This window comes from Gigantopelta aegis, unplaced genomic scaffold (genome assembly GCF_016097555.1).
Source record: "Gigantopelta aegis isolate Gae_Host unplaced genomic scaffold, Gae_host_genome scaffold71, whole genome shotgun sequence".
In the NCBI taxonomy this organism is placed as follows: Eukaryota; Metazoa; Mollusca; class Gastropoda; order Neomphalida; family Peltospiridae; genus Gigantopelta; species Gigantopelta aegis.
Genome location: NW_024537378.1, coordinates 1,164 through 73,252, shown reverse-complemented (window position 1 = coordinate 73,252; position 72,089 = coordinate 1,164). Strand labels below are relative to the sequence as shown.

The 72,089-nt window shown below is 38.6% G+C and overlaps 3 protein-coding genes across 3 annotated transcripts; 1 reads left to right on the top strand and 2 right to left on the bottom strand.

Moving 5' to 3' along the window:
- The first annotated feature begins 7,282 nt into the window (after positions 1 to 7,282).
- LOC121367232 (uncharacterized protein K02A2.6-like) lies at positions 7,283 to 7,714 on the top strand. Its single transcript, XM_041491342.1, has one exon. It carries the CDS (start codon positions 7,283 to 7,285, stop codon positions 7,712 to 7,714), a length of 432 nt encoding a protein of 143 aa, XP_041347276.1.
- A 17,224-nt stretch (positions 7,715 to 24,938) lies between these two features.
- LOC121367234 (millepora cytotoxin-1-like) lies at positions 24,939 to 45,716 on the bottom strand. Its single transcript, XM_041491343.1, is given in 4 exon segments — positions 24,939 to 25,138; positions 25,770 to 25,797; positions 26,455 to 26,596; positions 45,661 to 45,716. Coding segments are annotated over 4 exon segments (426 nt in total).
- Positions 45,717 to 47,011: 1,295 nt separating this feature from the next.
- LOC121367235 lies at positions 47,012 to 54,556 on the bottom strand. The gene is made up of 4 exons (XM_041491344.1): positions 53,493 to 54,556; positions 53,160 to 53,203; positions 49,800 to 49,832; positions 47,012 to 49,589 (listed from the first exon to the last, which is right to left on the bottom strand). The coding sequence occupies exons 1-4, from the start codon at positions 53,837 to 53,839 to the stop codon at positions 47,068 to 47,070; spliced, it is 2,946 nt and encodes a 981-aa protein (XP_041347278.1). The 5' UTR covers positions 53,840 to 54,556; the 3' UTR covers positions 47,012 to 47,067.
- Between the last annotated feature and the right edge of the window lie 17,533 nt (positions 54,557 to 72,089).

The following is a 72,089-nucleotide window of genomic DNA, read 5'->3' as shown; positions in this document are numbered from 1 at the left end:
TGTTGAAAACATAGGAGTTTTGTTGGGAAATGATTTGACTAGTCAGTGTTGTCAGCCGAAATGTGACCAACTGTTAATTAAAGACAGCACGTTAACAATCGAAGAGTGTGAGGTTGATGAGATTAAATATCCTGCGTGTGTAATGACTAGGGATATGACCAGTAGGTTATCACGGGATCTAGAGGATATTTGTGATTTGTCTGATACGTGTGTGAGCCATGAAAGTGGAGTGGATGAGGTTGTCAGTAAAATGGTAGATAAGTCAACTGACAAAGTAAATGTGGTAGAACATGTATTGATCTCCCGCAGAGGGGAATTGAACCAGTTGTGTTGATAGAGGGGACTTACCTTGTATTAGACAAGAGTTAGTACTAGAGCAGGGGGCTGATCCAATTTTGTTGGCAGTTCGCACTACCTTGTTAACTGTGGACAGGAGCATTAATAAATAAGAGAGTTAGAAAGGGTTAATATAAATTAACCAGTTAGGAATGGTGTTGTAATTCCTTTATTAATTAACTTCTCCTAGAAGCGTTTCTCAATTATCACACGTGTGGGTGTGGTGTAACGGTGAAGTGATTCGCATATTGTGTAACTAGACACCTAGAGATTAACTAATTAAGTGATCAGTTCTGGGTTGTATTATTGTTGTTATTAATTTAATACTACGGCTGTACATTTGTCAGCGTAGATTAATACAGATTCCAAAGTGTATTGTGTTTTGTGTTGTGTTTTCTAGAGAACTAACGTGCTATATAATATATATACTTATATAAGATCGTATCTCTGATCATACCTAGAGACGAGCCATACTAGGTTTAACAGCCTGTTACAGAGAGATCTAATAGATATACAAGTAGGAGAGACATTTTGATAATCGTGTTTTACTCAGTTACGGGAATTATAGAATCCCCGTGACAGGAGTAGAAAATTGGGGCGCTCGTCCCGGATCTGAAACGGGACATGCATATTTAAAAAGGTATTGTTTGTAAATGGGGGCTTTATAAATTAATTTTACAAATTAATCAGAAGTAGCACGTTGTTCACTAGAAAATTAATTAATAATAAGTGCGTCATATCTAAATATGGATAAGAATTTGCTGGATAGGCCTACGCTCAGTGTAGTGGAGATTAAGCGAGCACGTAAGGCCGAGTTAGTTGAAATCGCGGGTGAGCGAGAAATTGATTTAACATCAGCTAAAACCTTAGGTGATATAAAGACAATTATTATCCAGGAAGTTTTTGGTGATAGGCCTGTTATGGAAGACAGTGAGATTGTTCCAGAGATAGAGATAAGTGACTTGAGTATGGAACAACAGTTAGCTTTTAAAAAGCTTGAGTACGAAAGAGAAGAACGTGCATTTGATAGAGAGAAAGAGAAGAGAGGGATAGAGAGAGGGAGAGAGAAAGAGAAGATAGAGAAAAAGAAGATAGGGATAGAGAGAGAGAAAGAGAAGAGAGAGATAGAGAAGATAGACATAGAGATAGAGAGAGGGATAGAGAATTCCAGTTAGAAAAATTAAAAGTGGAACATGAGTTAAAGTTGAATACTGAAGAAGTTAGACGTGAGGCAGGAAATGGTTTTAACATGTCGGAGGCTTATAGATCAGTGCCTGTATTTGACGATCAGGACGTAGACATGTTCTTTCAACTTTTTGAACGGGCCGCTAAGCAGCTAAATTGGCCGCAGTCTAAGTGGACATTGTTAGCCGTGTCTAAGTTTAAGGGGAAGGCTAGTATAGCTTATAATTCAATGAGTGATGAGCGAGCAAGTCAGTACGACTTAGTTAAGGCTGCAGTGTTGAGGGCTTATGAATTACGGCCTGAGGATTATCGTTTACGGTATAGCGAGTTGAGAAAAACGCAGAGTCAGTCTTATAGTGAGTTTGTGGCTAAGAAGGCAGGGATGTTTGATAAATGGGTTGTTTCTCATCAGGTAGAGTCATATACCGAGTTACGGGAGTTGTTGATCTTACAGGACATTAAAAATGGATTACCAGTTAGCTTGCGTATTCATTTAGAGGATCGTGATGTCAAAAAGATAGAGGAGGCAGGTATAGTGGCAGATGATTACGTGTTAATACACAAAGCTCAGGCAGTACCGGGTAGCTCTTTACAACAGGGTGATAAGAAGAAATTTCAGCCAGGTTTTTCCCGGGAAAGTAATTATCGGGGAGAGTCATCTAGTTGGTCAGCTAGTCAGGCAAGGATAGACCTGCATTATCAGCCAATGCACGAACTTTTCGTCAACAGTGCAGTTACTGTAAAAAGGATAACCATCTTATCGGGGACTGTTTTAAAAGGAAACGCGATAATGCGCAAGTGGTCGGTTTAGTGAGGTCAGCTCCGTTAGCGAGAGAGTTAATGGTTAGTCCCATGGCAGAGAAAGTAAACCCGTATGTGTCCACTGGTATGGTTTGTGATGTGAAACAAGAGTTGTGTCCTAAGGCAATATCAATCTATAGAGATACCGGGTGTAGTCAGAGTCTGATAACGCAAAAGTGTTTAGCTGGTATTGAAAATTCCGATATAGGACGAAGTTTGGCTTTAAGCTCAGTTACTGGAGAAAAAATGGTTGTCCGGTTACATAAGGTTTTCTTGTGTTCGAAGTTTGTGACGGGACCAGTCGTTATGGGTGTTGTGAAGGACTTGCCTGTTGAAAACATAGGAGTTTTGTTGGGAAATGATTTGACTAGTCAATGTTGTCAGCCGCAATGTGACCAATTGTTAATTGAAGACAGCACGTTACCAATAGAAGAGTGTGAGGTTGATGAGATTAAATATCCTGCGTGTGTAATGACTAGGGATATGACCAGTAGGTTAGCACAAGACGCAGAGGATATTTGTGATTTGTCTGATACGTGTGTGAGCCATGACATTGGAGTGGATGAGGTTATCAGTAAAATGGTAGATAAGTCAACTGAGGAATTAAATGTGGTGGAACCTGTTGATCTCCCGCAGAGGGTAAATGAACCAGTTGTGTTTGATAGAGGGGACTTAACTTGTAATAGACAAGAGTTAGTTCTAGAGCAGGGGGCTGATCCAAAATTGTTGGCAGTTCGCACTACATTGTTAACTGAGAGAGTATTGATGAATAAAAGAGTTAGGGATAGGAGGTTGCCGGCGACCGAACTAGCTAGGAAGCAACTGAGCCATGCTCAGAGCAAAATAAAATCAGTGTTTGATAGGAAGGCTAAGAGTCGGGAATTTAAATCAGGGGATAAGGTGATGATGTACCTTCCCATTAAACGGGGTTCATTACAGAACAGGTATTTCGGTCCCTATGTTGTGCACAAACGGGTTAATGAGACAGGGTATGTGATAAACACTCCTGATAGGGTTAGGAAAAGTAGGTATTGTCACATCAATTTGCTAAAAGGTTATTTTGACAGACTGCCGATAGTTCCAGAGAGACCGGTCCAAATTGAGAGACACTCAATTTCCTGTGATGACGTCAAGACTGCAGAGGTCAAGTTGGCCAACGGCCAGATTCTAGCAGACTTGAGCCCCAGCGAGCAAAGTTGACTACATTGATACAAGACAATGTTTCCATTTGTCGGGACCTTCCAAGGGTTACCAATAACTTAAGCCAAGATGTGCGCTTGGAACCCAACGCTACACCGCGTCGACAGCATGCCTATCGGAGAAAACCTGGAAAACGTGCGACGCTGAAAAGGAAGGAAACGAAGTTCCATTGGTCAGGTGAAGGCGAGAAGTCATTCAACCGTATCAAGCAGATGCGCTACTCGTCTCCCGTGATGGCAGCACCAGACTACCGAATGCCGTTCAAGCTAGCTGTGGGTGCCAGTGACGTGGGTGCTGGAGCTGTGCTGTTCCCAGAAGACGAAGACGGACTGGACCATCCTAATGAAAGCCTCCAACCAGAGAGTTTTGAGATGGAGTCTTCCTCTGCAAGAATACCCAATTACCATTGGACATATCAAGGGCACATCCAATGTAATCGCTGATGCCCTGTCCCGAAGTTGAACGTTATGATAATGTGTTGACATTCTTTATTTCTGTTTTGTTTATATATATTTTATTTGTATACCAGGGACTCAGAGACTCAGTGTGATTACTGGTAGTCACCTTGTTATTACATGTGTTATAAATGCCCGTATGCGTCGGTTAACGCACCTTTTTGTTTAAATGTAGTATATTTCCCTATTCCTAGAGTAGAGGAAATATCCTTTTTGAGGTGGGGGGGTGTCACGGAACATGCTCTTAATTTGTTTCGCCTGTGGCGATTTTAATTGTGTTAGAGGGCCGTGTGCAGTTTATTGCCCGTAGCCCAGGTGGGCAACTTGTTACGTAATACTTCGCACGATCGGACATTCCAATATGCACTTAGTCCCGCTATGGAGGCCATGTGGCGAGTAGTTACGTAATACCTCTGCGAGTGCGGTTTTACAACCGTGATTTTGGCGACGATGGCGTCAGTAAGTCTGACGATCAGAGAGAAATAATACCGACTCTAGTAGAGTCAGACTATGAGATGATACGTGAGTAGAGATATCGAGGAGAACGAATTAGGACGGCTCGAGGGGAACACGAACGTAGTCCGTTAGGACTTGGTAAATATCATTTCTGCTCTGTGTATAACCTTGATGTGATTGATGTGACTTTAAATATTTTAATACTGTATTATACCAATATTCTTTAGACAGTGTCTTCGGTCATCTGACGAAGTAAATCGTAGACTTTTTGTTCTAACATTATATGAGTATTTGGTAATATAAAGCTTAGCCAGTCATCCTAGAAGACCCTAGGTAAACTGTAGGTTATTGTCTTTATTGTGATAGGTACCAGTATTAATTTTGTGTTACAGATTACAGAAAGAGTAGTTAAGGGTTAATTAAAAATTAACCCGTTAGGAATAGAGCTGTAATTCCTTTATTAATTAAGTTCCCCAAGAAGCGTTCTAAATTATCACACGTTACTGAACGAGTAGTAGGGTTAACTAAAAATTAACCAGTTAGGAATGGTGTTGTAATTCCTTTATTAATTAACTTCTCCTGGAAGCGTTTCTCAATTATCACACGTGTGGGTGTGGTGTAACGGTGAAGTGATTCGCATATTGTGTAACTAGACACCTAGAGATTAACTAATTAAGTGATCAGTTCTGGGTTGTTATTATTGCTGTTATTAATGTACTACTACGGCTGTACATTTGTCAGCGTAGATTAATACAGATTCCAAAGTGTATTGTGTTTTTGTTGTGTTTTCTAGAGAACTAACGTGCTATAATAATATATACTTTATATAAGATCGTATCTCTGATCATACCTAGAGACGAGCCATACTAGGTTTAACAGCCTGTTACAGAGAGATCTAATAGATATACAGTTAGGAGAGATATTTTGATAATCGTGTTTTACTCAGTTACGGGAATTATAGAATCCCCGTGACACTTACATTTGTGACACCCAATAGTCAATGTGTATTTTTGTGCTGGGGCGTCGCTAAATATTCATTCGTTAAATTGGTCAATAATAATAATAATATGTGCCTACAAAACTATGTTTCATTGTATGTTCATCGCCGAATCCACCAACGATCCCAACTATCGCTAATCGTTGGTCCTTTCGTCTGCGAGCTGCTTTGTTAAATAAATATGGGTTGCCGTGATTTCCAAAAGGAACATGGATACAGGTTTTATCTGGAGCTGCTGTTGTTGTTGCAGATGTATTCTCTCTAGCACCCATTTACCTTTTTATACACTAACTGTTGTGTATTTGACTTGTTTAGAACAATGACGGTATTTAAGGAGACCGGAATAATATTGTTTACTTTTGGAGCATGCGCAGGGCAGTCAATAAAATGTGTTCAAGACGGCCATGTTGAAGTATTTTGGTATTGTAGTTTTGTTTACTATGTTAGTGGCAAAACATAACATATATGGCGACGAGGTAATGTAAGAACCTAGGAAAAAAACACCCCAAAAAGTGCAAGACATTTGGGTAAAACGGTTTTCGTTTCTATGAGAACATTATTTGAATTTGTGTCGTCCCTGTCGGTATTACGAATGTTTAAATGTCTTCGCTACCGATTGCGAGTCTGCATGCACGTTCAAAATTTTCCTACAACGAAATTCGTCCCCTGTAATAAACATGTCTGGAAAAATTGGTCGAATAGACATTTTTGACGATAGTCATGAATCGTGGGATTCATATGTCGAAAGATTGGAGCTGTATTTTATTTGTAATGACACTGACAACGAAAAACGAGTGCCAGCGTTACTCAGTCTGATAGGCGGAAACACCTACTCCCTGTTACGTGGTTTGACTGCCCCAGAGAAACCTGCGTCATTACGTTTTCATGCCATAGTGAAAATATTAAAAGAATATTTTAATCCAAAACCCATAATTATTGCAGAACGTTTTCGGTTTCACAAACGTGATCAGAGACAATCCGGGAATACATCGCGGAAATTAGAAAACTGTCACAATGCTGCGAATTTGAGGGATATCTCTATGATGCTTTGAGAGACCGATTAGTGTGTGGTATGAACCATGAACAAACCCAAAGAAAATTATTGTCTATTGCGGAGTTGACATACCAGCAAGCTGTCGATATATCCATTGCCATGGAGACTGCAGAGCGTGATGCTGGTGAGCTTCAATCAAAACATGGGCAGAACATTAATAGTTCTGCAGTGCATAAAGTGAAAGTAAGTGGGTTCAAGATGAAAGACCGAAGTCGCAATAGCCGTGGAAACAATAAATCATGTTTTCGTTGCCTTGGTACCAATCATGAGCCACAAGACTGTCGTTGGAAAAATGAAACTTGTCATGCCTGTAATAAAAAGGGACACATAAAGAAAGCCTGTAGATCGAAGAAAGTAAGACAGACTGTTCACAATGTCCAAACAGATGAGGAGGAATGCATTGCTAGTTTGGAGATAAACACAATGGGGAAAACAAATCAAGATGCCATTTGGATTTCGCCATTTGTTGAGGGTGTCAAGTTTGACATGGAGCTCGACACAGGATCTGCTGTTTCAGTGGTCGCAGAGAAAACTTTCCAAAAATATTTTCCAAATAAAGTGAAAGACTTGAAGCCCACAGATGTTAGTTTGAAAACTTACTCGGGTGAAAAACTGAAACCAGTTGGCGTTGTCAGTGTAAACGTTGAACACAATAAACAGTGTAAGCAGTTGAAGATGTATGTCGTTCCAAAGGGAGACATAAGTTTATTCGGGCGAGATTGGTTAAAGGAAATAAACTATGACTGACATTTAATTAATATGCTACACGTCTCGAAATCATCGAATGATGGAAATACGATGGCAAAAGTAGACCGACTTGTTGAGAAATACAAGTCTGTATTTCAGAGTGACAGGGGTACTCTAAAAGACATTAAAGCAACACTGAACTTGAAAGCGGACGTGCAACCCAAGTTCATGAAAGCAAGATCCGTTCCATATTCCATCAAGCCAAAGGTGGAGGCAGAAATTGAAAAGTTAGTAAGTGATGGAATACTTACTAAAGTCAATTACAGCGAATGGGCCACACCAGTTGTGCCTGTTATTAAACAGGATGGATCTGTAAGATTGTGTGGGGATTTCAAAGTCACAGTAAACCCAGTGCTAGAAGTTGATCAGTACCCTTTGCCACGCATTGAGGACATATTTGCATCACTAGCTGGTGGTCAGCGTTTTTCAAAGATAGATCTGCGTCAGGCTTATCTACAGATGGAAGTTGATGAAGTCACGTGACTTGTTAACAGTTAACACTGAAAAGGGGCTGTACCGTTTCAACCGTTTAGTATACGGGATTGCATCAGCACCAGCAATCTGGCAACGCGCTATGGATACAGTACTCCAAGGCTTATCAGGCGTAAAATGTATCATTGATGACATGATCATTACTGGTCGTTCAGATGAGGAACACCTGCAGAACCTGGAAAACATCTTACAGCGTCTAGAAAAATACAACTTGAGGATCAAGCTTGAAAAATGTGAATTTTTCAAAGACAGAATCTCATTCTGTGGTCATGAAATTGACATGGAAGGATTGCATAAGACACAAAGTAAAATTGAAGCAGTTGTAAAAGCTCTTAAACCAGAAAATGTGTCACAGCTGAGAACATTCTTAGGACTAGTGAATTACTACAACAGGTTTTTGAAGGATGTGTCAACAGTGCTTCACCCACTGTATGAACTTCTGCGACGAGATAAACCCTGGGTATGGAGTGATCAGTGTGAAGAGGCATTCTGTGCTGTTAAAGCCTTAATAACATCCCCAGAAGTGCTGACACATTACAATCCGAACTTACCTATCCGTCTTGCGTGTGATGCGTCACCAGTTGGATTGGGGGCAGTTTTATCTCACGTGATGGATGACGGAGTGGAGAGACCAATCGCCTATGCATCTCGTTCGTTAACCAAAGCAGAAAGAAATTACTCCCAGATTGACAAGGAGACTCTCGCACTCATCTGGGGAGTTAAGAGATTCCATACTTACCTGTTTGGTAGAGAATTCACCCTGCTGACAGATCATCAGCCACTAGTATCAATGCAGCTCGGTTGCAGAGGTATGCGTTATTTCTGGCTGGTCACATTTATCGGATTGAATACAAGAATACCAAAATGCATGGAAATTCAGATTGTCTTTCACGTCTACCAGTTGATAGTGGTGACAAAGAAACTGTCGACGAGAACATTGATCCTGTGGAGGTGCTACACATTGCACAGTTTGACACACTACCAGTAAGACATACTAATATTCATCGTGAAACGAGAAATGATCCAGTATTATCTAAAGTTCACGAAATGGTAATGACTGGATGGCCAGAGAAATCGCCAGATGTGGATTTTGATCCATTCTTCCACCGGAGAAATGAACTGACAGTACATCAAGGATGTTTGCTGTGGGGAATGAGAGTTATCATACCCCATTCATCTCGCATGAAGATATTGGAAGAACTTCATGAAGGACACATCGGAGTTGTCAAAATGAAGGCGTTGGCGCGTAGCCATGTTTGGTGGCCTGGTATTGATAAAGACATCGAAATTTTGGCAAAAAGTTCAAGATGGCAATGCGGTCCAGTAAACAAGATGGTGGATCTGTGCAGAAGAAATTGTCCAAATTTCTCGGCATACAGAAATGCATCACAAGCGACGACTGGTGAACCACCCGCAACACTATTCATGGGTCGGACTCTCATGTCTCGACTAGAATTGATTCGTCCAGATTTACGACAACATGTGAGAAACAAGCAACTGTCGATGCAGGAGAATAGGGCTGCACATCATCGAATATTTGAAACTGGTCAAAGTGTGATCATGAGAGATTATCGTGGACAAAACAAGTAGGTTCCAGGGATAATCCGTACACGGACTGGTCCAGTTTCATACCGTGTAGAAGTGGCACCAGGAATACAGTGGAGGCGGCATGTAGACCAAATTCGTGATTCTCGTATCTCGCAAAAACCAGCAGTCTGGATACCATCATGAACTACGTCAGTGATGACTTCACCGGAGATTACTACAGACAAGCCAGACTCAATGAGTGTACCTACACGTAACAGTGGTTCGGATAAAAGTTGAGGGACCCTGCACCTGCTCCAGAAAAGTGTTCTACACAAGGTGAAACCCGTCGTTATCCAAGACGAGATGTCCACCCACCACGTAGATTTCAAGATTATGTGTGTTTACAGCAATCATGCTGTGTTGGGGCACAATAATCCCCACATGATTGCTGGAGCCACATTGGTTCCAAGATAGTTTGTGTTAGTTAATGAATGTTTAATTGGTATTGCACAAGATAGTGCAGTTGTATTAGTTTTAACATGTAGAGAATGTTAAAAGTGTTTATTTTACGTAATTCAGTTTAACATGTGAACATAGTTTAAAAAAAAAGAGAAAACAAAAAGTTAGAAAATCAGGACACAAACTGTTCCAGTAAATAACATTGAAACTGCAGGACCAAATGGTTTACAACAACTAAATGTGGAGGGATGTTGTGTATTTGACTTGTTTAGAACAATGACGGTATTTAAGGAGACCGGAATAATGTTTACTTTTGGAGCATGCGCAGGGCAGTCAATAAAATGTGTTCAAGGCGGCCATGTTGAAGTATTTTGGTATTGTAGTTTTGTTTACTATGTTAGTGGCAAAACATAACACTAACTATACCAATATTACCTGTAAACGTGTACCGCCGATTTGACCAACGATCACGGTTTACATGTCGTTTACGAACTTTGTTACATAAATGTGTATTGGCGTGATTTCCAAAAGGAACATACGTACAGGTTTTATGTGGAGCTGTTGTTGTCGCAGATGTATTCTCTCTAGCACCCAATTACCTTTTCATACACTAACTATACCAATATTACCTGTAAACGTGTACCGCCGATTTGACCAACGATCACGGTTTACATGTCGTTTACGAACTTTGTTACATAAATGTGTATTGGCGTGATTTCCAAAAGGAACATACGTACAGGTTTTATGTGGTGCTGTTGTTGTTGCAGATGTATTCTCTCTAGCACCCAATTACCTTTTCATACACTAACTATACCAATATTACCTGTAAACGTGTACCGCCGATTTGACCAACGATCACGGTTTACATGTCGTTTACGAACTTTGTTACATAAATGTGTATTGGCGTGATTTCCAAAAGGAACATACGTACAGGTTTTATGTGGAGCTGTTGTTGTTGCAGATGTATTCTCTCTAGCACCCAATTACCTTTTCATACACTAACTATACCAATATTACCTGTAAACGTGTACCGCCGATTTGACCAACGATCACAACGATCGTGGGTTACATGTCGTTTACTAACTTTGTTAAATAAATGTGTGTTGGCGTGATTTCCAAAAGGAACATGCGTACAGGTTTTATCTGGAGCTGTTATTGTTGCCAGCTGTATTCTCTCTAATACCCATTTACCTTTTCATACACTAACTGTACCAATATTACCTGCAAACGTGTAACGCCGATTTGACCAATGATCGTCGTTTACGAACTTTATTAAATAAATGCGTGTTGGCGTGATTTCCAAAAGGAACATGAGTACAGGTTTTATCTGGAGCTGTTGTTGTTGCAGATGTATTCTCTCTAACACCCATTTACCTTTTCCTCCACTAATTGTACCAATATTACCTGTATACGTTTACCGCCGATTTGACCAACGATCGCGGGTTACATGTCGTTTACGAGCTTTGTTAAAGGGACATTCCTGAGTTTGCTGCATTGTAAGTTGTTTCTGACTAATAAAATATTTCTACGATTAAACTTACATATTAAATATATTTTCTTGTTTAGAATATCAGTGTCTGTATATTCAATGTGTTTCTGGTCGTCTTAATATTTGGAAGAAGCCCCAATTGGATTTTGTCTTCAAATAATTTCGTACGTACGAAAAAATATATTTTAGGAAATAAAATGAAAATTAACCTAGTACAAATATTAGAACGATCAGAAACACATTTAATATACAGCCACTAATATTCTAAACAAGAAAATATATTTAATATGTAAGTTTAATCGTAGAAATATTTTATTAGTCGATAATATCTTAAAACATTGTAGCAAACTCGGTAATGTCCCTTTAAATAAATGTGTGCTGGAGTGATTTCCAAAAAGAACTTCAGTACAGGGGCAGTTTGTATTACAGCTATATGTATATTTTCTTTTTCTAGGACTGTCGTTGTAGATATCTCTCTCTACTGTTTTGGGGAAAATATTCCGGTTTTTTATTTTTTTTATTACTATTTTTTTTTTTTTTTGTCAAATATATGCTAATTTTATCCATTCAATTCGATTTGGGAAAACACCCCATCTTGAAATATGCCCTTTTTTTCACCAGTAGCCATATAGGCCTATGCACACTAGTGTGTGTTTATACCGCCAACTTTACAAACGATCGCTGGTCTGCGATATGTTTAGTTACATAAATGTGTTTACTTGATTTGCAAAACGAACTTAGGTCAGAGGTTTTATCTGCAGCCGTTTATTTTGCATGTGTATTCTCCACTAGTTGTACCAATATCATTATTTATTACCCCAGCGGTCACTCATAACAGGGAAAATATTTTCCATATTTTCTCAGTGAGAAATATTCTGCATTGGTTTAACGAACAATACTATTGGACAATTTGACGCTTACAAACCAATGACTTTGTCGGTACTAAATATGACCATTACGATTTGACAAACCCAAAATGACGTCATGTAGTTTAAAGAGTTTGCGTTTACGCGTCTCTGTTTTTGGTGTTAAATTAATAACAAAATGTCATTTTAATGCAATTCATTATAGAGTTTGAGGCAGAATAAAGAGAACTTGTGTGTTTTTTTAATTATCTATGAACGTGATTAAATTACGTTATAGTAATTCTCAGAACAGTGCGTATTTAGTGGTTTACATCATTTCTATACAGGTTGGCTTTCGTGCATGTGCGTGGCAAATAAAGGTTTTCAGAAAAAAAACCCCAGCTGAGGTAATACATAGAATAATAAACTCGGTTCCAGTTATTATCAGATTTATGTCCCTCGTGAAATAATTTTCATTTGTCACTCGCTAAAGCTCGTGACAACTGAAAATTATTTCACTCGGGACATAAATTTGATAATAACTGGCAACTCGTTTATTATCCTCTATACACGTATGTTTTCCGCCGATTTGACCAACGATCACGAGTCGTTTCGTCTTCGAGCTGCTTTGTTAATATGTAAATGTGTGTTGGCGTGATTTCCAAAAGGAACTTTGATATAGGTGATTGAATATTTGTTTAACGACACCCCAGCACAAAAATACATATCGGCTATTGGGTGTCATAAATGGTAAGTATATGAACATATTTATATAGACTCATGTAAAACCACAGTGTAAGGAGCTGTGGGGGGAAAGTATAATACAATATATAAAATCAAGTTAAGTATATCTTAAAATTTTGTATAGAAGTCAAAGTGTTTTAAAAACTTTACAATTAACATTGGATGGAATTTAAACGATTCCAAAACATTTCTGTTGCCAAATATATCATTTCTTGTCGGCTTGAGATGATCACACTCCACCAAAATGTGCCGCAAAGTCAGTGTACACTGACAGTGTTCACACTGAGGAGGAGGGTCCTTCTTTAAAATAAATGAATGCGTCAAATATGTATGGCCGATGCGGGCACGGCATAAGACCACCTCATCCCTCCTGCATCGCCTGTAGGATGACTGCCACTCTCCCAGGACTGCCTTGACAGAATGAAGCTTATTCGCAACCGCACCGTCCCAATCATCTTGCCAAGTCGAAAAGATATATTGGTTAATATGAAATTTAAAATCACTGTAGGGGACACCAACATGGACACGGGGCAAGTTCAAAGCAGACTTGGCAGCAATATCTGCCTTTTCGTTGCCCCTAATGCCAACATGGCTAGGTACCCAACACAGTATAACATCTTTATTGGCAATTGATAAAAAGACACACTTTCGTATCACCATCCCAACTAAGGGGTGCTCCAATTTCATGTACTGTAGAGCTTGAAGACACGAAAGTGAGTCTGTAAAAATAATATACTTGGATGCATATGAATCCTTAATCTGTTCCAGGGCTTTAATGATTGCCCAAATTTCAGCAGTAAAGATTGATGCTGAATCGGGCAATCTCATGGAAATTATTGTGTCTGATGGAAACACTGTAGCACAAGCCACAGAATTCCCATCCCGTGATCCGTCTGTGTAAACAGGAATGTAATCACAGTACCGCTCTTGGATTGCCATGAAATGTTGTTTATAAATAACTGCATCTGTGCGATCTTTTTTTAGATGCACAAGATCGAATACAATTTTTGGTGGTTTGATACACCAAGATGGCAAAATAAAATATGAAGGCGTTTCCAAAATGTCTGTTAAATCAATGTTGGAAACTGATAAAAACTGCTTAATGCGAAGACCAAATGTTCGAATCGCATTCGCATCAAATAACTTCATATATTTATTATCAAACACCGCATTGTGTGCAGGATGTTTTGGCATTGATTTAATCTTTGTAGCATACTGCAGATAAAGCTTTGCACGTCTAGCACCCAAACTAGGTTCGTGTGCATCGACGTACAAGCTCTCCACAGGAGATGTTTTGAAAGCACCAAGACAAAGCCTAAGTCCCTGGTTGTGTATAGGATCTAGCATTTGCAAGTAAGACTTACGTGCTGACCCATACACAATGCACCCATAATCAAGTTTAGACCGAACTAAAGATCTATAAAGTCGGAGCATAACCTTTCGATCTGCTCCCCATTCAGTCTTGCCAATAACCTTTAAGATATTGAGGGCCTTTAAGCCCTTCTTTTTCACATACTGTAAATGAGGAACAAAAGATAGCCTCCTGTCAAAAATAACCCCCAGAAATTTGGTCTCCTCCACAACTGGAACCGGAGTTTTGTCCAGAAACAGCTGTGGATCTAAATGGTGACCTCTTTTCTGGCAGTTATGCATACAGACTGTTTTTGACTTTGAGATTCGAAATCCATTGTCAGTTGCCCATTGTTGAAGTTTATTCAAACAAAGCTGCAACTGACGTTCAATGATACTCATACTGGACGACCTGTAGCAAATCTGAAAATCGTCGACATATAACGAGCTATCAACGCCAGGTTTTAAACACTGGGTGATGCTGTTAATTTTCACGGAAAATAAAGTTACTGACTGGATGCTACCTTGAGGCACACCCATCTCTTGGGAGTGAGAATCGGATAACGTAGATCCCACTCGTACCTTGAAAGACCTATTCTGTAAGAAATTTGAGATAAAGCCAGGCATACGGCCTCTTAGGCCCATGCCATGGAGGTCTTTCAAAATCCCATACTTCCACGTGGTATCATAAGCTTTCTCGAGGTAAAAAAAGACCGATACCAAATGCTGGTTATGGATAAAAGCATCCCTACAAAACGTTTCAAATCTAACAAGATGATCGACCGTGCTACGTCTAGGCCTGAACCCACATTGCATGTTAGTAAGCAATTTGTGGGACTCGAGATACCAGACAAGTCTACGGTTGATCATTCTTTCCATGGTTTTACAAATGCAACTTGTCAAAGCAATAGGGCGATAACTGGTAGGATTTGTTGGATCCTTGCCAGGCTTAGGGATAGGAATGACAATGGCTTTTCTCCAATCAGAAGGAAAGTCACCCGAAATCCAGATTTTGTCAAAGATATTTAATAGAACCATTAAGGATGATTCAGGTAAGTGTTTTAAGAGTTGATAATGTATTTCATCTGGTCCTACCGAAGTATCATGGGCTCTACGTAGAGCGTCCTGCAACTCCTCCAAAGAGAAGTGCCTGTTGTATACTTCAGCATTTTCAGATGAAAAGTTAATAGGTTGCTTTTCAGCTTTATTTCTGACAGACGTAAAAGCATCTGTACTGAAAGAAGAAGAAGAGTTATGAGAGAAATTGTCTGCCAATGCATTGGCAATGTCACGATGAGACGTAACATCCGTGTCATTGACAGACAAATGGCGAACTGTATTATTGGATTCTTTTCCCTTGATTTTACGTATCCTATTCCAGACAGATTTCACAGATGTTTGAGAAGTCAACTTGGAGACATAATTTCTCCAAGATGATTTCTTACTCTGTCTGATAGTTTTACGAGCCTTTGCCCGAGCAATGCGATAACTATTCAGGTTATCCCCGGTAGGTTCCCGTTTGAACCTCTCGAGGGTCCTGTTTCTCTCTTTGATTGCATCTTTGCATGTCTCATTGAACCATGGTTTATTGAAACGCTTCGGTACTGCCAAAGTCTTAGGAATAGTTTCCTCTGCAATAGCTTTCAAGATGGAGGTGAACAAAGACATGGGATCATCGGCACCAGTCATGGCAGTTTGTTGCAGTCGAGTGCTGCATAGATGCCGAAATTGATCCCAGTTTGCCCCTGTCAACCTCCATCTCTGAACTCTTTCAAGTGATGGAGGTCCATCATTCTCCAAAATAACTGGAAAGTGGTCACTACCACAAGGGTCTGGACAAACTTTCCATGAAAAATCAACACAAAGTGATGGACTACAAAGGGTTAAATCAATGGATGTGAAAGAACCACTTGCAGGATGAAAGTATGTATGACTTTTATCATTAAGTAATATTAAGTCATTTTTGAGAATTAAGTCTTCTAATTGTTTACCTCTAGTGTTTATGTCATCGCATCCCCACAAAGTGTGGTGTGTGCATTAAAATCTCCCATGATAATAAAGGGAGTAGGGAGTTGATCAAGAAGACCTTGAAAGTCCCTAGTGTTAAAATTGTAATTGTTTCGAGGGGGTAAATAAACTGAACAGAGAGTAATAGTTTTATGAGCCGTGACCTTTACGGCCACAGCTTGTAAAGTCGACTTTAATATGACTTCACTCTGGGGAATGTTTTCATTTACAATAATGGAAACGCCCCCAGACGCTCTGTTTTCACTCTGTTGACATTTATGGTAGAGATTAAATCCTCTGATGTTAATACTGTCAGTATCCTTCAGGAAAGTTTCCTGAAGACACACTGTAAGAGGATTATACTTTTGAATTAGAAGACATAATTCATCAAAATTGGGCCTAAGCCCACGGCAGTTCCACTGGATAACTTTATTTTCCATCGGGAGGAAGTATGGGTTTTATCTTTGGCTTTGCTGGTGGTCTTTGTGATCGGCAATGATCTGGAGATGAAATCTCCATATCATCATCACCGATATCAGCCAAAGTATAGGTCATTCCCATTTTTATCCAACGTTACATTACTATGAATGGAATAAATGTTAATATCCTAAAAGGTACCGACATAATAGTCCTCATTCTCCCACTTTTCCAGTTACTCTGTTCAGAAATCCGGAAATGTGACATTTTAACACCTGAGGGAGGCAGGTTCAGACCGTGAAATACATTTATTTTCATCTTCACAGGCCATTGAACCGACATCATACCCCCCCCTCCACCCCTTTCAAATACACTCCGCGGTCATTGTTATAGGCTATATCTCTCCCCCACCCCACCCCCAAAAAAAATCAAAATAAAATATCTCCACTTCAATTTTATTATTTATAAATATGCCGCCCGCCCCCCGCCCCCATGATAGTATATACCCATGCCCTTAGTAGCTGGAACGACGAGACATAATCCCACTGGCGAGGATCGACAACGATTCTAGACTTAAATGAATGCGTCCGAGCAAGGCACAAGACAACTTCATCCTTCCTGCACCGGCAGTAAGAAGACTGCCACTATTCCAAGATTGGATCGACAAAATGAAGCTTGTTCGTGACCGCACAGTCCTTTCAATATCAAAGCAACAGATAAAAAAAAAAAAACACCCTTATTCCAAATCCAGTTAACAAACTTGTCTTTATGTCATAGTCTGCATCTGCACATGCATACAGGTGTTCATGTGCATTGCATCGCAACCAGGTGTACGTACGTACATGTGTTCTTACCATCTCTCCATACAGACTACCAAAGCAAGTACAAAGCTACACGGCAAAAAGCCATAAAACCATATTGCGTAATGTGTATTCAGCTCAAAGAGCGTGCATGTTCATGTAAAATACGTAATTCGACAGTATTGTTCTGGTGGCTAACGCTTTGTGCCTGTGTTAATGGTTACATAGTAGGAGGGGAAGGGGAAATGCGATGGACTGAAATATGCAATACATTTAGTCTAATTCAGCCAAACAGGTGTAGATTAAAAGTTGGGCACAAATTGTTCACCAAAAATAAAAATGCAGACAGTGGTCTAAAAAAAAAATCGTCAATAAGAACCAAAATTGTTCTGAATGTGCAATTTAAATATGACTTGACCTGACTGAAAGTTTAAACGAAGTGCTTTCATAATCAGGTTAGGTCAGGTCATAGGGTTTAACGTGCACATTCAGAGCAAGCTGTTTTAGCGCATGCCTGTCATGGGCACAGGTGCCGGCCTCAGCTGGCTCCTCCGTCCAGGACAGGAAAGGGTTGGGGTTGGTGGGAGAGGGGACGGTCTGCACTGGCAGGTGTAAGAGAGTAGCACGTCCAATCGGTAGCAGGTGGAGGTGGTTTTGGTGCTATGGCGTTTGGGATATCCCGTAGGATTAAGCAAAATTGAATGTAGGAAATTTGACGCATTTTTAAACGGTCCGCCTAAATGGAAATGGGGAGCTATATATATTTTTGAACTTAGTATGCCGAGAGTAGCTCGTTACTGGGACCTAGCTGGTGTTGAGATGTCTCCCTAAGTTGCCCATAGCGGCCCTTAAAAGGGCCTGATCTGTTCAGAAAAGGAAATATTTACTTGGTTACACACGTGTACAAATCAGGGCTTTGGGTGACAGTTGTCACAGAGCAGTATTCGGGTTACAGTTTTGAAGCTAGGTGTGTTTTCCTGAGATAAAATAATTATGCAACACATTTTTTTTTTGGGGGGGGGGGGTGTTAAGATTAAAGTGTATAATAAAGTTTCCTACTTATCTTGAATGCAGAATTTTTTAACAGTAACAAACAAATATTGTTACGATTTGAACGAATAGAAATCAAACAAACATATTGCATGGAAAATTCACAGTCACGCCAAATAAATTTTCATTTAATGAAAGAGTTATCTTTCCTTTAAATGTTGGTCACGTTTAAAACGCGGATGTGTAGGATACATGTGGTAAAACGCGAATTTTAATAGCGTGACAAAAATAGAGGTATTTGAGAGTAGCCTACAACGCAGCGAAAGCAGTGTGCCTACGGAGATTATCAAAATGTAAAGAGAAAAACACTACGTTTCGGCTATTGTCATTATTCATTGTTCTACCCATTTACAATTGCATGAAGAAAATACCCAGATAGCCAACTTTCGAAGAACACAATTTGCTATCGATTTTTTTTATAAAACAAGGATATGTTTCAAATGATTATTACAATTAAATGCATAAATGCCCTGTAACCCCACCTCCTCTCTTTTCGCATTTGACTTTGGGGTCAATCCAAGTATTATTAATAATTCGAGTCCTCAAGGCGGATGATGGACAGAGCAAGACATATCGCTGGAAATTGAAGACAGGCACATGACTATTTTGTGCAGGGTATTTTAATACGAGGGCTGAATCTTTTACCAGTTGTTAAATGTTAGTAGACTACGTAGTCGGAAACTAATGAAGACAAGAAACATTAGTCTGAATTCCTAATAGGGGGCGGGGCGGCCGTCGGTTAAAATTATTTAGGACATGGTATGGATTACTGGGGCAGTGGGAACGTATCGTAGGCTTAGTGTGGTCTGGACCCGAGGGAGTGTACTTAGCGGACGCCAATAAGAATAGCCTAATATTGCATTGAAAACTAAATAATTATGTGGAACTAGTGTTGAGGTATAGCCCGAAAATGCGAGTGCCGAAGGCGCGAAGCCCATGACTGGCCCTCCCTCATTTTGTTATCATACATTGACCCCTTTTAACACTCTCCTGGCAAAGTTTTGACAGCTTTCGATGGAGTTATTAAACCACGGTTTTGGTTTCTTCAGTAACATTTATTATTTTGAACTGAACGACGAAACCTGGATACGGTTATCATAATTATGTTGCACAAAATATATATGCTGTACATAGATCAGAAGAGATATGCAGTGACCAATACAGTTAAAGATTTTATTATAAAAGTAATGATTTTGTTGTTGGTGTCTACGCGAACATATAAAATTGCTTGATAGCATTAAAAATACATTTAAAGTGACGTGAGAGGGTCATACCATCACTCCCTGTTCCACCCGACCCTGTGTCGTGTTGTTCTTTTTGTTGTTTTGTTTCTTCTTTTGTTTTTTCTTTTTGTGTGTAAGGAATACAGATTAAGTGGACTCTCACATAATACTAGTTCATTTTAATGGTCTATTAAATATATATATATAAATATAGTGCATTTTTCTCGCCAGTGAATATTGAAAAGTTGTTACTAGCTCTATCGATCTCGAGAATTGTATCTAAAATACAATTTCAAAAATATTGTCTCAAGCATGAGATATACTCGTATGACTGGATGCGATGCGTCTGCGGTTTTGCGTTTTGACGTATATATACTAGATTATTCCATTGCGGCTGGCTGCATAGTTTTGCAGACGCACACGTCTAGTCTACACGCTCTCATTGAAAATGATTGCAAACGGCACGCGCTGTATACAATTTATACGATGTTTTTTAAGCGGTCATAGCAAGGGAGCGACCAATCCGATGTCTTAAGTCGATAATCATACCATCCTATCGCCGTGTAATATAAATAGTTCTTAGTCCGAAAGAGACTTAGAAAGTGGTTCTTTCTACGTCCGAATATGTTGTTAAATACCCTATATATAGCTGGTATTCAAAACTTGTGGCACCATGTTTCAACCGAAATTGAGACAAAAAGGCACAACCAAAAATGTATAACCTACCGTACTCGCTAAATCCGATTGAAGTACTTTCATATTAACACAAAATAATTCTTCCAACACAAAATTAACCTCCATTTTAAATTTGCTAAATAGAGGGACGCAACTCTTCCTGCACATTGAACTATTGACCAATGTGCGCCTGGCAAAAAATTCTCGGTGAGAATTATGTACGAGAATGAGGTGACCATTTCATGTTTAACGGATGCCAGTTTGACCAAAAGTGTTATCGCCATCGGGTGTGTAAGAAATGTATAGAACCGTTATTGGACGATAGTAATAAATATTTAACCCAAATTACTTAACCACGTGTAACATTTCTCAGACGATGAAAGGTTTGACGCATACTTCAAACTTCCAACGCCGGTCTCTAAAATAAAAACGGCGGGGAAAATATTTCAAAAACTTGTGCTACAAAATATCAAATTAATGACCCAATTAATTAATGACCATTAATAGTTTATGGCATTTACATGTGAAATAAACCCAAACTGGCTTCCATAAGCAGCCATGCCTAAAATGTGTGATGGGCAAAAAGTAGGTCAGCGGTAGAATATTTCAAAACACAATAAATATATACTCAAAGTAGGGCTACTAAGAATTTACAATTGCCAAAATTGTAAAGTATATTAACCGTGGGGAATGGTTATACGATAGTGAATTGGGCAAACATTACAACCGTTAGTTCAGTATTAGAGTAGGTTTTATGACCACCAAAGATCTTTAAGGACGATTGGGGTCAGAAGTGAAATTTTGAAAGTTGACGGGGTTTTTTTATCAGTAAATCGCCAATTTCAAACAAAATGACTAAAAACAAAACTGATCGACAGAATGAAAAAGTTAGACAGAAATATGACAGTGACTAATAGACCTTCCTGGAAATTATCGAAATCGTGAATGACACCACGCACGTGTACGGGGCAACTGCGTGATGCACGTGCAAACTATGGAATGTGTTTCTGTGTGTTGATAAACAGACCTGAACGTTCTTTACTAGGATGTCTGGTCAAAACGTATGTTCGGTCTAATAGTTGATATTAACATTAATATTTTAGGTTCCCCTACTTTTCATGAAGAGTATATTAGACTAGTATCTCTTAGTTGACCTATAGTTAATTTTTTTTTGTATATATATATACGCGTTTTAAAAGCGTTTTGTTTAACACCACAACAACACATTGATACATTAATCGGCTATTGGACGTCACATTTGTTAATTTTTGACGTATAGTAAGAGGAAAATCCGCTACATTTTTCTATTAGGAGCAACGGATCCTTTATATGCACCATCCCACACACAGGATAGCACATACCACGGCGTTTTAATATACCAGTTGTGGTGCACTGGCTAGAACGAGAAATGGCCCAATGGCCCCACCGACTACAACTGATCCCAAACCGACCGCACATCAACCGAGCGTTTTATCACTGCTACACCAAAATGAGAGATGCATATCTGCTTAGCTACAGGAAAGACTATTTTTACACTGCCGTTACACATTTTAATGAGTTGTTGCTTCCCACAATTACACCATACGTGAAGGAATGAAGGAAATGTTAACGACGGACTCAACACATTTTATTTACGATTATATGGCGTCGGACATATGGTTAATGACCACACCGATATATAGAAAACCCGCTGTCGCCAGTTCGTGGGCTATTTTCGATTGGCAGCAAGGGATCTTTTATATGCACCATCCCATAGACGGGATGGCACATACCACGGCCTTTTAATATACCAGTTGTGGTGCACTGGCTGGAGCGAGAAATATCGCAATGGGCCCCACCGACGGGGATCGATCCCAGACAAACCGCGCATCAAGCGAACGCTTTACCACTGGACTATGTCTCGCCTCCATACGAGAACGAGGCTGAATTATCAAAGTTGGAGGTTGCGAAGTATGTATTATATTTGCTTAAATCATGCCACAAAGGCCTTTCTCTTCTGGCCAGGTAGTATAGATCAACTACTGTTAAAGAGACATTTCTGAGTTTGCTGCATTGTAAGACGTTTCCGAGTAATAAAATATTTCTACGATTAAACTTACATATTAAATATATTTTCTTGTTTAGAATATCAGTGTCTGTATATTCAATATGTTTCTGGCCATCTCAATATTTGTAAGAATCTCAAACTGGATTTTGTCTTTAAATAATTTCGTACGTATGAAAAAATAATATCTTGGGAAATAAAATGAAATTTAACCTAGTACAAATATTAGAACGATCAGAAACACGTTTAATATACAGCCACTAATATTTTATGCAGAAAAATATATTTGATATGTAATTACAATCGTTAAAAAGTCTCGGTTAGTCGATAACATCTTAAAAATTGCAGCAAACTCAGGAATGTCCCTGTGACGGAACATGCTCTTAATTTTGTTTTCGCCTGTGGCGATATTAATTGTTTTAGAGGGCCGTGTGCAGTTCCAATATGCACTTAAGCCTTTTATGATAAATAGCTAGGGTTTTAGAGATATCGGGGAGAAACAAAGGAAGGCTCCAGGGGATCGCTGTCCGTCCGGACTGGTAAATATTTTATTTCTGCTCTGTGTATAACCTTGATGTGATTGATGTGACTTTAAATATTTTAATACTGTATTATACCAATATTATTTAGACGGTGCTGCCGGTAATCTGACGCAGTAAACTGTAGGCTCACTGTTCTAATATATATAAGGCTTAACCAGTCATCCTAGAGGACCTAGGTAAACTGTAGGTTATTGTCTTTATTGTGATAGGTACCAGTATTAATTCTGTGTTACAAGGTTACTGAATGAGTAGTTAAGGGTTAATTAAAAATTAACCAGTTAGGAATAGAGTTGTAATTCCTTTATTAATTAAGTTCCCCTGGCAGCGTTTCTCAATTATCACACGTTACTGAATGAGTAGTAAGGGTTAATTAAAAATTAACCAGTTAGGAATAGAGTTGTAATTCCTTTATTAATTAAGTTCCCCTGGAAGCGTTTCTCAATTATCACACGGTGGGTGTTGTGTCACGGTGAAGTGATTAGCATATTGTGTAAACTAGACACCTAGAGATTAACTAATTAAGTGATCAGTTCTGGGTTGTTATTATTTGTTGTTGTTAATTAACTACTGCGGCAGTACATTTGTCAGCGTAGGTTAATACAAATTCCAAACTGTATTGTGTTTTTGTTGTGTTTTCTAGTGAACTAAACGTGCTATAATAATATATACTTTATATAAGATCTTATCTCTGATCATACCTAGACGAGCCACGCGGGTTGAACTGCCCGTTACAGAGAGATCTAATAGATATACAGTTGGGAGAGATATTTGGATAATCGTGTTTCGTTCAGTTACGGGTATTATAGGATCCCCGTGACAGTCCCTTTAATAGTGGTAAAAAGAGTAGAAAGGAGAGTGCTTTAACTTGAACGTTCCAAGCCAGCCGTTGGTAGCGCACGCCCGTCTTGGGCAGAGTTTTGGTTTGGCGTTGGTCAGTTATTTCGTCCAAGGCAGACACTCGGGTGTCGGAAAACTCCATACTCCATGGCAACACCATAGAAACTGCATACATGTGACGTCATTTAAGATTCGAGTCCATTTTTATAAGCAAGGGCCCAGCTCTAGGCGTGTTCGGGAAGGTGAAACTATTGTACTTCTGGCGGTTACTATGGTAACTGTAAGCGCCCTTCAGAACCGAGTTGCTAGGAACAAAATAGTTGAACTTGTCGTCAAAAGCGTTATGGTAATTGAGAGAAAATCGACAGTTCGTCAAAATGTTCTCTGAATTTTTTTTATATTATTGATTTCTAATAGCTACATACCAAAACGTATTAATTTAAACATAACTATATACTCAACGAAAGTTTAGCTAATGTTAAAAGAAATGGCATAACATTTATAAATTATCCTATTTTTTATTAATTAGTATTAACATCTGAAATGTTTACCATTTACAAACAAACACCAACCTTTGCCTTAACAGGACCTGCTTTTGTTTTAGTTTATTCAACCATGGCAAATTTAGACCGTCATAGAGATATTTGCTAAACTTTCGTTGTTGAGTATATTTAAAGTTACGCTGGACCGTTTTTTAGTTTTAATTTAATAAGGGGCAGGCCAATTTTTGCCCAAATTAAATGAAAATGCCCGAATCTGGATAAGAACATTTATATTAGCATTACTACCGAGCATTTACATAGGATTATATAGGGTTGCATACGAATCGCTACGCATATTTACATAAATTACAACTAATATTGTGCAAAATACGTGATAAAAACGTTTCAAGCCATCTCATTTTGACCGAATATCGCTCGTCTTTGCAAGAATTCTAAGGATTTTCTCCAGCACCAGGGGGCCAGTAATTGCCCATCTTATTTTGTAATATTGTGTATAGACGTTTTGGGACATGGGTGCATAGCGGAGAGAGACGACTGGAGTGAATCAGTTACTGAACCATCCGATGTTCGGATAGGTACTATAGCCAGACGCGGTCTTACAGCAAAAAACGAAACACCGAGCTAAATGTATTCAATTTTGGAGTGAAAATAAATGCTTATATAATGTTTGCAATGCTATATGTTAGTGCCAACGAGAATCCGTTCATTTGAAGTTGGTCAATTTAACATTGATTTCGGTAGATGACATCTGTGTAGTGAGACCTAACCCACCTGGGATTGAGCAGAAACGGAACTTGAAACGTCTATCCTCCGCCGTGTCGCTATGGTAACTGCCGATTCCGGTGATGACTCCATTGTTTGCGCATTGGAACAGTAGCGGCTAGTCGAAACCGTTAACATAATCTGGAGGGAAAAACAAAAACAAACGTTTTGGGGTTTGGGTTCTCTCTTCATCACTAGACCACGTTGATATATTAACCATGCGTTATTGAATGTCATATATATATATATATATATATATATATATATATATATTAGTCTTTTTAGAGTAAAAAGGAAAACCACCTACATTTTTCTATTAGAAGAAAGTTTCCCACAGACTGTAATGAATTAATGTTTAACGACGCCCCAGCACAAATATACACATCGGCCAGTGGGTGTCAAATGGTAAGTATATGAACATTACATAATACAATTATGTAAAACTACAGTGTAAGGAACTGTGGGAGAAAAATATAAAATACATAAATCAAGATTAAGTATATTTTTGAAAGTTTCTGGGAGGAATTTATCCGGTTCCAAAACATGCCAAATGTGACCCTTCTCGTCGGCTTGAGATCACTCCACCAAAATGTGACGCACCGTCTGTACACCGACAATATTCACACCGAGGAGGAAGGTCCTTGTATGCGTCAAATATGTATGGCCGATGCGGGCACGGCAGAAGAGTACTTCATCCTTCCTGCATCGCCTGTAGGAGGACTGTCACTCCCCAGGACTGGCTTGACAGAATGAAGCTTGTTCGCGACCGTACCGTCCCAATCACATTGCCAGTTGAACAGCTATTGCACAATATTTAAAATTACTAAAGGGGACAACATCACCGACATGGGGCAAATTCAAAGCGAACTTGGCAGCAAAATCCCCTTTTTCATTGCCTTGTCAACATGGCTGGGTACCCAACAAATGTAACATCTTCATTAGCAATTAAAACGTTCGTATCACCATCCCAATCCAGGGATGTTCCACCTTCATGTATTGTAAAAACGTTTTATTTCCAACGATTCATTTATTAATATCATATTGTGTATGTAGATAGGAAGCGTTTGCTTGATGTGCGGTCGGCCTAGGACTGATCCCCGTCTGTGGGGCAATTGGGCCATTTCTCGTTCCAGGCAGTGCACAACAACTGGTGTATCAAAGGCCGTAGTATTTACTATCCTGTTTGTGGGATGGTACATATAAAACATCCCTTGCTACTAATGTGGCGGGTTTCCTCTCGTTATGTCAAAATGACAAAATGTTTGACATCAATTAGCCGATGATGTCAATAGCCGATGATGTCAAAATCGATGTGCTATAATGGTATCATTACACAAAAGGCATAACTTTATGTAGATGGAGTGGTAGGTATGTGTGAGTGTGTTATAACAGTAAAATAACTAACTGACCATACTCCTGACGCCGTAGCTCCAGTGGGGACGCAGTCAAATTTCCACAGTATCCTCGTAATAGTTGCTATGGTAACTGTTTATGCGTCTCACACTTTGACCAGATGGACACATGAAAGTAAATGGTCGATCCCACCAGTTTAGCCAGCAGTGGGCGCTGCCAACGAGACACAAAAACCGCAACACATAGCTACAAATAATAAAAACATCTAAATAGAGACAATTAAAATATAAAAAAGTCACATACTACTGACAAATATCCTGAACCGTCATATAGACAAGTGACTCAAATATCATCAACTGTCCGATCAATAGCTGGAAAACAACTGTCGTATAGACGAGGTGCTGGAAAATGTATCAATTGCCAAAAAACAATATATTTTTGGAAAAGTGGAAAAAATTAAATGTAACTTCCACAGATAACAAAACATGCAACATATATTACGCTTACCTTCATTTTACGGCTGTAGTTTGACGTATGTCAGTTTGAGGTCAGGTCAAGCCATAGGGCTTTACATGTACATTCAGAACAAGCAGTTGTAGCGCACGCCTGTCCTGGGCACAAAAGCCGGCCTCAGCCGACTCGCCAGGACAGGAAAGGTGGGGGTGGGGAGGAGGAGGGACCGCCTGTACCTGCAGCCCGATCGTGGTCGGCAACAGGCGGAGGGGGTGGGGTAATGGTGCTATGGAATTTTTATGGAGCAAGTTTAATGCCAAAGAGAAAAAGGTGCGCAATTTTGATTGAGGAAATTTGGGCACAATTTTGAACGGTTGGTCGAAAGAGAGTTTTGATATTAGCGAGTCGAGAGTAGCTGGTTAATTAGACCTCTATGATGCTGGGGTGTCTCCCTTCTGGTCGTGGCATGACAACCCAGGGGAGACTCGTGCAATTGTGTAAACACCGGTAGGCAAGTCGCTGTTGTTCCGGGGCTTTTCCATATGCTGTTGGAGTTTACGGCGTCCTCTTCCGTGTCACCAAGCACCAAGTAGACCACCAGCAGCAAGTATTTGGGAGTGGGTTAGGGTAGGCTGGTATTCTTTTGTCCAGCTTCCCCTGGGTGCAGTGCAATTGTGTACTCTGAGCCGGTATTCTTTTGTCCGGCTCCTTATTAGAGTATGTGCTGGGCCATTAAATGGGGGCGGGTGCATTGTTATCATTAGTCAATGCACCCTATGCACTGTTGCGGTTGTGCATGCTGTCTGTTTGTAAACCCTAGTTTGATGTTGAGGTTGTTCCTATTGTCCTAAGTCCCTATTCTAATGTAATCAACGACTATCCAAGACCAACCCTCCCCCCTTGTCTTTGGATTATAATGAAATACAATGACAAGGGGGTAGTTATACTAGCCTAGCTATCTACTTTGAAGGGTGTTTCCCTTATAGTGTAAGTATTGGTTAAAATGCCTAGCGCTTAGCATAATTACTTTGCTTGCCAAAAACAATGCGTCTGTTAAGTAGGGAGTCACTGTCGGTAAAAAGAATAGTATGTCAGCAACTGTATACATGTACGTAGGTTGAATTTCGTTTCCCACTCCCCCCAAAATTCTTAACTAAGTTTGCAGTTTTATTGGTAATATGAAGTTAAATAATGTCTAATAGTTAAGCTTACTTGGTATCTATCTGGTTGACTGGTTTCTTATCTGCCTTTGAGATTGATCTGTTATGGATGAAGGTGGTATTAAAGGAAACATGTTTAACTTTATCAACGTTACTTTGTAGTTTTATTTAGTAGACCTTGTCAAAGACCTTTTCTATGTCTATAAAGATTGCTAAAACTATGTGATTTTCGGAATGCATCATTAATACTATTTTGTAATCTAACAATTTGATCTATAGTCGAGTGTTTAGCTCTAAATCCGCTTTGTACATTAGTTTCTAGTAGATAGTTAAGTCTTTTATTTATAATAGTTTCTAAAGTTTTGCACATGTGGAACGTGAGTGTTATCCGTCTGTAACTCACCGGGAGGGCTTGGTCTTTTCCCGCTTTAGAGAGACTAAAGCATTTTGCGTGTTTCCACGAAGTGGGCATTTGACCCTCCCTCCAAATTCGGTTAAAGAGCGATAACACTACCCCTAGGGCTACGTCCGGCATGTGCTTAAGTAGTGTATAGCTAATTTTATCAGGCCCAGTGGCAGTACTCTTTTTTGCTTTAAGAGCGATTTTTGATTCTAATAAGGTTATTGGTTTATTGAATTCTAGGTTATCAGTAGTTTGGTGGTTTGCTGTTTTAGTATCGTTAGTTGGTAGAGAGTTGTCTTTAAGTTTTTCAAAGAATTGTTTAGGAAAATGTTCATTGCTGCTATTTTTCTGAAGTTTTCACTGAGAAGGTCGGCCTTTTGTTTATTAGTAGTTGCTGTTTTATGTGTTTGAAGGACTGCAGTTAGCCCGTTGTCCTTGAATAGCTTTGACATTTTACACATTTCTCTAATTGATGTTCTATTATTAATTTCTCCACAGAATTTATGCCAGCTGGCTTGTTTAGCATTAATGATAAGTTTGCTTACTTCGTTTTTAGCTATTTTTTTAGCTATTTTGTATTTAGTGTGAGTCTTGTTTTTTTTTTGTTTTTTTATAAAGTTTACGCATCCTGTTCCTAAAGCCGCATTTGGTTTTAATTTCGTCCATCCACCAGTTAACTGGTCTATTTTTATTGAAAGGTTTAGTTTTAGGAATATTCTTTTCAGCTATTTCTATTATTTTATTAGTAAGTTTAGTAGTGGCGTCGTCAATGTTTAGGCTATCTTCTAACTTGATATTGCTACAATCGCTTGTAAAGCCAACCCAGTTAGCTTTGCTAAATTTAACTTTAGGTATAAATTTATCTTCTGTATACGTAGTATTACATTTATAGCTGGTTAATATGGGTAGGTGGTCGCTATTGAGAGCTTCTAACACCTCCCATTGGGCGTTTGTTGCTAGAGGCAACAGTTGGGTCGATGGCGGATGTGCCCAGATAATCATGGATAAAAGTAGTACTACCATCGTTGAGACTATACTGACACACAATGAAAACGCAAAAACAACTTTTCATTGCAAATAACGACAAACTATTAATGAATTGATGTAATATGACATTAATGACTGGTATTCATGAGATACATTCACATGGAAACATGGCCAGTTATCAGTAATCGAGTTGCATTCGTAATCGAAAAGTTCAACCCCCCCCCCCCCCCCCCCCCCCCCCCCCCGTATCAAGGTCAGTATCTGGTGTGTCCACCATTGGCCCGTGAGCATGCGTGAAGACGACGGGGAAAGAATTGGCACAAACATCTCAGATAAGCCACAGGAATATTCCTCCACTCCTACAATGCCTGTGCAAGCTCAGCGACGTTACGCGGTGGTGGCTGTCGGTGACGTACACGACGTCCTAACTCATCCCACATGTGTTCAATTGGGTTCAAATCCGGTGAAACGGCGGGACAGTTCATAACTGATACCGGCTTGTTGCAGGAATGCCTGGGTAATTCTTGCAGTATGTGGACGGGCATTGTCTTGTTGAAACAGAAGGGGACCTCCTGGTCTTCGGTGACGGCGCAAAAGTGGCTGGAGAACTGGTCTTATAATAACGTCAACATAATGCTGGGCTGTAAGGGCATCGTGGACAATGATGAGATCACTCCTGAAATCACAGTTGATTCCCCCCACCCCCCTCCCCCATACCATCAGACAATCGCCGCCAAACCGATCACGTTCCCTCACACATCGGTCAGCGTACCGTTCATGGAGTCTCCTGTACACATGTGCTCTTCCATCGGCAAAGGAGACAGAGAAACGGGACTCATCTGAGAAAACAATGCTCCGGTAAAAGGCTGGTGGATGATTACCATTCTGGAGAGCAAACTGTAGTTTCGCAGCACGATGTCTCGGTGTCATGTTATCGTTGTACGGGCGTCTGCATCTGAGTCCAGCCGTTCTGAGTCGACGGATGGCCGTCATCGGATGGATATGCCTTCCATGACGTCCTATCGTGTTGCTTGCTATCATCGTCGCAGTTCTGAACCGGTCACGGAGGTGGTGTCGTCGAATCTGCCGATCTTGGTGTGGGGTCGTAACGGGACGTTGACCAGGTCGAGGTCGATCACGGACACTCCCGATCTGTTGAAGACGTTCAACAAGTCGTCCAATAGTTGATGAATGGACTCTGAAGGTCCTAGCAACTTGGCTTTGAGAAGTCCCCCCCCCCCGTACTCCGGGGTGTTTATCACATACCCTGTCTCATTAACTCGTTTGTGCACAACATAGGGCCCGAAATACCTGTTATGTAATGAACCCCGTTTAATGGAAAGGTACAGCAGCACCTTATCCCCTGGTTTAAATTGCCGACTCCTAGCCTTCCTATCAAACACTGATTTTATTTTGCTCTGAGCATAGCTCAGATGCTTCCTAGCCAGTTCGGTCGCCTGCCACAACCTATCTCTAACTCTCCCTACATAAATCAGCAGGTTTTCGGCATTATCCTTGTCTAACAAACTATCTTTTACCAATTTGAGAGGGCCTCGGGCTGAATGCCCATATACCAACTCAAATGGGGTGAATCCTAAGGATTCTTGCTTAGCATCCCGTGCTGCGAACAACACGAAAGGAATTGACTGGTCCCAGTCAGTACCATTGTCGAAACAATGGCAGCGGAGCATACTTTTCACACTCTGGTGGAAACGTTCTATTGCGCCCTGGCTCTCAGGGTGGAATGCAGCAGAACGAATCTGGCGTATATCTAACAGACAGTACTTGCTGGATTAACTTGCTCATAAACTTTGTACCCCGGTCGCTTTGAATTTCACCTGGTAAACCCGTATACGTGAAGTACTTAAGCAGCGCACTAGCTACAACAGACGCAGTAACCTTCCTTAAGGGAATCGCCTCTGGAAAACGCGTAGTTAAGCACATAATTGTTAACAAGAATTGGTTGCCTGAACGCGTTTTCGGTCATGGTCCCACGACATCTATCAACACTTTTGAAAAGGCTTCACCAACTATGGAAACCTTCTGCAGGGGATAGGGAGGAATTACATGATTTGGTTTGCCCACAACCTGACACACATGACATGACATACAATGCTTACTGACATCTGCAAACATTCCCTTCCAATAAAACTCTGAGGCAAGTGTACTATGAGTTTTATTCCGCCCTAAGTGGCCAGCAAACACGTCCTCATGTGCTAACAATAACAATGACGGACGGTACTTAGAGGGCACCACAATTCTACATCTTGTCACACATTCCTCACTATCAGGCACAACCTTTTCCACACTCTTATTCATTAATACTCCCTTGTCCATATAATACCCTGACATCTGATCCTCCATCTCACCCTCAGTTAACAATGTAGTGCGAGCTGCCAACAAATTTGGATCAGCCCCCTGCTCTAGGATTAACTCTTGTCTATTACAAGGTAAGTCCCCTCTATCAAACACAACTGGTTCAATTCCCCTCTGCGGGAGATCAACAGGTTCCACCACATTTAATTCCTCAGTTGACTTATCTACCATTTTACTGATAACCTCATCCACTCCAATTTCATGGCTCACACACGTATCAGACAAATCACAAATATCCTCTGGGTCTCGTGTTACCCTTCTGGCCATAGCCCTAGTCATTACACACGCAGGATATCTAGTCTCATCAACCTCACATTATTCTATGGGTAAAGGGCTGTCTTCAATTAACAATTGGTCACATTGCGGCTGACAACATTGACTAGTCAAATCATTACCCAACAAAACTCCTATGTTTTCAAAAGGCAAGTCCTTAACAACACCCATAATGACTGGTCCCGTCACAAACTTCGAACACAAGAAAACGTTATGTAACCGGACAACCATATTTTCTCCAGTAACCGAGGTTAAGGCCAAACTACGTCCTGTATCTGAATTCTCAATACCAGCTAAACACTCTGACGTTATCAGCGTCTGACTACACCCGGTATCTCGATAGATTGATATTGCCTTAGGACTCAATTCTTGTTTCACATCACAACCATACCAGTGGACACATACGGGTTTTACTTTCTCTGCCATGGGACTAACCATTAACTCTCTCGCTAACGGAGCTGACCTCACTAAACCGACCACTTGCGCATTATCGCGTTTTCCTTTTAAAACAGTCCCCGACAAGATGGTTATCCTTTTTACAGTAACTGCAATGTGGACGAAAAGTTCGTGCATTGGCTGATAATGCAGGTTTATCCTTACTTTGCCCACCAGGTACATTCCTTGCCTGACTAGCTGACCAACTAGAAGACTCTCCCCGATAGTTACTTTCCCGGGAAAAACCTGGCTGAAATTTCTTCTTATCACCCTGTTGTAAAGAGCTACCCTGTACTGCCTGAGCTTTGTGTATTAGCACGTAATCATCTGCCACTATGCCTGCCTCCTCTATCTTTTTGACATCACGATCCTCTAAATGAATACGTAAGCTAACGAGTAATCCATTTTTAATGTCCTGTAAGATCAACAACTCCCGTAACTCGGTATATGACTCTACCTGATGAGACACCACCCATTTATCAAACATCCCTGTCTTCTTAGCCACAAACTCACTATAAGACTGACCCTGCGTTTTTCTCAACTCGCTATACCGTAAACGATAATCCTCAGGTCGTAATTCATACGCCCTCAACACTGCCGCCGTAACTAGGTCGTACTGACTTGCTCGCTCATCACTCATTGAATTATAAGCTACACTAGCCTTCCCCTTAAACTTAGACACGGCTAACAATGTCCACTTAGACTGCAGCCAATTTAGCTGCTTAGCGGCCCGTTCAAAAAGTTGGAAGAACATATCTACCTCCTGGTCATCAACTACAGGCACTGATGTATAAGCCTCCGACATGTTAAACCCATTTCCTGCTTCCCGTCTAACTACTTCAGTATTCAACTTTAACTCATGTTCCACTTTTAATTTTGCTAACTGGAATTCTCTATCTCTATCTTCTCTATCCCTCTCTTCTCTTTCTCTCTCTCTCTCGCTCTCTCTATCTTCTCTATCTTCTTTCTCTCTATCCCTCTCTTCTCTTTGTCTCTCTATCCCTCTCTTCTCTTTCTCTATCTTCTCTATATCTATCTTCTTTCTCTTTATCCCTCTCTTCTCTCTCTTCTCTTTCTCTCTCTCTATCTAATGCATGTTCTTCTCTTTCGTACTCAAGCTTTTTAAAAGCTAATTGTTGTTCCACACTTAACTCATTTATCTCTATCTCTGGAACAATCTCACTGTCTTCCATAACAGGCCTATCACCAAAAACTTCCTGGATAATAATTGTCTTTATATCACCTAAGGTTTTAGCTGATGTTAAATCAATTTCTCGCTCACCCGTGATTTCAACTAATTCGGCCGTACGTGCTCGCTTAATCTCCACTACACTGAGCGTAGGCCTATCCAGCAAATTCTTATCCATGTTTAGATATGACGCACTTATTATTAATTAATTTTCTAGTGAACAACGTTGCTACTTCTAGTTAATTTGTAAAAATAATTTATAAAGCCCCCCATTTACAAACAATACTTTTTTAAATATGCATGTCCCGTTTTTTTCAGATCCGGGACGAGCGCCCCAATTTTCACTCCTGTCACGGGGATCCTATAATACCCGTAACTGAATAAAACACGATTATCAAAATATCTCTCCTAACTGTATATCTATTAGATCTCTCTGTATCGGGCAGTGTATACCCGCGTGGCTCGTCTCTAGGTATGAACAGAGATAAGATCTTATATAAAGTATATATAATATAGCACGTTTAGTTCACTAGAAAACACAACAAAAAGACAATACACTTTGGAATCTGTATTAATCTACGCTGACAAATGTACTGCCGCAGTAGTTCATTAACAACAACAAATAGTAACAACCCAGAACTGATCACTTAATTAGTTAATCTCTAGGTGTCTAGTTTACACAATATGCTAATCACTTCACCGTGACACAACACCCACCGTGTGATAATTGAGAAACGCTTCCAGGAGAACTTAATTAATAAAGGAATTACAACTCTATTCCTAACTGGTTAATTTTTAATTAACCCTTAACTACTCATTCAGTAACGTGTGATAATTGAGAAACGCTGCCAGGGGAACTTAATTAATAAAGGAATTACAACTCTATTCCTAACTGGTTAATTTTTAATTAACCCTTAACTACTCATTCAGTAACCTTGTAACACAGAATTAATACTGGTACCTATCACAATAAAGACAATAACCTACAGTTTACCTAGGTCTTCTAGGATGACTGGTTAAGCTTTATATATATTAGAACAGTGAGCCTACAGTCTACTGCGTCAGATTACCGGCAGCACCATCTAAATAATATTGGTATAATACAGTATTAAAATATTTAAAGTCACATCAATCACATCAAGGTTATACAACAGAGCAGAAATAATATTTACCAATCCGACGGACAACGTTCCCCCTGGAAGCCTTCCTATGTTTCTCCCTGATATCTCTAAAACCCTAGCTATTTATCATAAAGCCGAATATCGCCTGGGGGTACATCGCGGCACCGAATACCTACAAGTGATATTTCCACAGCGACCAAGACAACATTTTCCTTAGATGGCCAGACTTGCTGACGCCTAGTCCGCCGGCAATACCCCGATCGTACCGAACTAGCGGAGGTATTACGTAACTACTGGCCCCATGGCCTCCGCAACTGGGCTGGGTGTGTATTAGGCACAGCTCGACCACGGTCGCGCGGAGGTATTACGTAACAAAGTGCCCACCTGGGCTTAAGTGCATATTGGAACTGCACACGGCCTTCTAAAACAATTAATATAGCCACAGGCGAAAACAAAATTAAGAGCATGTTCCGTCACATCTACTCACGCTCTTGTACCAGCTTAAAACACACTTCCAAAAATTATTGTCAGAGTGACTAACCCATCAGATTACACTGCTTTTATTCATCAAAACTACTCACATCCCAAGCTCACAATGCATGCACCACACCACACTTCACGACCGTCTTCCACATTCACCACCTGTAATCATTACCCAAGCTAATATTGTTCATTACTCAAGACAAGACAAGACAAGACTTTATTTACACTCGGGCCGTTACACAACGGCATAGGAGGAATATATACATACTCATTTTGTTATATGCACGTGACAAGATGGTTGACAGTAAATACATTAATTACAATACATACACAGACACATATATACAAACATATACAATCACGCACATCAATATATTATGTAATAATACAGATATTTAATACAAATATACGGGTATCCAAGTACTTATAAACGAATAGATTGTTAAACTTATATATTGTGCAGTGGATAATGATAGTATTTTGTTAATTATGTTTGGTTTTGATGGTGTTTGTAGTCAAGGGCGTTTGAATTCATTAGTTATTATATTTATGAAATATGATAATTTCTTTAGGGTACTAATTCGTTTATTCTCCATTAGTTCTCTAAATTTATAAGTACTTGGTCGCGTATAATAATATGGGTGTAGCAACTGGGACTCTTGAATTATGGAAAAAATGGCAAATAAAAAGATAATGGAACTCGTCGCCAATGTCTATTACATTACATAATGTGCAAATTCTATCTTCTATGAGTATATTATTCCAACGTCCAATTTCAACGGGTAGGTAATGGTTAGACTTTTCTAAATTTTATGAGTGCTGTCCACAGTTTTTCTGGTAGTTTTATTGATATAGCTTTCGAAAAATAGTTGTTCTTTGTATAATCGGTAAGTGTTGCCTCTCGATGACAGTGATATGTTATTTTTCCATGTTTGTAAATACTGATCGCATTGTCTTTGTTTAATTTGTTGTGAGAGACAATTTACTGATATGAAAGATTGTCTTATCCAGATATCACCCATTCCTAAGTTATTCAGTGTGTTTTTAACAGTATTAATCCAGTTATAATTAGTTCCGTTAGTAAGGTGGTCATTTAACATAATTTTGTATAAAAGAGTAGACAATTTTGATTGTTTTCCTGATATCAGTCGCGCCCAGTAACATACCATTCTTCTATATATAATTAACTCGACAGGCGTTCTCCCTAACTCTCCATAAAGCATAAATATTGGTGCTGCGTTCTTAACGGGTATGATGTGTCTTAGAAAGTTTATTTGTACAGAATTAAATAAATCAACTTTTTCATATCCCCATATTTCACATCCATATAATAAAACTGGCAGAACCATTGAGTCAAAAATTTTAAGTTTACATTCGGTTGATAGATAGTTGTCCTTTGATTTTGATAATACAAAGTACATGGCCTTGGTAGCATGTTGTTTAAGTCTATTCTCTGTAACTCGAAAGTTGTTTTATTTTGTAAAAGTAATTCCTAAGTAATTTGTATTCTTTCACATGTTCTAATGTATTATTTCCAATCTTAAAATTTTATTTATAATCTCTAGTGTTACCGTTAAAAATCAATATTTTCGTTTTGTTGCCGTTTATTTTAAGTTTCCATTTATTGCAATATTGATAAACATATTTAAGGTGTGTTGCAGGTCTGCTGCAGAGGTTGATAATAGGGCAGTATCGTCTGCATATAACAAGCAAAGCATGTGTAAAGCAATATCTATTAGGTGATCTTGGTTGTCTGTTGTAGGGTGTCACGGGGATTCTATAATTCCCTTAACTGAATAAAACACGATTATCAAAATATCTCTCCTAACTGTATATCTATTAGATCTCTCTGTAACAGGCTGTTAAACCTAGTATGGCTCTTCTCTAGGTATGATCAGAGATACGATCTTATATAAAGTATATATTTTATAGCACGTTAGTTCTCTAGAAAACACAACAAAAACACAATACACTTTGGAATCTGTATTAATCTACGCTGACAAAGGTACAGCCGTAGTAGTAAATTAATAACAGCAATAATAACAACCCAGAACTGATCACTTAATTAGTTAATCTCTAGGTGTCTAGTTACACAATATGCGAATCACTTCACACACCGTTACACCACACCCACACGTGTGATAATTGAGAAACGCTTACAGGAGAAGTTAATTAATAAAGGAATTACAACACCATTCCTAACTGGTTAATTTTTAATTAACCCTTACTACTCGTTCAGTAACGTGTGATAATTTAGGAACGCTTCTTGGGGAACTTAATTATAAAGGAATTACAGCTCTATTCCTAACGGGTTAATCTTTAATTAACCCTAACTACTCTTTCAGTAATCTTGTAACACAGAATTAATACTTATCACAATAAAGACAATAACCTACAGTTTACCCCAGGTCGGCTGGAATGACTGGCTAAGCTTTATATTACCAAATACTCATATAATGTTAGAACAATAAGTCTACGATTTACTTCGTCAGATGACCGAAGACACTGTCTAAAGAATATTGGTATAATACAGTATTAAAATATTTAAGTCACATCAATCACATCAAGGTTATACACAGAGCAGAAATGATATTTACCAAAGTCCAAACGGACTAACGTTCCTCCGGAGCCTTCCTAATCGTTCTCCTAGATATCTCTAAATCCTAGCTATTTATTCCAAAATCAGAATTGGCCTGGGGGAACAAGGCGGCACCTCACGTATCATCTCATAGTCTGACTCTACTAGAGTCGGTATTATTTCTCTCTGATCGTCAGACTACTGACGCCATTGTCGAGCAATCTCCTGGCCATAAACAGCACTACCGGAGATATTACGTAACTACTCGCCACATGGCCTCCACACCTCGCTAAGTGCATATTGGAACGCCAGATCGAGGATGGTCGCGCAGAAGTCTTACGTAACAAGTTGTCCACCTGGGCTACGGGCAATAAACTGCACACGGCCCTCTAACACAATTAAAATCGCCACAGGCGAAACAAATTTAAGAGCATGTACCGTGACATAGGGGAAACCCCTTCACATCCATGGCTAGATAAATAATCTTCTAAATCATTCAAATACAGGGAGAATAGAATAGGGGATAAATTTTCACCTTGACGGATACCGTTGTTACATGGGAATAAAGTAGATTGCTGATTATTTACGACAATCATTGATTTAAGACCTTGATACATTTGATGGATAATTCTAAAAAATTTACCGGTTATGTTATGCTGTAGTAGTTTATGCCAAAGCTGTATTCTAGGTACCGTATCGAATGCTTTCTCAAAATCCACAAAAGCGCAATATAATTTCTTTTTCCTTTTTTTTCAAGATATCTATATATCTAAAAATATGGTCTGTCGTTGAATAGCCTTTACGGAACGCGGTTTGGGCCTCACTAATGGTATTATTTTCCTCAATAAATAAACGTAAACGGTTTTATTAAGTAAATTTTGTGAACAGTTTAGAGCAGCAGCAAAGTAATGTGATTGGTCGGTAATTTTCGGGATGTAGGCCGACTTCCTTTGTTTTTGAAAATTGGTATAATAATACCGCTATGCCATTCATCTGGTAAGACTCCATTATCAAAAATAGTATTAAAAAGTTTAACATAAACTGGCATGAGCGACGAAGCGGTTGACTTAATGTATTCGTTAACTACTCTATCAACACCTGCTGCTTTATGATATTTTAGTTGTTTTATGGCTTTCATTATTTCATCTGCACTGAATTTTTCGTTAATAATACTGTCATTGTTTACTTCGTATAGTACTTTATCCATGTTAAAATTAAATAAGTTATTATTATTGGGTTCACCCTTATTTAAGTCGCTGAAATAGTTGAAAAATGTATCAATAGGAGGAACGTTAACGTTGTTATCTTGTTTCTTAAGTATTTTATAAAAGGCTTTGGGATCATCTAACCGTAACCGTCTCAATTTAATTTCTGTTTTAAATTTATGTTGTGCAAAAGCTTTAAATATACTCTTTTTATAAGACTTACTGGCCTCAGATTACAGTTATCTTCCCATTTGGTTGTCGAAAATCCGGAAATTTGACCGCGCAAGTAGTCTGCTGTTTGACTGTGATTATTTCATGGCAGACAGCTATGAAGTGGCAACTGTTTGACTGAAGTGACAGGGGATAGCATGTAGTTTGTAAACATGTGTAACTTGTTGACATTGAAGACTTGTTTGTGGTAATTCCGGCCCACGCAAATGTAGTGCTTTTTGTGTAAAATGGGTGTACTGCGGCTTGGTTTAGAGGGTGTGTCTGTTTAAACCAATATGCTGGGAGAAAGAGCTGGACAACAGGGTTGTCCTTTTCAAGGTATGTGTCCCCCATGCAGGCAAAGATACATACAAAACTTCACGGGCCTGCTGATATTAATAAAAATGTTATAGCCACTAAGGCTATATAGAAACATATAGCGAAATTAATTGTGGTCTGAGGCCTGATATAGTTCACACATTACATCGGTTAAATGCTTGATTCTGATGAAAGTATTATAACCAGAGAGGTGAAATTACACAGACTGATTGTGAATACCACAAGGAATATGAAAACTCATTTATATATTTTCTCAATGTTTTATTAAATTAAAAAACATTTTTTTTTTATTTATTAAAAATTAAAATTAAAATTTTCAACTTTTAAATTTCAATATCCTCCAAAATAGCATAAAATGACCTCTGAATGTTACTACAGGTTGTTGCAATATCTTTTTAACAGTTTTGAGCTAAGAAATTTGGTAAAAAAGAGCAAAAGTTGGATTTTGTTAGTCCAATATTGAGATTTTTAAATTTTTTTTTACATATTGAATTTTAATGAGGTTTCTCATTATTTTGCAATTGGACAGAAGATCTAAATATAATGAATATATCACTACTAAATGTGTATTAAACACTTAAATAAATAGTATACAGTTTTTAACAAGATTAAGCACTCTAATAATACATTTCACCTACATTTATTGTAAATTACACACTTCAGTCATTTTTCAAAAATGGTCTTTTATTCTTAGAAAATCTAATAGGCTAATATTCTATGCTGTCTGAATGTATTTATTGTGTTCAGTAATCAGATGCTGGTATACTTGTCAAGTTTATTGCAGAAAATGTGCCAAAAAGGTTAACATTTGGCTTGTAATACATATGGCAGAAAAATCCATAATGCATATTCAGTGGTCATTACTACAAACATTCTTCCAATCAAGAAATACTACACTGAGGTATCCAAGACACTGTCACATGACTACACTTGTTAACAGTTATCACTGGAAACTGAAAAATATGGTGCAAGTACCTCTTGGTTTGGATTAATATCAGCATTTTTGTGACAAAATCTTCATTTTCAAAGTTGTCGTCAACAAAAAACATATTATGTGTATACCTAAGTAATATCTGTAGGGCATATTCATATTAATATGCATATATATGGACTGTTTTTGCCTTTTACAAAGTGGCTACATGTCTAAGACAGTAAATGAAGTAGATTAAGTAAATACAGCAGGTCAAAATTGAATCTGAGGCCTATCATGTCTAAATTTTCCCTGAAATTAGTGTGTGTAAAAATTTGTTGCAAATGGCCCCAATTTTGTGACTTTCACCATCCCTCCTGACACATTTCTAATAATGTACCATGAATTCAGGTCACCATATCTTTAATAAGCCCTCCACTTATCATATCTAAAATGCAAAATTTTACAGTTTTAGATTTTAATTTTTTCAAACATTTAATTTTAAGTTTAATATTTAATTAAAAAAAAATGAAGTAAAATCTAATGATTGATTTTTTTTTTTTTCCTTTAAATATTTCAAAATCTTTTCCAAGACAACACTGTGCAGATAGAACATATGTAGAAGAAAAAATAGCTGCTCATTGTATGAAGAAATTCCAAAATTTGATAAAGTTATTACATTTTGAAGTTGGTGTCCCTCAAGTTTCCATTGCTAAAATTGGCCATGGCAAGGCACTGTGGTAGGTGTTTTAACACAGTCTCTAATATACTCTCAGTTTAAAGGTGACACCCCGATACTTACTGAGCATTGCTTTAATATGTATATCATTGGAATGCTTAAGGTGGGCCAGTTTCAGGGGGGGAAAAATGGACTGATAGGCCTCAGATTACAGTTATCTTCCCATTTGGTTGTCGAAAATCCGGAACTTTTTTACCGCGCAAGTAGTCTGCTGTTTGACTGTGATTATTTTCATGGCAGACAGCTATGAAGTGGCAACTGTTTTGACTGAAGTGACAGGGGATAGCATGTAGTTTTTGTAAACAGGTGTAACTTGTTGACATTGAAGACTTGTTTTGTGGTAATTCCGGCCCACGCCAAAGTAGTGCTTTTTTGTGTAAAATGGGTGTACTGCGGCTTGGTTTAGAGGGGGTGTCTGTTTAAACCAATATGCTGGGAGAAAGAGCTGGACAACAGGGGTTGTCCTTTTCAGGGTATGTGTCCCCCATGCAGGCAAAGGTACATACAAAACTTCACGGGCCTGCTGATATTAATAAAAATGTTATAGCCACTAAGGCTATATAGAAACATATAGCGAAATTAATTGTAGTCTGAGGCCTATTGGCGTTAATTAATCTCATTTTATTATCTGTAGTTTTATTTCTAGCGTATATTGTTTTGGCCTCGAGATACTTCGTACGTAAATGTTTGTCTTATCCCGAACCAGGGTCGCTTGTTGTGCGCTGACCTTTTGTTACGGCTGTTACTGTATACACGCACGTGACCGAATGTCGAGGCTGCCGTGTCTAAAAATAGATCTTTTAACATGTCGGTGGCCTTTGCGACACGTGCTTTTGTATTAGTAGACTCGTCGTCAAGAATTAGAGAAATGCTTTCGATTATGTTGTCGTCGATATTATTTATAAAGTCTTCACGTTTACTAGGAACCCATTTGCGTGCTGTTTCCCTTCGTACACCGTTACTATGATTTACAGGATTGTTTGTGTCAGTATTACATTTACACGAATATGTAAGTATTAGAGCACAATGGATATCAGAAAGAAGTGGGTCAAAATCACAGATTTGAAAGTCAGTTACATTTTTAAAAACATGGTTAGTACCTATAGCATAATCAATCAGGCTGCAGTCTTTACTTGTGACTTTACCAATAAATTTATCAATCCCACATCTACCATTGAGAATATATATCTTATGTAACTTGCATAGATCTAAAAGTTTCACTCCCTGCTAGTTAACCCTTCCTATGTCCTGACTTGCCCTATCTCTGGGAATACTGAGATTGTCAAGATTTGTTATATCATTCATAAAATTATTCATATCAACATCATCAGAGTAAACATCATCAACTGTAGTGTAATCCGGAGAGAACATTTAGTTCTGGCATTAAAGTCACCTAGCAGGAGCAGCGGTTTTCCTGATTCTACATTTTGAAATATTTCATTTTCGATAATATTAAAAGTGTCATCTTTATAATATGGTGAGCCAGTAGGTGGAATATATACAATGCCAACCATTAAACAATTATCTTCATTCTTGTTTTGAGTGCCTGTGATACTAAGCCAAGAGATATATTGGGACTGATTTGTTTCACTGACTTTAACAATATCAGCTAATTCATGTTTAACACTAATGACAATGCCACCTGAGGGTCTTATACCTTTTCTGTTGTTGAAATAAGTTGTGTAGCCCGGGATAAGATCTGGCTTACAGTCTGTTTCATCAGTTTTGCTTTCTTGAAAACACAGTATGTCATATTTTGATATTAATAATGAGAAATCAGGTATAATAGTTTACTTTTTAAACCACAGACATTCAAACTAAGTATTCGCAACTTGGTATAGTCATTGTTTATATCAGTGTATGTTATTTCATTATTAACTGAAGAATTAGCTTCTATCATGTTGCTTTGATTGTTAACATATGGCTGGTTAGATAAAAATATGTTTGGGTTGTCATGATGCCTGTTTGGTGAAATATGGTCAGATAAAATACTGTTCAGGTTAACATGGGACTGTTTAGTTAACTTGTTTTCAGATGTGTGTTTGTTATGGTTGTCGATGTTGTTGGTTACTGTATTATTCAGGGTGGTCATCTGGGCTTGATGAGGGGTCATAGTTTGTGCAACATCATGAAAACTATGGTATGCATCAGCATGTACAACATTTTGTGAACTTGTCACAGGCAATGTTTTAATAGTATTATTAACTATTGGCTCACTATATACATTCATATCTGTATGTACAAGGGTTTGTGAACTTGTCACAGGCAAGACATTAATAGTATTATTAACTATTGGCTCACTATATACATTCATATCTGTATGTACAAGGGTTTGTGAACTTGTCACAGGCAAGGTATTACAAGTATCAATAACTATTGGCTCATTGCAAACATTCATATTTGTATGTACATCAGTTTGTGAACTTGTCACAGGTATGGCATTAAACATGTTATTAACTATTAACTCAGCATGCACAATCATGTCTGGATCACCATGATTATAACTAGGGTAAATCGGATGAACATCATAATATGCCGGGTCATTATATACAACGTATGGTGACTTACCCATGGTAATACTAGGTACTTATATGCTAGTATTATTTTCTGTCTCAGCATCACTGTCCTAATTTCATACTATAAATAAATAACAAAACAGTGACAGTGTAACTCATTACAAAAACCATGTATTTAACCATGTATTTAAATGTACCATATAAATAATATACTATATTTGACTTGTGACAGGGAGCTATTGCTACTTTGAACTTATTTTGCCGAAAGTATCTCTGTTGACGTCTCATTTCATTTCATTTGAACTTATTTTCGTGCTTATATCCGACTAAGGTTCAAACACGCTGTCATGGGCACACACCTCAGCTGTCTGTCCAGGACAGTGGGTTAGTTGTTAGTGAGAGAGCAGAGTGTGTAGTGGTCTTACACTGGTCGGTGCAAGTGGTTTTACACCTATCCATTGAGCCTTGCGGAGCACTCACTCAGGGTTTGGAGTCGGTATCTGGATTAAAAATCCCATGCCTCGACTGGGATCCGAACCCTGTACCTACCAGCCTGTAGACCGATGGCCTAACCACGACGCCACCGAGGCCGATCTGCAGGAAGAAACCCGACAGCAAATACGTATTCTAATTCACTCTGCATATAAGGCGAAATTTGATTGGCTAATCAAATCCATTTCCGACAGTAAAACGAGCATGGACTCAATCTAATTAAAATTAGCTCCACTATTACATGTGGATCTAACACCAGCCAGTTGGAGCTCATGTCCACCAATCAAAACCTTACTTGCAGAATCCTGCCAGTGATTTAAAAATAATTTGAAAACATTCCGAATTATCCTGAGGGTATACGACATGTTTCGTGTGAATTACGAATGCCTTTTAGAATTTGTATGCTCCAAATAACGTTATAAAAGGCGAAGTGTGATTGGTCAATATTTAAATTATTATTTACAGACGAAATGTTACCTGGACATTGGGGACTACGCAGTGTTGTTAGTTTTAAATCACTGGCAGGATTCTGCAAGTAAGATTTTGATTGGTGGACATAAGCTCCAACTGGCTGGTGTTAGATCCACATGTAATAGTGGAGCTAATTTTAATTAGATTGGCATGGACTTGTCGGAAATTTGGGGGATTCCCCAAGAGCCTATTTACATATTCATACGCTACTTATTAACATGACTGGAAGAGGATGGGTTTTATTATGTTTTATTTTTATTTTTTATTTTTTTTTATATCAGGGAGCTTGATGTAAAGATATTTAACATGAAACATAGGACTGTTGTATTAGAGAGGGGATCACTGACCACCGTTTGGTAGACAGAGATTGCGCAATATTGATATAGAGTGGTCTCTGACGGTTAGTGAGCGTGATAACTGTCAAAATGTCCGTCTACCTCACTGACCATCAGAGTACTCGGGCTAATACAATACAATACAATACAATACAAAATGCTTAATTACCGTGCTTACATATGATGAATAGGCCTACATATAATTATTATACACATATAAAGACAGTCTGGTGACCCAGCAATAATAAAGCTAATGATAAGAACAACGAACGACTAAATACCCGGTAGGCCTATATACATTAGTCGTTCATTATTCTTATCATTACATGACACATTCATCTCAAATAATTTTCTGTTCGGGTGATCGTAAAAAGTAATTAAATTTTGACACAAATGTAACTAAACCTTTTTATGCGGTAAAGTAATAAATAAAATGTTAGGCTACTATAGCAGAGTACGCATACACATTGATGGAAAGTCATCGCTAATGAACTGACACTGGGTGTCCAAAGAAATTAAGGTCGCCGACAGTCATTTTTGCACCTATGATTTTGCTTCGTATAAAGAGAAAATGACATCGCTTATCAAAATTACGTCTTGATTGAACTACCATAGATCCTTCAATAGAGGCCTGCCTTGAATAATCCTTGATCGATTCGTCGGCTGCCTTGAGTAGACGTCTGCCGTACATATTTCATTGCTATTGTTGCTTTGGCACGTTAATGATTACGTTATGTTCGTCACTTTCTTTACATGACGTCATAAGGTGAGGCCTATAATAACAATGGCTAGAACTACAGGAAAGGGGAACATTTTTCGTTTCTCAGTGAGGTATCCATATGTACAAAGACGTTTGAAAGAGTACGCTACAAGATGACCTTAGAACAACGCTATGTTACATACTTCTGCATGAAACAAAACAGAAGCCTGCTTTGAATAGAGGCCGGGCCACAGGGTGTCGCCTAGGGTTTTATTCAAAGATTTTCGGCAATAGTGAATGAAAGTTTGCATCCATATGCAGTCTCAATGAAGGTTACACAAATACTGCTATAGGGCCTAGACGTATTTAAAGCTAAACAAAACAAATTCTGACATGTATTGTTAAATTATGGGCTCACTACACAGTTCATTTCCGGGTGAGATTTCATTCATCATGGTCCACTATAGTTCCTAATTGTGACACATTTTATGGTTTACATATTCACTTCTTGGAAATGATGAAGAATTAAAACAATATGTATGTTTAATGGTAAGCCTCTGGCTGTATTTTGCCCATGTTATTTTGTAATATTGTGCATTAACCTTTGGGACATGGGTGTATAGCGCAAGAGACAGCTGGAGTGTATCGATTAATGAATCACCTGTTCAGACCGGTACTATAGCCAAATGCAGTCATATAGCAAAAAACAGATACGGAAATGTTCTCAATTATGGAGTGAAGATAAATTCTTATAAAATGTATGTTCGCAATGGTGTATGTTGTTAGTGCCAACGAGAACCCGTTCTGTTGGCACTCTTTATTTGAAGTTGGGTAATTTAACATGGGTTTCAATGGCAGATGACATCTGTGTAGTGAGACATATATACATAAGCGTGAACCGAAGGGACGTTGTGCACAGTTTTGTATGATACATACAGTGGAAGGATCCTGGTTGAAAACAGATTAGTCATAATACATTTATTATAAGTTTTATTTCTAATTATGTTCTTTTTTCAGTTTATTGTTCCAGATAATACATCTGGATTGACTTAACGGCCACAGAAAAAAGAAAGAAAGAAATGTTTTATTTAACGACACACTCAACACATTTTATTTACGATTATATAGCGTCAGACATATGGTTAAGGACCACACAGATTTTGAGAGGAAACCCGCTGTCACCACTTCATGGGCTACTCTTTCCAATTAGCAGCAAGGGATCTTTTATTTGCGCTTCCCACAGGCAGGATAGCACAAACCATGGCCTTTGTTGAACCAGTTATGGATCACTGGTCGGTGCAAGTGGTTTACACCTACCCATTGAGCCTTGCGGAGCACTCACTCAGGGTTTGGAGTCGGTATCTGGATTAAAAATCCCATGCCTCGACTGGGATCCGAACCAAGTATCTACCAGCCTAACACTGAGGCTGGCCGCCAGACTGAGAAAGAGAATAAGTAGGAACTTCACTATTGATACACTCAAATTATTAGTATTAACCATACTAGCAATGGGATTCACAGAGTCTGCTATTCGTATTGCAAATAATTCTAAACGGGAATCATTTACCCTCTTCTCTAAAAGATATTCTTTTGTGGACATGTTGTTAGCAACAGTTAATGGAAGTTGAAGCTCATAAAGATTCGTAATTGCAGGGTTTGTCTCCAGTACATATTGCAGCAGTGTTTCAACACTCAAGCAGAACACATTTGTATTTACCTGGTTAGCATGTTCGACATCTTTTAAGTACTGAAGTACAAACGTTTCCAATTGTTTTAAGCCATCTGTGACCTCGTAAATGTCAGAAACCAAAATCATTCCAATGTAGAGTGAATCAGAAAACCATAACTTAAATATTCTGTCCCAGGCAGCATAACAACCACTTGATAACAATAAGGCTATAATTTCTGGCCTCCACAGAGGTTTTTCATTATCCTCTTCAAAGCAGTCTGATATCTCCTGAAGAAGACGAGAGAGAATAGGGAAAAACATAGCTTTATCAGATGAAATGATATCGACTTTAAACTGTTCTTCTGTGAATTGCAGAAATGGGAGATGGTGTTGGAGTAAAATCTGAGTAACGGCCCAGTGCAGTACTCTCCACCGTCCATGGAATTTGGCTGTAGCTGTTATCAGAAACGAAGCTGTTTCCAGTTTTCCCTTTTGTAAGCAAAGACGCAAAAGTGTATCAAGCGTGTCTAGTGTTAGCAGTTTCGGATTCATAATATTGTGGATAGATTTAGTTATTTGTGAGTTTTCAAGTAATGAATAACAAGAAAGTTCCAGACACTTTTCCGTAACAAAGGAATCATCATTATCTACACAAAATGCTATTAAATCTTCATTTCCCAAAAATACACTGCATTCCAAAGCTTTACGCATCAGCACATTGTATTTCGTTTTGTTAAGAAGTATTTTGGCCTTGCCAATTAACCCCATTGCCAAACAATCCAAGCCCTTCATTATCAAATGACAAATAAAATTATCATACTCAAAATACAGGTCAGTGGGTTCTAGGGAAAATGAATATTCCCCCTTTTGGACGTTCCTGGCGATGTAGTACTGCATACTTTTGCTGAAAATAAGTTTTGTTCTAATAAATCTGCGGCCATTGTTAAAACTGAGTATTTGTAAAACGGTCTTTTTATGCCAACTTTCATGGAGCAAATATTTAACAAAAATGAAATCCTCAAATGAAGGATGACAAAGAATAGAATTCATGTTTCCGTTTAGCATTTCCTCTGTTAGTCGTTTTGCCAGGAATTCAAAGCTAGCGTGTTCCACATGGACAAACAAGGATTCGTTGGTAGAATCAACCTCACTTCTAACATATTCGTTAAGTTGTTCTAAAGTACAAAGCTGCAATCCGGTTTCTATGTACCGTTTACAGAACTTAATAAATACAGCATCTGCGATTGACTGGTGAGAGAAGTGAAAGGAAGCTGTGGCTTTTCTGTATGTTACATACACACCAATCATCATGTCCAGTTTGTCGTGAATGTTCCCTAGAGTAACACGTCCCTGGATATCAAGCGTTTCTGAGCAGTTTCGAATAATGTTGGCCACTTCAGCATCTTTCTCGTTTGGATTCAGTAGGCTTGTTTGAACGGTTCCGTTCTTGAACATAAGAATTAACAAAGCGAGATAAGCTAATGGGTCTGTACGCTGCATGACCTTTAATTGAGAATTCAAGAATTCCAAAGGCTTTTCGAAATATTTCATCTTTCGTTTTTGCGCTGCTTCACAGGATGCATAAAACGCACAGCACTGAGGGAAACCAATCCCAATTTCACACTGAGCTGCTACTCTCTTAATATCTGCTTTGGATACGTTTACCGTGCAGCCAAGTGAACTCCTCAGGATAGAAAACATAATATTTTCCTTTTCATCTGCAGAAAGCTTGTGCTTGTCATCACAGAGAGAAATATGTTTCCCTCTCCCAAATAATTCAACTTCAACTTCAAGTGAATCAGAACAGTTTGCATATATATTTGACCGAGATGTCATTATAAGGCAGATGTTTCCTGATGAAATCCGGCTATGCATAGCACGAAACTTCTGACTCCATAAATCTTTAAGAACAGATGAGAGGTTCGTCTTTCCAAGGATGTCGTCGATTAGAATGACATATCTCTTGTTGTGTGGAATGAGGTCCCACTGAAATGCATCATTTAGGATCAGCGGAACACAGCCATTCTTGGAAAGTTCTGTCAGGAGGTAAAGTGCAATTTGTGTCTTTCCAGATCCACTCTGCCCGGTCACGGTCACCACACCATGGCGTTCTATTATTCTCATTGCTTCTCTTGTGGCAGCAGTTACGACGAATTTACTTGGACTGAAGTCGCACATCATACTGCTAGTTGTTACTGGAAATAGCAAATACAAAAGTTTAAAGTTAACACATGTATACATGCACAGTAGTGGAAGCACACAAACATACACATGAGAGAGAGAGAGAGAGAGAGAGAGAGAGAGAGAGAGAGAGAGAGAGAGAGAGAGAGAGAGAGAGAGAGAGAATTACTAAAACAGCACAGACCAGTAACCTGGTTTGAATATCAAACTTTTAATATACTCACGTTTTACATTTTTCAGTAAACTGTTCCCAAAACCTACAAAACAAATAAAATAGGCATATAGTGTACTCTGATGAAGAATAAATATGAAAATTTAATATTGCACAATTATAATGTACTTGCATGTATAAACATGTATAATGAATAAAAACGAAACCGAAATAATGAATTTGTAAATATACTCTGTCAAAAAAGAAACACATAGGGGAAATATTCATGAAATGATCTCTTTAATACAAAGTGACATAATTTCGTTATTTAATCGTATCACAGTCAAATTTGACATGAGTATGTGACAATGTTCTTGCTATGGACCGACGGCAGTGGAGGCGTTGTCGTCACCAAACAGCGTCACATGAGGGTGTTGAAATCAGTACCTTGTGTGGCCCCCCAGCAGCAGCAATCACTGCGCGACATCTCCTTGGCATAGACTGAATGAGTCTCTGAATCCAGGCACATGACATCCTAGCCCATTTTCCCTGCAGTGCAGGTGACAGTTGCGGAAGCGTCTGAGGCTCCGGGTCACGCTAGCGTACACGTCTGTCCAGTTCATCCCATAGATGTTCAATGGGGTTGAGATCTGGCTATGACAGTACATTAATGTTCTCATTCTGTAGAAAATCAATTGTTACATGTGCCGTATACGGCCTGGCATTATCCTGCTAAAAGAGTTCTCTCTGTCGATCCAAAATGAGAAGCATGTGACGATGAAGAATTCCATCCGGTAGCGTACAGCTGTCAGGTTGCTTTGTACGAACACAAGTTCACTTCTGCCGGTGTATGAAATGGCTCCCCACATCATGACACTCCCTCCACCGAATCTGTCAATTTGGGCAGCGCAGTTGTTGGCAAAACGTTCACTGCGGCATCTGTAAACACGTTGTCGTCCATCACGTCGCTGTAGAAGGAAATCTGACTCGTCGCTGAACCATAGTCGCCGCCAGTTTCCCCAAGTTCCACCCCTGTACATTTGTGCACCAGCGAACACGTAAATGTCGATGTTGATGTCGCAGGACGGGGCCAACATACGGTCTCCTAGCCCGTAAACCAGCTTCTCGAAGTCGGTTCTGAATGATTTGTGCAGACACCCTTCTCAAACCAAAAAACCGATATTTTGTAAAATCAAACACTTGTCTTCTTTCCCTATCACCTATGCGTTTCTTTTTTGACAGAGTATATGTTGATGTAATAACATGGCGGTGTAAGGGCGTCAAAATTAGCCATGTGAATGGCAGCTGTGCCAGGATGATGCATATCATGCAGGAGGTTTCTAATGGATTAAATTTTGGCAGCAGATGTCCGACATCTACAAGATTCATTCTCTGTTGATGTTTCCGTCATAACACGATCACATAGATACAGTGAGTGTATATGACCTTCTTCGACACATGTGACACATGGTCTACCTCGCTGTTGATGGTCGAGTGCTGCACCAGTTTGTAGCACACGTGTCCCAAGGTCGTAAAGTGTTCCTCAATTCCATCCCAATACCTGTGCAACAACCAATACTGACATTCCACCAATACATGATACAAATAGCACACGTATTTTGAAAATTGAAACGCCATGGCATTGCAAATGGGAGTAAAATTATCCTTTAGTGGTTCTTTTTTAATTTCTTTTTTATTAGTATACTATGTATATGTCAATTGTTAGGTGCAAACAATAGTCATGTGACCCATGGCACGTGCAAGGCCACTTTTGTCGTAAAGAGTCCCTAAACTCCACCCCAATACCTGTGCAACAACCAATACGGTCAGTCCACCAATGCATCATACAAATAGCACACGTATTTTGAAAATCAAAACGCCTTGGCATTGCAAATGGGTGTACAATTATCCTTTAGTAGTTTTTTTTTTAATTCCTTTTTTTATTAGTATACTATGTATATGTCAATGGTTAGGTGCAAGACCACTTTTGTCTAAAACCTATGAACGTGCGGCATACTTAGCTAGTACATTCTGTTTAGTAAAATGTGTATGTTTCACGTTTAACATTGTGTGTGTGGGTAAAGGGCGCGACTCATCATGTACAGTCGGTCTAGAATCGATCCCAGTCGATAGGATCATTAATACACCACGACTGGCATATACACATCTACTATGTGCTATTCTGTCTTTGGGAAGGTGAATATGCTACTAATGGAATAATGTAGCGGGTTTCCTCTCTAAGACTAAATTACCAAATGTTTGACATCCACTAGCCGATGGTCAATAAATCAATTTGCTCTCGTGGTGTTCTTAAACAAAACCAATTTTAACTTTAAAAATGTGTGTGTGTGTGTGTGTGGGGGGGGGGGGGGGGTTTAACATGCCAGAGAAAAAAATATGGTCGTGTTTAATTTTTTTTTTTTTTTACTCTTTTCATCTACACATTAAAAACATTAGGATTGGCACCTTTTTTTGTGAAAGAGTCGGGGTTTTTTTTAATGCTTTATAATTCTTTACGAATGTGAAATTTCAATTTTGGTTCAGTAGTTTAGCATTTTGTAAACATAAAATACAACGATGGCTGGTGCTGGTTTTGTCTATCTTTTGTTTTCATCCATGTGGGAGTATTCAAAATCGGCTTTCTTCATCATTAATGGTGTGACATATATTCAATATAAAATAGTATGTCACAACTATGTTGTAAAGCCCCTGGATACGGTCTCAGAGAAAACAGATTGTGAACAATACCTGGATATATATCTGCAAATAATACTTTTATACAACACAGGGTCAAGCAAAGTACATCATTGTAGAAGCTGTTTTATGGAAGTCAACTGAATATGATATAATAAAAGTTGATTAATGTAGGATTCCCGATTAAAAAAACCAAGCAATTTATTACTTTTGTTTTGAACTACAGTTTTGTATTACAAACACCTGTCGCAATTGATGAGACAAGGACTGGGATGTGGGTTGGAAAGCAAAATAAGTTGAAAGATAGGAGGAGCTGCCAGATCACGTAAAAATGAGATGGAATTCAAGGAGAGAAAGGAAAGGGGCAATGGGATATAACAAAAGGAAGAAAAAACTAAATATATTTTGGTTTACAATTTGATTTACTAACAGAAACAAAATGTATCAATAGGTAAGTCTATAGAGCCTCTAAGAGCGACCGAAACGTTAAATGCATTATTTTGGACACACTATCCACCTATAATGAAATGGCAGCTATGTCTGTAGATGTTTCTGTAATTCCTTGGAATTTGCTTGTGCAAACAGTATGTATTTCAAATATAGTTTTAAATAAATCACAGCTATGACACATGAGATATTCAGTTATTCGTTAACAATAGGATGTAACATGTAACAGTACAAAAAACAATAGGATGTAACAGTAAAAAAAAAAAAAATTAATAATAATTTAAAAACCTACTTTCATCTGTGCCTTTGGTGACTTCAGGTGCAGATGTGGCAATTCTGAAAGAAAAAACAACACGTTTTTTAAGTGTTGAGAAAACAAGTGTGGGAAAGTTCATATAAAAGATACCTGCTAATGGTCTCATGGATGAATTGGTTAAGCCATGGGCTCGTAGCCGGTATGTACTGGATTTGCAACCAGTCCTCAACTGATGTGTTCATTAACTACTTTCACGTGCTTGATAAGTTGTATGTTGTGACTAGCAAGTGCTACAGTTGACTTTTGTTTTGTTTGTTTGTTTGTTGTTGTTGTTTTGTTGTTTTTTATATTAATAAATAAACGATTAACCTTCTGTCTTTATGCAAACTCTTCTTTGATGGAGTCTGTTTCACTTTATCCTCTCCAGTGTCCATCTCTGTCCCGCTGGAACAAGAATACCACTCATCTGAGTCACTTGATACATCCGAATCGATCAAAGAATCATGATTTGGTGGTTTTCTGTCTTGACGATCTTCATGTGTAACAGATCTATCTGACTGACCTACATGTTGACTTTCCTTTAATACGATTGGTTTGTCTTTCCATTCCTCGTGGTCATTGTCAGGATCGTCACTGGTATCTGACTCACTTGAATAGGAATCCAAATCATTTGGATAAAAGTCAAAACTGCTCTCCGTGTCTTGTCTCGAATCCATTTTAAGTTAGCGCTGGTAAACGGAAAATACAATGTCCCTATATCCTGTATCAAACTATGACTGAATAATTGAGGGGAGTGATAAACCACTCCCTAGATGTTGTCATGATTATGGCAGGAGAGTGATTTTTTGCAGCTGCGAGAATCGATATGACTTTCAAAGATTGTTATTTTCCACAAGGTTTTTTATTATTGAGTCCCCATGATCAGGTTGTAGGTAGCTCCTTTTAAGTGATGTGCATATTACCTCACACTTGTCACAGTGTGTTTACAAGATAAAAATCGTTGTTAAGAATGTATATTATTCCTTTTCAGCATGGCTCGAGACACTGTCTATGACTCTCTTTGGGGACTATTCCCTAACTTGAGGACATCGGTCTTACATGCTCTCCACATAAAACAGGTAACACCAGTCTGATAAATATATTGTGTATTTCATATATTCAGTGGATACCAATAAGACGCTGTCTATCTATTCGACATCTTCTGTGGATACCAATAAGACGCTGTCTGTCTATTCGACATATTCAGTGAATACCACTAAGACGCTGTCTGTCTATTTGACATATTCAGTGGATACCAATAAGATGCTGTCTATTGGACATATTATGTGGATACATGCTCTCCACATAAAACAGGTAACACCAGTCTAATAAATATATTGTGTATTTCATATATTCAGTGGATACCACTAAGACGCTGTCTATCTATTCGACATATTCAGTGGATACCACTAAGATGCCGTCTATCTATTCGACATACTATGTGGATACCACTAAGACGCTGTCTGTCTATTCGACATATTCAGTGGATACAAATAAGACGCTGTCTATCTATTTGACATATTCTGTGGATACCAGTAAGACGCTGTCTGTCTATTCGACACATTCAGTAAATACCATTTAGAATCTGTCTGTCTAATCGACATATTCAGTGGATACTACTGTCTGTTCTATATGCTCAGGGAACACTAGTTAGAGAGACGTGCTTACTTCACAAATCCAGAAGACACGACATAATATTTTATCTGTGTATTCAACGTATTTAGCGACATCATTTAGCTGGTACTGTTTGTCTATCCAACAGTTAGGCAAATAACGTATTCACAAAAATTAGGACACCTGGTAGACGAATGATGTCGAATCGTTGTATTCAGGTCACCAGTTAGGCGCATACTGTTTTTTCAACGAATTTGGGACACCTGTTAGGCGAATGATATCCAATTATTGTATTTAGGACACCAGTTAGGAGAACACTGTCTATTCCATGAATTTAGGACACCAGTTAGGCGAATGATGTCCACTGTATTCAGGACATCAGTTACTAAGGTACTGTCTGCGTGTCCAACGTATCTGGTGCATCAGTTACGCGGATACTGTTTATTCAACCTATCCACGATATTAATTAGGCAGATACTGTTTACTCCAGATATTTAAAACACAATTTCCATAGATACTACAGGGTCTAGGGACATCAGTCAAATGGACAGATATTCAGAAAACATCAGTTAGCATGGTATGATGTCTATGGAGAAGTGCGCAGATATTCTTCTAAATCTTTAGTTCACATCATACCTATTAGAAATAAAAGAAAACAAAAGCAATCTGATTATACGACAATCCATGTGCTTTATGTAACGTCCGTGTGTGTAATCAACAACTCCTAGATATAACAAAGACCGTGGTAACTGTTGTTCTTAATGGGGGGAGTTTAAATCAATATGTCGAAATTAACAAGTCATACTTATCAACAGAGGAATATACATAGTTGTCGTTTTGATTTAAAACACATATAATTGAGAAATAAGTCATTAGTATATTTTAATAGAACATTTTCACAGTGAGCATTATATATATATATATATATATATATATATATATATATATATATATATATATATATATATATATATATATATATATATATATTTGTATTTATTACCTTTTAGATCAATTTCATGCGTTTTGATTGGTCAATAGCTAATGCATACCACAAGTACACCGTGTCATTTGCAGAAAAATACAGAATTTGCACGGGTGCACGAAATGTCACGTGATTTGATTGACTGGTTGTACGAAAATACAAACTGCGGATGAGACCGACCATATCCTCTCCAACACGCCTCACTGATTAAATTTGTTAAAATGAATTCTTGAATTCATTACGAATGGGAATACCACAACTCAGTAAATTTTATTTTTACTGTTTATTTGAAGATTTCTTGTGCACGTTTAGCCCAAACATTTTATGGATGCATTGAAAGCTAATGGTAGAATATAGCACTGCGTAATCGTGTTAGAACTTGGGCTAATTATCACGAAAATATTTTAAGAAATAACGGCATGCTTTTTACAGATTCTACTGTTAGTTACGCGTTGTTGTTTTTTTTGACAGGGCGTACAATCCCGTATGCCCTGTCAAAAAACCACGTAACAAATTTATTACCTTTTAGATCTGTTTTATAATTAAACAAAAAATTAAAGTAACAGTCAAACTATTAAACGTTACAAAGTAGCCTTAAGTAGGCCTACACACATTTTGAGTTGTAGTATATTTTAATAACATAACATGTCATCAAATTCCTCAAAATGTATTGCTTTTGTTTTTGTTTTTCTAATAAATAACTATGCAAGGTAAGCTTTTTACTAGCTGCTTTGGGTATCAAGAGTCAACATTCTTTCAAAAGCAGACGATTTATAAACAAAGAGGAACAACTCATGTCGCCTTGTTATGTTGTGTTTTAAACGTTTATAATTATTCTGTAATCATATCGAAAAAACAAATTTGAGCACCCGCAGCCGAACAAACATATTTGTCGGGTTGTACTAACTTGTAAAACCTGTAAAAAGCATGTCAAGTTATTACTTAAAATATTAAGATTAACATATTATTTATCTAAAAGGTAATAAAAGTTAGTACAACAAATATTTATATATATAAGTAATTACATGTACCATGATCCATTCTTAATACGTTTCTTCTAGTACTGAAAAGAAGCCAGTTATTATATACATCTATTTGTTTTATAAACTTACTGCGAGTCTGAACATACACACACAGTAGGCTAACTTGGTTATTTCCCAAGTGGAGTTTCCACAAAGGCGATTTACCCTAGGCTACTACCACCACTTAATCCAGTCTTGCTTTGGATATACATGCACTTAGTTGCTAGCGAAATATTCCGTTCGACCTCAAAGACAGATCCTAGATGTATATAGATGTTTTCACAAACAATACATTTAGCTTATAACGTTTCATTGTGCTTTAGTGGTGCTATTAAACAAAAATCAATTATCACCGTGGCAACGCAGACAACATAAATCAACTCGGCGATGAGCTGTGTCTATTTATAAACTGACAGGTAAACTGCCGACGTGTTACGAATAGGAATATATGGTCTCGAATGACAATAACAGTAATTCATCTGCAATGTAATATTTTGTTCGAATAATTTATTAAATTATTTCAAACATTTATAAACGTATGTATACTGCAGGCAGGGAATCAGTTTCCAAAAACCAGATTTATTATTCTTAAATTTGGATTATTGACGAAAAGGTACCCATAACTATAGGTATAATTATTGTATCAATGCATAACATATATATTTTGTTATATTATTGAAATAAGCCATAATTTGTAATTGCAAACTGTCTGATCACTATTACTTGTTTTTTTTTTAGTGTTTGTAGAACGTATACCATTTAATACCATCCACAAATTAAAATAAATTATTATTTTAAAAAAATCTATAAATGAAGAAATAAAGAACGGAAGAAAAGAACAAACAAGAAAATAAATAATTAAATTGATATCTGCATACTTATACATGTGCACAAGTTGCTCATTGCATTTAATTGTTGATATTCTAAAAATGACTATTATTAATGAATCGATTTGCAGTCATGCTTGCTTTGACCGGCCTCGGTGGCGTCGTGGTTAGGCCATCGGTCTACAGGCTGGTAGGTACGGAGGTATGGGATTTTTAATCAAGATACCGACACCTAACCCTGAGTGAGTGCTCCGCAAGGATCAATGGGTAGGTGTAAACCACTTGCACCGACCAGTGATCCAAAACTGGTTCAACAAAGGCCATGGTTTGTGCTATCCTGCCTGTGGGACCACACAGATATTGAGAGAATAAACCCGCTGTCGCCACTTCATGGGCTACTTTTTCCGATTAGCAGCATGGGATCTTTTATATGCACCACTCCACAGACAGGATAGTACATTCCATGGCCTTTGTTAAACCAGTTGTGGAGCACTGGCTGGGACGAGAAATAGCCCAATGGGCCCACCGACGGCGTTAAACAAAGAATGCTCTTTAACTCAGCCATATACACGGGGCCTACAAGTAACGCTGTCGACCCCGCTTACGTGCATGAAACAGTGGGCAAACCTGTCACTGTATACATGTATGTATGTATGTATGTATGTATTGATGTATGTATTGATGTATATATGTATGTATTGATGTATGTATGTATTGATGTATGTATGTATTGATTGATGTATGTATGTATGTATGTATGTATGTATGTATGTATGTATTGATGTATGTATGTATTGATGTATGTATGTATGTATGCATGTATGTATATTAATCTACAAACGTTTTTGATTCCACTGAAACCGTCCAGGTGGGCAAAAAATAATGTCACATTTCAAAACTATATCTATTAGTTTGTGGAGACTGCCCCAGAGGATCGTTGTATCAACCTTCAGAATAATCGAGTAAAAACCCTGAAGGAAAAGTTGACTGATAAACGGTCGACAGACATATCGGTGTTAGAAAAAAAAAGCTGACTAAATTCATACTATGGCCATTTACTGTATGGTTTCTAGTTTACACAATTGTAAAAGATCCTGTGGTCTATGTCAAAACTGTGTCTTTGATTAACTTCTATCAAATGCGTTAAAAATGTATATATATATATATATATTGTTGTGGCCGCGTCCCAAGGATATTAACAAAGTCCAGAGAATACAAATAACATCCACAGATGACAAAGACGAAGTGTCCCAGTTTTCAGAATTATAAATTTATTTAAAGGTGATGAGTAAATAGAAATAAAGTTAATGTTCACAGGTAAGTTTCCAACATATAGATAGATCTCTTCCTTTCAGCTCTAGTTATATCAAACCAGTGAGATTGCATCTCCAATAAATGTAAACAGCTTGCAGTTGCTTATAAATATTGCTTCCATAAAACAAGTTAATTAAATAAAGATGGTAAAGTTAATAAAATTTGACTTTAAAAATATAAGTAAAAGTTATTCCAGTGTCAATTTAAATGTATGCAATGTAATAAAGTTGAAAAATTGGACAAGGGGACATGTCTTTAATGTTTGTTTGTCAGACCGCGAACAAGTGAGAGAACAACCGTTGACGTCCATTGACGTCAGCCTTTTATACTTTTTCTTAAGTACCACGTGACGTCATAACAGCCAATCAGAAATTACGTCACGCTAGGAAGAGATCTACCTTTACAAAATAAATATCATTTCATTTAATAATTACGTTATGCACACAATTGCTCAATAAATAAAGTAATTGCTTTTTGGTCCAGCTTCCGTTTGCAGTTTACAGTTTGTAAATGCACACTCTGAATCCTAAGAAACTTCAACTTTTGTAAATACGTCAGTTTAGCCCATAGCAAAAGCATTACCAACTTGAAATAATTAATTCTGCGAATTTCTAAAGTGCATAAAGATAAAACTAACATTTCTTAATTGCTTTTTTAGTCTAAAATTTGCGTAAAACAATTTTACAGAAAAAGCCTTTAGAATATTTATAAAAACGACATTATTAACTAGGCACCATTGCTTTTTTGGTCTAATTTCAATATAAAATAGTTTTAATGAAAAAGCCTTTGGGAATATTATAAAAACAGCATCTTTATACTGTTGTTTACAAACATTGTGTACCGATATATCGGACCTTAGCAACCAGTATGTGTAAACAGGTTCTCAGCGTACAAGGATATAGTTCCTAAAAGCACTAATATTACAGTAATCAGTTTTACAGTTATTACCTCACTTAATTAATAAAATGATTTGCCATAATGTACAAACAATATTAGGATACGTTTAACTAAGAAAATAGCTAATCGATCGTACAAGTTTTGGAGGAAAATAAACTTTACTGAAGGGCAAGGTCAATCCCGGCAGCCATGTCAAAACAGTCGATCAAACGGAAATTTATCCCAGGCTTATTTATGAGCCCATGGAATGTTTTCAGTGTGTAAGTACACACACTTTGCAGTTATGAAAATATTTACATCAATAATATTAATGTCAACGTTGTGTCATAGTTTTTATATGCACAGGAATTTGGGAATTAAATAAAGTCGAAGACCGCAAGACCAAAACACGGACGTCAAACATTAAATTAACACATTTAGCGATCGTAATATACTAATATCCCATAAATAAATTACGGCAACTATTTACAAACATAATTCCTTACACTATAAACAAATTATTATGAAATACAACTAAATGTAGCTCGCATTGTGCATCCAAACGATCACTAATAACAATAGTTGCGCAATTTCGTTTTTGCCTATAGTGCGCGACACGACAAACGGCACTACTAAGAATTTCATTAAACAATAACTATAATAAATGGCATAGTTCCAGACATTACAGAATACAAGCAAATATGCAAATAATTACTACTAAATGTAAAAATAAATATTGTGTTTTGTCCAATATTAAAATTACTTGAGAAAGGTCCACGTCACAGCAGTTACGAAAATTGTTGGGACAGCCATGACAATATATATATATATATATAATCATCCCTTTCCAAGCGGTTAGTCGCTCACGTGATCCTAGTGTTCGAAGTGTTTCTTCTTGGTTTTGAATTTGAATTTGAATTTAGTTTTTTAAGGTGTTTTTAGTTGTGTGTTGTTGTTTTTTTGTTGTTGGTTGTTGTTGTTTGTTTTGGGGGTTTTTTTTTGGGGGGGGGGGGGGGGGGGGGGGGGGGAGGTGGTAGGAGAGCGGTTGTTTGTTGCTTTTTATTATTTTAGTGTGTATTTTTATTTTTTATTTTATGTGTGTATGTTTGTTTATTTGTTTCCTTTTGGTAATTCAGAGGAAATCCGCTACATTTTTCCTAATGCAGCAAGGGCTCTTTTACATGCACTTTCCCATAGGCAGGAAAGCACATACCACGGCCTTTGACCAGTTCTGGTGAACTGGTTGGAACAATAAAATAAAAAAATCAGTTGCATGGATCTACCGAGGGGATTCGATCCTGCGACACAAGCACCTCAGGCGAGCACTCAACCGAATGAGCTAATTCCCGCACCTTCAGAAATTAAATTTGGTTTAATAATAATTTACATACATCTACACATCATGGTATTATCGTTATGCAGCAATCGTACCCACACTTTTAAATATGTAACACACGTAACATTTATTGCATGTGCGTGTGCAAGAATTTTAGGAAAGTGGGGAGGGGGTACAGACTATGGCGAGTGACGTTTGGGGGGGGGGGGGGGGTCGAGTGATGTTCCCCTACAAAATAAATTGAAAAACAAAGGAGAACATTTACTTGACCAGGTGATGGTTTTGACCTCCGAAACCCATCCCCTGCACATGCACATGACCCGAGTTCAGCCAGGCCGAGCAGAAAAACGTCCGCTAGACTGGTTTATGCGCTGCACGGTAAACCAAATATATGTAGTCACGTCTGGAACCAATCAAATGGTTCGCGAGCCTAATCAAAACGTTTGCTGGTTGAACTTGAGGCTGATGATGCTGTATTTATATTATATATTTAAAGATATTAAATTCACCATTTTCCCATTTTATCGCATAGATACCAATGATGAAATGAAAAGAAAGACAAAACTACTTACATGTACCATGATCGCAATACTTTTCTGCTACTACTGAAAAGAAGCCAATTCTTTTACACATCTATTTTTATCAATATTTTTTTATAAACCTACTGCGACTCTAACGATACACACACAGTAACTTGATTATTTCTCAAGTGGAGTTTCCACGAAGGGGAATTATCCTAGGCTACTACAACCACTTAATCCAGTCTCGCTTTGAACATGCATGCATTTAGTTGCTAGCGAAATATTCCGTTCTACCTCAAAGACAGATCATAGATGTATATAGATATTTTTACAAACAATACATTTAGGTTCTGACGATTCAATGTGCTTTAGTGTTATTATCAAACAAATCAATTATCACCGTGGCAACGAAGACAACATAAATCAACTCGGCGATGAGCTGTGTCTATTTATAAACTGACAGGTAAACTGCCATCGTGTTACGAATAGGAATATAATAATATGGTCTCAAATGACAATAACAGTAATTCATCTCCAATGTAATATTTTGATGTGTTCGAATAATTCAACCCGATATGATCGATTGATTGATTGACTGATTATCAATCCGATACGTCTGCTGTCACCCGAGTTTCAATGATTAATATATATATATATATATATATATATATATATATACGTATATAATTTATTTATTTATTATTTGTTTGTCTGTTTGTTTTATCCCTCTCCATCAACCCACCCCTCTCAAGAGTCTAGACCAAGGCTAAATATTCAAATACTTTTCTAAGAATTTTATTTGCAGGAGAACAGCCGAGGAAATAATTTACTGAGGATTTCAACCTTCTTGTATCGCCACAGAGTTTATTCCATCCCTCTTGCATCACCACAAAGAGGACCGCCACTCCAAGACTAGTTTACTAAAGAACGCGCAGTTCTACTAGTCTCTTTGTACTGCATTATCTTTTAATTCAGAGACATTGCAAGTCAAGCAGCAAGTCTTCACCCGTGTTAAAAATGAGATTAATTTGTATAATTTAATGGTACTTTGTAAAGTAACATTTTTATTTATACTGAATTTTTTTTATTTTTTTTTTATTTTTTTTTTTTGAGTTGGTATGGGTTTAAAACAATAAAAAATAAATTTGAATGAAATTTAACTTTATTCATTATAAAGTTAAACACCAATTCATCGGTTTTCTTTTAACGCAAACAGACTATATACGCTGAACACATGGTTATTATTTATTAAAAACCCCCAATATAATTGGAGGGCTAGTTGAATTTGAGAAGGGCCAGTAAAGGTTTTCTTCAACTGGCCCCGCTGGCGACCACTGTTTTCATGTTAATTTTCAACCCTGCTATACGTGATGTCCCCATTCCCACCCTCAAACCACAAGCGCATGTGCAGGGGGAGGGTTTTGGGGATCGCAACTCCTCCCTGCTGAAGCAAATGTTCTTTTTGTTTTCAATATATTTTCCGGAGGAGCATGACTCGACCCTCTATAAACTCACTCGCCACAGTTTAGACCCCCCCCCCCCCCCACACTAAAGTCTAAAATACCTGTACACGCGCCCGAACTACCCTAAACACTTTAAAGTTAACTTCTCGTTGGTTATTTCACGTTGATAAATATACCTTCCAGTAAGAATTCGAAGGTTTACTAGTATTAGTAGCTTACATACCTCTACACATCAATAAATGCAACACTACTCACTAGTGTAACCAGGATTTTTTTTTGGGGGGGGGGGGGGGGGGGCAACCCATATGTATTTATGATTTTATAAAATTTAATGTACATGTGTAGTTTAAAAAAAAAAAGTTTAGTGGGGTGGGGGTGTGGGTAGCCCGAGTACTGTGACTGTAGGGGGCTGGGCGGACATTTGGACAGATGTTCAGGGCTGAAATGTCCAACCAGACCCCTACAGTCAGAGTACTCTGGCTAGGGTGAGGGAATTTACGCCTACTGATACTGTATGTATTATTATATACTAGTCAGTACTTACATCATTGTCTTAATCCTAATATTTTCTGCGACTAAACCTAGTATTTTATAAATCTATTTTTATTTTCGAAAAGGTATATAGATCTACTGTGACTGAACACACTCCGACAGTAGCTTGGTTATTTCACAAGTGGAATTTCCACAAAGGGGATTTCCCCCAAGCCACATCCTCACTATATTTAGTTTCAGTCTCGTTTTCATTTGAACATATTACTGTTTAGTTAAACACACAATTCATTTTAGTCATCGAAGACACTGATCCTATATTTATGGAAATTTTTAACAAACAAAATATATATAGCATATTAACTGAGAAATTCACAACCATGACCAACGGAGCACATCGATTGAGCGATTCAAGCGTTGTCTATTTATAAACTGACACGTAAACTGTCGACGTGTTCCGAATGGGAATATAATATTACGGACTCGTACAACAGTTTGTCATTTTCAATGTGATATATTGATAATTTCAAACGTTTTGCGTTTGGTAAGAAATGGTTATTTATTTATTAATTAATTAATTAATTTGTTTATTATATATTAATTAAGCCTACAGTATCTTTACTGTTTCAAATGAAATTAATTATGATCTACTATTTAACACCAGTAGAACCAGCAACACATCGTGTTTGCAAAAAATAGATCATTTAAAGGGACAGACCCTAGTTTTTAAACACTAAGGCATATTTTTCACCTAGACCCTAGCTTCAACCTATAAATATGGACACTATGTTTGGTTAATTTACAAACCTGCAACAAATGTGGATACAACAGAGTGAAACAAGAGTCTGTGACGTTAAAATACCCTTAAAATAGACTAAAACGCGACTCCATAACCGTTACTTCTCAGACGCACGTGCGTTTTTTAAAATATGAAAAAGCATTTTGTGGTATTAGAAACACCAGGATGACCAGAAACACTTCGGTTCTACAGAAATGGACAATCTAAACAATACAATATAAGTAATGTCTGATTTCAGTGATCATAGTGTTTAAAAACTAGGATCTGTCCCTTTAACAAAATGTTTTAACACATGTGTAAGTTTAAAAAGCTGTAATAGCCAATATATACCAGGGATCGAAATACTACCGTCCCGACAGCCTTTTGCCGGTCAATATCATCACGGTTCGGGAGATTTGTTTGTCTGCCGTCCCTTCGGATCTAGTGCAGGGCGCACATTAAAGTCAGTAATTTTCTTTGTGTGCAGAACAAGTTGCTTCCCTTTATTTGGCAAATTTAAAATGACGGACAAATGTTGTCGTTATTCATTATTTTGTTAATAATGATGCAAGTACTTCAATCGGGTTTTAGTGAGTACGGTAGGTTATACATTTTTGTTTGTGTGTCCATTTGTTGCACTATTTTGAAACATTTTGGAACTTGAAACATGGTGCCACAAGTTTGAAATACCAGCAATATATAGGGTACCGGTATGTGACAATATTCGACGTAGAACTGCCCCCTAGTGCTGGAGCAAAATATTAAATTCGGCAAAATGTGCTTTTTTACAATGTGTTTATGATTTTACCATCAAAATTAGTTGTAATCCATGTAAAAATGCGTAGTGTTTCGTTTCCAACCCTATACAAGTGGTTGGTAGTAATGCTGATATGAATTAATGTTGTTATCCAGATTCGTACATTTTCGTTTAATTCGGACAAAAACCAACCTGCACCACCCTCTTACAAAAATTGGAGCCCGTACGCCTATCGTGTCAATTCAGTCTAAATATAGTTGCCACTAAGCCGTCTTTCATAAAATAATCACAAACAGCAGACTACTTTGGCGAATATATTTCCAGATGTGCGATATAGGCCGGCAGAATGTGATCCTGTTGGGTAAATTAAACCGGTTATCGTCTCGATAGGACACCAGAAGGATCGAAACTTCGCAACACTGCCGTTATTCACAGTAATATTGTTTCATTTCAACTTATTTTCGTGCTTATATTCATTGAAGATTCAAAACGCGCTATCCTGGGCACACACCTCGGCTATCTGTGCCGTCTGTCCAGGACAGTGAGTTAGTTGTTAGTGAGAGAAGAGGGTGTAATGGCCTTACACCTACCCATTGAGCCCTTAAGAAGTCGCCCGGGTTGAAGCCGGTACCGGGTTGCGAACCCTGTACCTACCAGCCTGTAGTCCGATCGCTTAACCACTGCGCCACCGATGCCAGTTATTGTCATGTGCACAGTGTACCAGTGACCCAGTGATGTAACCCAGTGATAACGCTTGCCTGATGAGTGGTCGGTCTGGGATCGATCCCCGTCTGGACTAGTTGGGCCATTTCTCGTCCAGCCAGTGCACCACGGATGGTATATCAACGGTCGTGGTATATGCCGTCCTGTCTGTGAGATGGTGTATATAAAAGATGCCAGCTACTAATGGAACAATTTAGCGGGTTTCCTGTACAAGACGATATGTCTGGTAATTATGACGTTTGACATCCAATATCCGATTAATTAAATCAGTATGCTTTAGTGGTGTTGCTAAACAAAAACAAAAGTATAGCGAATCGAATATCCTCCCATTTCAGTAAGATATTTTCCGATTATATTGAATTAAGTTTGCATTGCCTTTATTTCTAAGGCTAATACCTTATGTGTACTTTAGAAGCAAAAAAAAAAATTAAGGGATTTGTATTGTTTGAGGTCAGGTCAGGTAAAGTATTTACGTGCATATATACCACGAAGGCTTCACGCACGCCTATCACGGGCTTAATATCTGACTTTCGCCAGTGACTAAGTCCGGGACGGGGGGGGGGGGGGGGGGGGGGGGGGGGGGGGTGTATGTGTGTGTGTGTGGGGGGGGGGGTGTGTGTGTTAAGTTTGAAGTGGGCGGAATTTGGAATATTTTTTTTTAGTAAAGTCTAAAAAGCCTAGGTCTACGGAGAATAATCTGCACCCCAATCATGTCCGGACTAAGAAATTAAATCCAAAAATATATTTGACTGCTCGGCCTAAAAGGTTTTAAGGTGATTTGAGCAATTGAACGGGCGCCAAAGTAAAGTGCGTTGGACTATTTATAAAAAAATAAACATAAGAATTTTGAGCCACGGCCAAAAAATTTAAAGTCGAACTAAGCCCCAAAAAAGGGGGTTACCTGTCCTAATTAAGGTTGGCGTCTACGGGGAGGCGATGATGTATTCCTCGTTGAAGTGAGGCACCAACTTCCTGTAGCTGTGGGTTCGCAAGCAGGTCACTAGCTGGAGATACTGGGCGCCGGCGATGATCATTATCCTGTGGACGGTGTAGTTGTCCATGTCCTTGTAGAGCATTCCCTGTCTATAAAGTCCATCCCACTAGGGCTAGGCCTACTCCCCGTAGATCCGTCGTGTGGATGGCGATCTGGTTGCCATCCGGAAACGTCTTAAAGTTCTCATCGAAGATCCCGCCTGCAGTCAGTCTGTCGGGATCGGAGACGTCGCCCACCAAGTACTTGGAGTACTGGCCCTTGATCTTCCGTGCCGCGAGCTGCCAGTCCTCCCGAGCGGAAGCAGAAGGCCGCGTCTTGGCTAGTTGGTCCCCCGTGGGGGGGGGGGGGGGGTGTCTCGACGCAGACGGGCGACAGGCAGGAACGGTTGATGCTGGCCGCGGTGCATGGGTTGGCTGCTCCACCTGCCGCGTCTGTTCAGATGGCTCGGTTGGACGGCGAGTCGCCTCCGGTCGATCCTTCCGGTTTGGTCGTGGTGGGGGCGCCGACGCAGACGGGACCGCCGCTGGCGGTCGAGCCGCCAACTCTGTCCCCGCCTGAACCGCACGTTTCCTCTTCCTCGTTCCTTTCTACCCTCCTCTTCTGGTCTTCTTTTCCGAGTCGCCATACACTAAGGTGACGGTCGCCCGTGACCCCGTGTACGCGACCAGAGCCCCAAAAGAGGCAATCATTCCCCCTAGGTGAGGGGGGGGGGGGGGGGGGCAGCTCGAGAGCTTAAGTCAACATGTCTTGTCTCATGGCTAGTCAGTAGGAGAGTCGTTATTGTTTGAGGTGCATCGATTACTCGTCATACTTATAAACTCAATAACGTCCTTTACGGGAACTTTTTAAATATGAGACCGCTACCTCATAAAAGCGGATTTTTCTTCGTCTTGTCTCGTTTGTGCGTCAGTGTGCGTATGTGACGACAGCAGTAGCCCCCCGTGACGACAGAACTACTTTCGGTTGGAGTAACATGTGAAAAAGTACAGAAGTGTTTTGTTTAAACGATACTGAGTAAATTGTGCAATCGGCTATTTGATGTGAAACATTTTATTTTTGAGAGGAAACCCGGTACATTTTTCCCCATTAACAGCATGCGATCTTTAGATGTGAATTGCCAGTCGAGTCGCACTGGCTGAGAAGGGATAAAAAAAAAAAAAAAAAAAAAAACCCATTGAGAAATGGGCTCACCAAGGAGGTTAAATTCCGTGAGCCTAGCGCCTCAGACAAGCGCTCTGCAGCCAACTAAGCTACGTTTAGATCACGTCCTAGCATGTGAAAAGGAAGAGTTCTCTCGATGGTGCAAGCGTCGAAATAACCACGTTATACTAAATTGTCTATTAACCGTCACGACGGAGTTTGCTAACCAACAGTTGCGTTGTAATTTTTCCACATTCAGGCTTAGACCGATGCGCTCATATTAGTCATCGGTCGTAGAAGTTGTATACGTGTATACGTCCATCATTGAATTGCAACAGTGCTCAGACTAGAAACTAGACGGTCGCAGAAGTCTAAAAATGGGGCGAGTTTGCCAACTCCGTCGTGAAAGTTGGTAGTGTGAACCTTTTATTAGACAAAAAAAATATAAAAAAATAGCCGTAGTTTAAATTGTGTTCTCCAAATACAGGCCGTTTAAGACAAAGTATAGCACAGAAATCACGTCGATTTGTTTTATTCCGATTTGTCTTTACATAGTCAACTACACCTTGTCGGTCGTCTTTAGGGTTCTGACACCGGACATTGCTACCATCATCTGTTAAAGAGAAAGCAAAATTAACCATCAGTATTAATTTAGAAAAGTCAGTATAATGAAACGCAGTTGTCCTAGGGCATACCGAAAACACTCCCTAAATACTAGTAGCAGTTCAATAAACACGTGCGGACGTGCGAGCGCATTTCGCAGACCAAACGGTCACAATGGTTATGTTTGAAATTCACAATTTTCTAAAGCTGACTCATTTAACCTTAAAATGTTTTAAAGTTTGCTATTACACCGGTATATGACGTAAACAAAAATACACACGTGAGTGAAAAAAATCCACACCACATACAGGTGCGTGCGTGGTTCCCACCGATGCGTCTCCGGTTTGTGCGTATAAACAATAGATTATTCCATTGCGGCTGGCCGCATGTTTTTGCAGACGCACGCATCTACTCTAGACTCGTTGAAACCAATGCATTCGATTTGTTTTAAAGCCGACCGCACGTACGCGCCGCATCCAATTTATACGAGTCTTAAGCGGTCATAGCAAGGGAGTGACCAATCCAATAATGTGTTTAAATCGATAATCATACCATCATATCGCCGTGTAATATAAATAGTTCTAGTCCGAAAGGGACGTATAAAGTGGTTCTTTCTACGTTCGAATATATTGTTAAATACCCTATATATAGCTTGTATTCAAAACTTGTGGCACCATGTTTCAACCGAAATAAAAAAGGGACACAAACCAAAAATGTATAACCTACCGTACTCACCAAATCCGATTGACGTACTTGCATATTAACAAAATAAATCTTTATCATACCAAAATTAACCCCGCCATTTTAAAGTTGCTAAATAAAGGGAAGCAACTCTTCCTGCACATAACTATTGACCAATGTGCGCCTGGCACAAAGTTCTCGGTGAGAATTATGGACGAGAATGAGGCGACTATTTCATGTTTAACGGAACTATTTCATGTTTAACGGATGCCAGTTTGACCAAGTGTTATCGCCATCGGGTGTGTAAGAAATGTATAGAACCGTTATTGGACGATTATAAATATTTAACCCAATAGAAACAGAATTACTTACCCACGCGTAACATTTCTCAGAAGGGGAAAGGTTGATCATATACTTCCAACTTCCAACGCCTGTCTCTAAAATAAAAACAGCGGGGAAAATATTTCAAAAACTTGTGCTACAAAATATCCAATTAATTAATGACCCAATTAATTAATGACCATTAATAGTTTATGGCATTTACATATGAAATAAACCCAAACTGGCTTCTATAAGCAGCCATGCCTAAAATATGTGATGCGCAAAAAGTAGGTCAGCGGTAGAATATTTCAAAACTCTATAAATATATACCCGAAAAAGTAGGGCAACTCTTTAAGAATTTACAATTGCCAAAATTGTAAAGTATATTAACTGTGGGGACTGGTTATACAACAGTGAATTGAGCAAACATTACAACCGTTAATTCAGTATTACAGTAGGTTTTATGACCACCAAACATCTTGAAGGACGATTGGGGTCGGAAGTGAAATTTGAAAGTTTACGGGTTTTTTTGTGTTCTTTTTATCAGTAAATCGCTAATTTCAAACATTAAAACTGACTAAAAACTAAACTGTATGATCAACAGAATGAAAAAGATTCATAGAAATAATGTGATAGTGATTAATAGACCTTCCTGGAAATTGTCGAAATCGAGAATGACACCGTGCACTGCGTGATGCACGTGCAAAGCTATGGTTTATGTTTCGGTGTGTTGATAAACAGACCTGAACGTTCTTTACTAGGATGTCTGTGGTCAAAACGTATGTTCGGTCTAATAGTTGATATTAACATTAATATTTCAGGTTCCCCTACTTTTCATGAAGAGTATATTAGACTAGTATCACTTAGTTGCCCCATTGTAAAAAAAAATATAAAAAAATACGCGTTTTAAAAGCTGTTTTGTTTAACGACACATTGATACATAAATCATCGGCTATAGCACGTCACATTTGTTAATTTTTGACGTATAGTCAGAGGAAACCCGCAACATTTTTCTATTGGTAGCAAGGGATCTTTTATATGCACCATCCCACACAGGATAGCACATACCAGGGCCTTTAATATACTAATCGTGGTGCTCTGGCTAGAACGAGAAATGGCCCAATGGGCTCACCGACTACAACCGATCCCAAACCGACCCTGCGTTTTACCACTGCTACACCAACATGAGAGATGCATATCTGCTTAGCTACAGGAAAGACCATTTTTACACTGCCGTTACACATTTTAATGAGTTGTTGCTTCCCACAATTACACCATACGTGAAGGAATGAAGGAAATGTTTTATCGACGCACTCAACACATTTTATTTACGATTATATGGCGTCGGACATATGGTTAATGACCACACCGATATCTAGAAAACCCACTGTCGCCATTTCATGGACCATTTTCGATTGGCAGCAAGGGATCTTTTATATGCACCATCCCATAGACGAGATGGCACATACCATGGCCTTTAATATATACCAGTTGTGGTGCACTGGCTGGAGCGAGAAATATCGCAATGGGCCCACCGACGGGGATCGATCCCAGACAGACCGCGCATCAAGCGAACACTTTACCACTGGGCTACGTCTCGCCCCCATACGAGAATGAGGCTGAATTATCAAAGTTGGGAGGTTGCGAAGTATCATTTATATTTGCTTAAATCATGTCACAAAGGCTTTTCTCTTCTGGCCGTGCTTATAAACCTTAAAGTCTAGACTTTTAATAAATGCAGGTGGTAATTTTTAATAGTGTGGTATGACCACTTAAAAACGGGATAGAAAAACTAAAGCAATTTGGGGTCTATCATTACGTATATTATATAATATATTAATATAATAGCACCATAATTAAAAAAACACCTATATCATTCTATTGTTTTATTGTGTAATTAGTAGGTGCAAAAATATAAATAAATTTTCAGTCGGGCAGTTCGAATGTAATATATACTATAATTATTTAATTAATAGTATTATTTATATATATATATATATTATTATTATTTTTTTTTTTAAATTTAAAATTAGCCCTGGAGGATTCAGGATTCGCAAAGGGGGGAACCCAGCGCCACCGACCAATCCGGCGCTCCAACAAGCGGGAGGCCCAATCCGGTCAGTCCGGATTTCCATGGGGGGGGGGGGGGGCGTTCCGGGGGGGTGGGAGGCCTCCTAACAGGCATCCCTATCGGTCCAAACCGCCAACGCCCTATCGCACCCAAATAAGCACCCTACCACGGCGTCCCCCCCATCCCGCCCCCCCCCCCCCCAGGTTATCCATACAACACGGATGGGCCGTAATTAGATGAAATGAATGGTATGAAGATGATGATATATGAAGAAAACCCGCGAGCCGCCGTCTGGTGTAGTGGTGAAACGTATATGCTGTCGTTGTTGATGTTGATTAGCAGGTAGATTGATCCAGTTCTTGGGGTGAGGTGTCCTCGCCGTTCTCCTCAAGCATTCGTGAGCTCTACACCC

Coding starts and splice junctions, on each gene's coding strand:
- LOC121367235 (XM_041491344.1), bottom strand. CDS start 53,839: ATGGATTCGAGACAAGACACGGAGAGCAGTTTTGACTTTTATCCAAAT. Junction 53,204..53,492: donor AGTTTGCATAAAGACAGAAG/GTTAATCGTTTA, acceptor TTTTTCTTTCAG/AATTGCCACATCTGCACCTG. Junction 49,833..53,159: donor CACCAAAGGCACAGATGAAA/GTAGGTTTTTAA, acceptor TTTGTTTTGTAG/GTTTTGGGAACAGTTTACTG.
- LOC121367232 (XM_041491342.1), top strand. CDS start 7,283: ATGGCAAAAGTAGACCGACTTGTTGAGAAATACAAGTCTGTATTTCAG.